A 72,089-nucleotide genomic window follows, 5' to 3' on the forward strand; every position below is an offset into this window, starting at 1 on the left:
TTGATGGCACTTACAGGCTCTAATTACTTTCAACTAAGGCCGGCCATACACGGTGTGAATTTCTTTCCTGCAACCACGGGTTGCAGGAAAGAAATGCACATGATTCCCCCATCAACACAGGCAATGTTGACAGGGAAATCAGCAATTGTCTTCTCCAGGCCAGGGAAGCCATCCCTGCCGGTAGAAGACAATGATTATTGCTAGCGGCTATAGGAGCCACTAGCGATAATTGCAAGAGAATCCGGCAATCTGGTTGTTACCAAGTTGATCAATTGATTAACTTGGTACATTCAGCCTGCTCATTATCGGTTCAAATCTCAGCCAGCCTGTATAAGTTAGAGGACCAACTCATCCTCTGTCCCTTACAATCTTCCTAACCCTCTCACTCTTTCTTTATGCACTCTATAGTAGATATGTGTTTGTTGTGTTCTGAATCAATATTCGGACACATTTTTCATTATTCAGAGATTCAGATATATCCGAATACTCGAATTACAGTATAAACAAACTTTACCAAATGCTCCGAACAACGAAAAAAAATTTGTCTAAATTTCCGAAATTCCAATTATAATCAAATTTTGGTCAAAGACTGTGTGTGTTATTAGAGTACCATTTCAAAATAATGCTGGTTTTGTTAAGCCAAAGGTGATTTTAAGAGTCATTGTAATCATTTCATGAAGATTTTTCTTTTGTGTGTTCCCTTTGCAGCATTCAAATTGAAAAACATATATAACATTTTTGTTCCGACCAATTCAAAATGTATCGATTTGAATGTTTTGAATAAAATAAAATAAAATGGTAAATGTGAAGAAAATTTGAAAAAAGATAAATCAAATTCTGAATATGAATTGAAAGAATCAACCCAAATTTAAATAAACTAAAAAACTGGATTAACAGATCTAAACAAATCTAAACACACTTTGTCATCATGAAAACGTCTACTCTATAGCAGTCTATGGACTGTTTTTCTTTTGAGGATAAGAAAAAAAATATCTATTTGTGTTTTTTTACAATATTTTGACAACTTGACAAAAAGTAACAGAAGCATTTTTGATTGTTTTATATGTAACAATTTTAGGCAAACCGTTATTGTCTTATTTTTGTACACTGCAACGCTTCCTAACACTGTATCTCTATCTCTGAGCATGGAATACAAAGAGAGGGGGAGAGGAAACTAGAGAAAGAAAGATACATTTGGAGAAAGAGAGAGAACTACCTGTAGGTTGGAGATGCTGTCTGTGTTGCATTGTCACAGGACTATAAGTGCACATAGATGTTTTCTCCTAGTTCACAGTTGCAGCAGTAAATCAACATTCCCACAGCATGGAGTGTTATGTCTGTGGAGAAAGAAACAGGGAATGCCAACCCTGTGAATGCAAATTCTAACCATTTGCATGTACAGAGTTGGATTTTCTCTGAGGATGGCTGCAACCTTTTTTTTTTTTTTCTCCATTTGGACTTATGGGCTTTTCTCCCCCTTGCCCCTTCATCAAAGTTGTGCCACCCCAATGAATTGTATAGAACTTTATTATTCTTAAGTATTTTAATTGATCTATGAGCCCACGGGTATCATTGTTACCATTCACATGGCTCTTTATTGTGTATTATTGTATATTGTGTATAGTTATTCCTCTGTTTATTTTGTAAGTTGTGCCAGGTTTTTATCTCCTTTTCTTGAGTGTTATGTCTGTGCACATTAATCTATACATTGCAGTGGTTTAAGATGATCTAAGAAGCTAGGGTAGGCAATTTTATGGTGATCTGCCTATCTGCATACTTAGGCAAAATCACAAAGCATTGCAGTCACCCTTGGACCAGAAACAGTTTAATAAGCAAGATAAACAACTAAGACCACCACAGTGAGAAAAGAACACATTTATGTGGTGCAGCAATCTCCCTTAGGTAAAATAAATAAAACTGAGCATCTGTGCAATAAAACCAACATATAGCCAACATTTGATGGGGCTGATCGCATGTACACAAATAATACAGAATTCAATTTACAAAAAAGAGGCCATAAAAGCTGTGTCGTTTTCCCTAAACACACTGCACATTAGGAACTTTAAATTCATGTAAACCCTAAAGAGATGGATCCTCTTTATTGAAGCAACCCAAGTAAAAGACACTCCATTATCTATACCATAAGTGCAAAACAGTTAATTGTGTGTGTATGTTTGTGAGCATTTTTTTTTTTTTGGGAGGGGGGGGGGTTGCTGATCTTTTACATTTTTTAATATGTTGCTTGAAAACAAAATCGTATATCAAATTCACAGTCTACAATCAATTGTTTTAAGCTGATATTTTTTTTTAACATGTCTTCCAAATCAGACTTTGGCTGACAGCTTTTCAGCAGTTTTGATCAATATGGCAGGAGGTAGAGTAGAAATGTGTGTTTTTCAAATCATACATCTCTTCAAGAGTAGTGAGAGAGAACCTTTAGCCTCAAAGCTATTGCTGAACTATAGCTGAACTACAACTTTCATCACCTTCAAAAAAAACATACCACGGTAATAGATATTTAAAATCGACAATATAACACACTTCTCCACAGCTATTTACTTTTTTAGGGTGTCAAAAAAGGCTAGAAATTATTTGGTACATACAAAACACGGTAGTAAAAATACTGTGTAAGTAGTAAGGATTCAGCTGTCATGCAATAGAAAGTTCAGTCTAATTGATGACAATTTCTGGTTTGATTGTGTTGAACCTTGTTCAATAAAGAGTGCTTATTCTTATGTACAGATTGTTGCATGCATTAATCCTAAGGAACCAAGCAGATACAGTATAAGAATGTTTATCACTGGCTGCTATAGTTTGCTGCTTTAAAAGAGTATGTTAAACTAAAATTCCCTTTTTTTTCATTTTGTATAGAGATGGGGAAACCCCTGTAATTTATTGTTTGATTTCTGTGTCTCTATAGGGAGATCTTCCTTCACCTCCTGTCTCAAAGGACTTCAAAGGAAGGCAAGTCATATCTTAGACAGCTGTCACTGTCTGGGAGAAATGTTCCAATTGGAAGATTTTCCCTCTACTACTGTTTTAGTGATAACTCAAATCTTTAGATTTCCTCTCTCTTCTATTCCCATTTCCCGAGGACAATGATCATCAGAATGAGCCGAACACCCCCCGGTTCGGTTCACACCAGAACCTGTGAACGGACCGAAAGTTTGCGCGAACTTTAGAACCCCATTAAAGTCTATGGGACTCGAACGTTCGAAATCAAAAGTGCTAATTTTAAAGGCTAATATGCAAGTTATTGTCCTAAAAAGGGTCTGGGGACCCGGGGCCTGCCTCAGGGGACACGTATCAATGCAATTTTTTTTTTTAAAAACTTTTTTTTAGGTAGCAGTGATTTTAATAATGCTTAAAGTGAAAAAAAGTGAAATATTCCTTTAAATATCGTGCCTAATGGGTGTCTATAGTATGCCTGTGGCACGTGTTTCCCATGTTTAGAACTGTCCCTGCACAAAATGACATTTCTATAGAGAAAAAAGTCATTTAAAACTGCTTGCGGCTTTAATGTAATGTCTTAGTTAGTGCTTATTCATGGCCTTGAATAAGCACTAACTAAGTGTGAAATGCGTCGGCTGTTTTTGATTTCTGCTGTGTATTTGCGGTGTTTGCTCATGTTCCTTCAATAAAGACAACTCAAGAGTTCTTTGGTGTGCGGCCGTCCATCCGTCCTTTGCTACTTTACATTGCCTAGTGCATTGCCAGCACCCACATCCACCTGGACTTATCCACAATTGCACTTGGGATTTCCCTGGAGCGGTGAACCCCACCTCGCTCAGTTCTTTGGATAACTGACTTGCCTGCCTGCCTGCCTGCTCTATCTATCTCAAGATAAATGACACTGTCTCTCTCTGTCTGTCTTTAACCACCGCCGCAACACACTACACAAAGCCGTCATGCAGGCGGCCTTATATAGTTTGGGGCGTGTACTAAACCCCCTGAGACATAATTGGCCAAAGCCACCCTGGCTTTGGCCAAATATGGCTCTCCATTTTTTCCATGCTGTGATTGGCCAAAGCAATGCACTGCGATGCCACAGTGACTTATGGGCCATGACGCGCCACTCGAATTTGGCGCGAACGGTCCATAATGTTCTAAATTCGTTGAAACAGCCGATGTTCGAGTCGAACATGGGTTCGACTTGAACTCGAAGCTCAGCCCTAATCAGAACAAATAGAGACCTCACCCCGTCGCATAAGGAGGGTCACGATTTGCCGAAAGAAGCCGAACGTCGGTGCACAGGTGCCGTATAGCGCGGAATCGCCATTCGGCTTCTTTCGGCAACTTGTGACGTTCCTTATGCGACGGGGTGAGGTCGTTTTTGTCATCACGTCAATCACCTGCTGGATACTAACGCCTACTTCCGTGGAAGTCCCGGGGAAGAAAATAGCTGTACGTGGTATGTACAGCAAAAACAAAAAAAAACTGCATACTGTGAATGTAGAGAGTGAGCTGGATGTAATGTTAGAAAATCGTTTTTAGGGTGAACCCCTGCTTTAATGCTATAGCTGCTGTTAAATATTGACAGTTTCCATGTTCTGCATGTGGAGGGAATGGGGGAATAGCAGGATTTGAAGGACAAAGTTGTAGTCAAGCCACACCATCTAGAGGCAGGGCATTTCTACCTTTTCTAGTTCAGAGCAGCCATGGTATACAGCCACAGCACCACAAAAAGATAGTTGAGTGACTGACAAAGCATTCCTCTTCTTCCTTCTCCCAGGTGCAGAAGAGACAGTTGTCTGCAACTGCTGCTAGTGCACCCTCTTCTTCTTCCTACTCCCCTACTGCTAATCATACCATAGCCTTGAAAACTGTCAATAAGGAGTCAGTGGAATTATTTGAGCACAAGATCACTGCTCCACAACTTCAGGTCACTGCAGTGTGGGCCTTTTTTAACATATGTGTTGCCAACAGCATTGTTGTGGTCTGCAGCAACTGCTTGCAGTGTATCAGCCATGGTAAAAGTATTAGGCATTTAGGTACCACATGCTGGAAGAAACACATGACTCTGCATCACAAAGCTTGATGGAAGCAGCACCTCAACAAGACAAGTTGGAAGCAAGGGGCCCAAAATGCTCCTCCACATGCCTCGCTTTCTGCATATTAGATAAAATACACTGTAATTTTTATTGAAGATGTATTTGCCTTGTTTGCTTTTTCACAGTTTGGACTATTGTACCTGTATATGTTAAACTACTAACTTGCTGCTGGTCATTTTTCCTAAAGTGTCCCTGGAAAAGTACAGTATTTTTGACAGTAACAAACCACCTGCCTGTGTGTTTCCACATTTTAGCCTATTCTACTTGGTCACATTCACGTATTGTCCCGGTGCTTGCCAAGTTTGACCAAACTATGCTAAAGAGCTAAAGCTCTGATATTTCGAAAAATGCATGTATGTGGATACAGCAGGGGGCTGTGGTGCACCTGGGGTAAGGGTGAGCAGTGTTTTGGGAGCACAGTGTTTTTATATTTTTTTAAAGCAGCCAGCTATAATTAGGAAATATGTCCTGTAAAAAAAACAAAAGCAGCCTGTTATCACTATGTGCACGTGAATAGAGACAGGTTGTAAAGATGCTGCAGGACACCAGCAGCATTAAGATATAACAAAGGAGGAAAATCCCCACAATTTTCTAAGATGCACAGCATTTTGCAACCTTCTGTACATGGCATTCAGTAATTCAGTTGTGCTGTTTGTCAGCAGCACTCCCTATTCGTTCCTTATCATGGATAAAGCACATTATCAATATTGCTGCTGTGCCCTCACCCTTTTATTGTGAAAGAGATGGCATATCCAAATCCCCCTGCATTATCCCTTCTAAGCCAGCTGACCTATGTAGACCAGGAAGTGCATTATGGTTACATAGAATTTGGACTGACCAATTCATGCATTAATTCACTGGTATAACGAACCTTGAACATACAGGTTTTGCCTCAAACCCATGGTTGAGGAGATCATGAACCTCATTGCTACCTAGGTTGAACAATGTTTAATTCAGTAAAGCCCTGTACACACGATCAGTTTGTCTGATGAAAACAGACCGATGGACCATTTTTAATCGGACAAACCGATTGTGTGTGGGCCCCAATCGGTTTGTTTTCCATCAGTGAAAAAAAATAGAACATGTTTTAAAATTTTCCTATGGATAAAAAAACGATAGAAAAAAATGATCGTCTGTGTGGAAGTCCATTGGTCAAAAATCCATGCATGCTCAGAATCAAGTCGACGCATGCTGGGAAGCATTGAACTTCATTTTCTCAGCACATCGTAGTGTTTTATGTTACCACGTTGGACACGGTCAGATTTTGGACAGATGGTGTGTAGGCAAGACAGATGAAAGTCAGCTTCATCGGATATCGGATGAAAAAATCCATCGGATTAGATTCCATCAGATATCTGATCGTGTGTACAGGGCTTTAGAGTATTAACTGACTGTTATTGAAGGGGAGGAGCCACACAGCAGCTATCAACCCAGTCGTTGTGTCGTCATGTATGAGAAATCACCTTCAGCGTTCCTCCTCCCAAGCTAAACCCCTCCCACGGGCCTAGTCATAAAGGCCTATCTTGTATGAATGCACTTGGAGTGGGTGCTCTTTACTTCTTCAGGGTCACAGTAGAGTCTTGACTGATTGAAAAAAAGAACACAAATGCGTTCACTTTTTGAATTTAACCATGTTACTCTCTAGAGATGGGCAATTCATATTTAGGAAGTTTGCGCCCTATTTTCAAAGTTATCTGGATAAACTCCACAAACTACCATTAACCAATCACTATTTTTTTTCTTCTATTTGTTATTTATGCAAGTACATTTTGCATCATTGTATATTGAAGGCATGTTTTGAAAAGGGCAAAGATTGTTAACTAAAGCAGGTGGTATTTTAGCCATAGGGAATTGTATTCATACATTTTGCTAATAGGTCATTACAGTGCTAATGGCCATTTTTCCAGCTATAAAGTGGCCTTATCTTAGGGTATTTGACATTAAATAGGATATAGCATCAGGGAGGCAGAGGCTGAGTACAGGTCATACTTGAAAACAAGCAAATAATAATAGTATTTTAAACCCTTGAACACAGTAGATTTTGGAGCAAGGAAAGTTTAATGCAACATTATCCTTTGTGGGATTTTTTATTTTTTTGTCTATTTGGTGCTATGGTTGCAAGTTTGGTTACTTTTACGCTTCATTTTATAACTACCTTTAAAGAGACACATTCATTTCTACAAACATTCCCATAAAATGATATGTACATTTAACATATTTTATGCATGTTGTTTAACTGTAACCCCCCCCCCCCCCATGTATATGCATCCAAAAGGCCTGAGACTGCTGCTGGAGGCCACCATTGTGGATGTTAGCAAACAGATTTAGAGCTGTCAATCAAGTTGCACCCTATAGACTGTTACAGTATCTCACAAAAGTGAGTACATCCCTCACATTTTTTATATCTTTATTATATCTTTTCATGTGACAACACTGAATAAATTACACTTTGCTACATTGTAAAGTAGTGAGTGTACAGCTTGTATAACAGTGTAAATTTGCTGTCCCCTCAAAATAACTCTGGCTGGCAACAAAAGTGAGTGCACCCCTAAGTGAAAATGTCCAAATTGGGCCCAAAGTGTCAATATTTTGTGTGGCTCCTGCTTGGATGGACAGCTGTGTCCATCCCAATGTTCGTTTAGCCCAGCCAGCCTGCAGGTAACTCTTTTTCCAGGATTGCCGTGAGCCTCCCTCTACACGTTTCATCACTTTGACGTCTCCAGGGGCACAAGCTTGCAGCTTGAGGTTTTAAACTGGTGCATAGAGTTATTTTTACACATATTTAAAAATGTATATATTTAATATTTAATTATTTGTATATATAATAATAAATACAAAGCATCATTAATTTGTATTGTTCATATCTGCTTGTGGTTCAGCTTTAAAAGTGACCTATAATGTTCAAATGGAAATATACAGTCTCATTCTTAAAAGTTAGTACTTAAAAGGCAGTACAGTAAACTAAAATGTTATTGGTTGCCCCAAGTTAATACTTTTAGCACATCATTGCTGCATTTAGTGCCACATCTTAATTCTAAGTTAACACTTATTTCTTTATCTTTGTACTATAATGATTTTTTTTTGCTACTGACTGTGAAAGTTACTTTGCTAAAGTTTTACAGGTACAAGCGTGTATTATGTGTCAGTCAATGTACTTGTGTGCGGCAAATTATCTGTCAATCAAATACTTTACCTAATGTTTACATGACTCATTTTGTTTTTGCAGTAAAGTAGCTATTGTTCTCATTTACTCTTCTCATCACTGACACTGAGGAGGAATTTGAAAGCAGAATAATGTTTTTGTTTTTTAGAAGTCTGTAATCTGTTATGTTGTAATGTTGCTAATACTGTACATGTAATTGTAACCTACTAAGATATGCAGAACAGTTTGTCTGAGTGTAATGAATAATGCACAACCCCAGCCACACATTTTATTTAGTATTACATAACATAAGGAAGGGATAGAACATTTCTCAAGTATACTGTATATAGCAGTATGTCTTCACTTTTTATCACTTTGTCATCTGGACAGACAGTGAAGAAAAATCACTGCAATGTAGACATACACTACAAGAAAATCACATATTCTTAGTACCTATTACCTCTGCCATGTTTTTCATTGTCTCTTATCCCTTTGGAGAGTAGTTCCCCAGTTTCTTTCCTAAAAACACCTTGGGGTAGATTCAGGTAGGGGCGCGCAATGATACGTTCTAAACTTTCTCCACTTCATCCCAAAAAAAAAACATAGAGTTAGGTTTTATGTTCATTTTTAATTAAACAGTTAAATGTGTTATGCCCTGCACACACGATCGGTTCTTCTGATGAAAACGGTCCGATGGACCGTTTTCATCGGACGAACCGATCGTGTGTGGGCCCCATCGTTTTTTTTCCCATCAGTGAAAAAAAATAGAACCTGTTTTAAAATGTTCTGATGGTTAAAAAAACAAATAGAAAAATATGATCGTCTGTGGGGAAATCCATCGGTCAAAAATCCATGCATGCTCAGAATCAAGTCGACGCAGGCTCGGAAGCATTGAACGTCATTGTGTTTTACGTCACCGCGTTGGACACGATCGGATTTTTAACTGATGGTGTGTTGGCAAGACTGATGAAAGTCACCTTAATTGGATATCTGATGAAAAAATCCATTGGTCCGTTTTCATCGGATGAACCGGCATAAGGATGGTATCCATGAGATTAATTTGTGACATAAATTTTGTGAAGAAAGTGTTTCTAGGGCTAGAAATTGTCAATTATTAATTTCCTACCAGGTCTTTAGAGTATCTTATTGTGAGAGCAATAAGACTATTTATGGTACCACAGATTTTGATATGTGTGTAAGATAAAATAAGGCTTTTTGGTGTTTATTATTTCTATGGCCAGGGTCAAATTATTTAGCTCTGCTTTATGCTTAACCACTTCAATTCAGGGCACTTAGACCCCCCTGCGCACACCAATTTTCAGCTTTCAGCGCTTTCACACTTTAAATGACAATTACTCAGTCATGCAACACTGTACCCAAATTAAATTAGCGTCTTTTTTTCACACAAATAGAGCTTTATTTTGGTGGTATTTAATCACTAGTGGCTTTTTTATTTGTTGTGCTATAAATAAAAAAAGCCAAAATGTTGTCAAAAATTGCCTTTTTCTTTGTTTCTGTCATAAAATTTAGCAAATTTGTAATTTTTCTTCATAAATTTTGGCCAAAATTTATACTGCTACATATATTTCCAACACATAGCAAATACATAGAAAAAATGATACCCCAAATGATACATTCTGCTCCTCCTCCTGAGTATGGGGATACCACATGTGTGAGACTTTTTCACAGCCTGGCCACATACAGAGGCCCAACATTGAAGTAGCAGCTTCAGGCGTTATACGAGCATAAATTGCACATCTCATTTCTCAACCACCTATTACATTTTTGAAGGCCCTGGAGCACCAGGACAATGAAATTGCCCACAAAATTACCCCATTTTGGAAAGCAAACACCCCAACGTATAATCTATGAGGCATAATGAGTCTTTTGAACAGTTCATTTCTTCCCAGAAGTTCTGTGAAAATGTGGGAAAAAATAAAAACACATTTATAAGGTATTTTTAACACATATCTAAAAGTAGGGGGGGGGGTGGGGAGGTGAATAGCCTAAGGAAAGGCTAATTGAAAGAGGATACCTTTAGCAACAAGTAATGATCTAATCGGAAATTATAGAAAATTATTTTATTCCAATATCAAAGATAACATATTAAAAAGTACAGTTATGAAAAACCTTTTGAAAAATGGAATCATGTAGAAATTGATTGCCATGGACATAAATGACTAACAGGACTCACGAATAACAACATAAACACAGCACTAGCACAGCACAGCGCAAGTGTTTTGCTCTCCATCCAATTGGATACGTTAATTTAGTTCACAGGGGGAAATTCAATTGTGTAGGTACTGAATAGTACCTCCCCTGGCACTGCCAATGAGTGCTTTTTTTAAGACATAGCAAATACATAGCAAAAATTACACCCCAAAATACATTCTGCTACTCCTCCTGAGTATGGAGATACTGCATGTGTGAGACTTTTACACAGCTTGGCCACATACAGAGGCCCAACATCCAAGTAGCACCATCAGGGGTTCTAGGAGCATACATTACATATACTGTATATAACGCATAGCATGTACATACCAAGAATTACAATCCAAAATAAATTCTATTGCAGAAAGGGTAAAAAAAAGTATTACCTGTGCTTTTAGTAGTGTCCACAGAAGAGAGCACTGGTCCAGGCAGCAGTCAGGAATGTGCTTAGCGACAACAACAGCAATTATCCAGGCAGCAGGCAGGAATATTGTCTATAGTCAGCACAAGGATATTGTCAGCACAGTCAGAGCATTTGTCCATAAAAATTGCCAGCACAGCCATAATATTGGTCCTGGTACACTGTTACCTGCAGATACTCATTATTGTACCGCTCTCCAGCCCTTCATAAACATACTGCCTCTTGCTACAGCTAATTATTTGCATACTCCAGGTAGCAGGCAGAGGTGTGGTCCGTTCATGCGGCAGGCAGAGGCATGATGGCAGTAAGTCAGCAGCAGGCTGTGGGCCACAATCGGGTAAGACCTGTGCACAGGGGCACAGGGGCAGAGGCTTTGCCCACCCAAATCTCCATGAAGCCTCCGGTCCCCAGACCCTAATCCAGAAATTATGAAACCCAGAGAAAAAAAATAATAATTTTATCCATCCGGAAAAACTATTCTGGAGCCCCTCACATATTTAAGACCCCTGTGTACTACAGTAGCAGGGCAACAGATCAGTCCAAATAGTAGGCAAAAGCATAAACCATAAAACAGGCCAGGGTCAATTCACATGCAAGCATGTAGGCAGAGGCATTTATAAGATATTTCACATTGATCACGTGTAATGTTGGGAGTTACCATATGTGATCTGCTGTGACTTCATCATGGCCGATCATGTGGTATAGATATGGAGTGTGTTTACCAACATGCCTACTCTAACCATTTGATGTCAATACTTCTTTTTTACATAGATACTAAATGGGTTGATAATCCCCGGCCTCTTGTGACCACCTATCCCAGCCTCCTGTGGGATTTTAGCGCCAGGCCATCTTGGTCATGTGGGTCTCCCAGGACAAAGTGCTATTATTTTCTTTAATTTTTGTTTTGTGACTCTGGTATATTGATATGGAACTTCAATATACATACTTGTCTACTATGATGTTCTACTATTTGTTTTATTTTATTTATATCCCCTGAGAAAGTTTTTTTTTCTACAACTGAAATGCGTTGGGTGCTTGTGGCCTAACCGTTATTCGGTTATACTATAATGTTATATGTGCCCATATTGTGAGAACAATTTATCATACTGTATATATACAGAGACTAGTACTTTTAAATTTGGATTTTATTACTGTTTGTATAAAAAAAAATCAATTTTTTTTATAAATTATTGATTTTTTTTTTTGTTGTTGGGCTGCAACTGGAGATGCCTTTGGTTATGGCTTGTGAATCTTTAGCAACATATCAAAAGTTCACAGTTTTGCCATAATCTTCCTAAAAACTATAGTAATCATGAAAATGTTCCTTGTTGCACTGATAAGATAAACTTATGAGCAGCAGCCCCATTTTATTTCAATCTTCTTTTTAGTTTAAATAACTATTTCTTTCCCAGCTAACATATTTTCATCAACACTACATTTTTCCTCTTACTTCCTCTTACTGATTAGTTTCTTATTTGAGTTTATCTTTTATCTTTTATCTTTTTATTCCAATATTTTCCCCTTATAAAACTAATCAGTGTTTTTTTTTCAATATACTACCTTTCCTTGAAAAACTAATAAAGATTTATTAAATTTGTATCTAATTTATATTCACCACCATCATATTCACCACCAGGAATATTACAAAGAAACGACATTTACGTATTAATAATAATTATGAGGAAAATAATAGTAATCATCATCACTGTCATAATATACTTACTGTATATATAGTTGTCTTAGTCACATAATTTATGAAAATAAAGGAAACATGGGATTTTCAGGGTGTCATTTTATGTTTCATTGCTTATACATAAATATAGTCTCTTTATTTAAAATTCATAATTCATATTTTTTTACAAAAAAAAAACCCACAATATAAAATACATACAAAAATATGCTTATTACTGCTACAGTATTTTGGGGCTTGATATGGATACTTTCCTCTTTTGCCTTATGGCGTTTATTGCTCTCACAGGATGCACATTGGCAAAACTGACCCCTGTGACCATTGTAGATGACAGACTCTTATTGGTTATCCACTATATTGTATTGCCCATACCCTTGGTGGTAGATTTCTATCTTTTTAAATGGTTCTTTGCCATTTTTATAAGGAATATCTCACACAAAGGATGTATACACTATTGAAGTAGTGGATCCTTTTGGCCCCTATACTTACCTGCATGGTTGGGAAAGATGTTGGAAGGTGAAATAATCCTTTGTTTGAAGGCTGCTCTCCCCTAATATTTATATCTCCACTCCTGGGGAACTAGCTTGTGCTACCGTAGTACCAGTTTTGCATATCAAATTATGGAATGCAGCATGCTGGGTCTGTGATATGCATAGTAACAGCCATCTTACAACTAAAACCTTGACACCCCTATGGGAGAAAAACTGCTTAGCTCAGGAGAGAATACTGGCATTATATTGTATTAGTAAAAGACATGCATGTGGGAATAATGTATAAGTAATTTCAGAATACAGTTCCATGGACGAGGAAATTGTTGTATGTATTTAAAAAATAAAATAAAAATAATACCCCCAAGATAGGTGGGACATTAAAGTCACTACCCACTTATCTTGGGGGTATTATACCGTTCTATGCCAAACAGGATGTTGGCAGCAATTTTTTTTTTTTTTTATGGTGGATCCTTTACCTATGTATTTTATTCTGTGTTTTTAGTATGTATTTGTAAATATAGACTATGTTTAAGTATAATAAATGAAATTACACCTTAAGAAAACAATTTCCTTTATGTTCATATGCTGTTGAGAGTAGGAATGTGTTGTCCAGTTGAATTCTACTAGAGGCTGATCCAAACTAGTTGGCTCCATACTAAATAAGTGCTACAATTTTTGGCGGTTCTAACATAAATATACTGTATTGTAACTCTTGTATGAATTTCTGGTACAGAATTCTGAGATCTGTGGCCAATTTCAAAATTTAAGCCCTGTACACACGGCCCAGATTCTCGTCAGGAAAAAAACATTGTTTTTCCTGACAAGATTCCTGGCAAGAATCTCTTACAGGCCAAGTGTACAGACACACCATTCAAAAGAACCGGCGTTCTTTTGAATGGCACGAACGCAGTGACGTCATCAACTACGATGAGCATGCACTCGTCACATTCAATGCAATCGCCGCCATCTTGCTTCACCCTACCTATGCCTTGGGAGCTACCGCGCATGCGTCAAAGTCATTTCGGGCATGCACGGGTTTCCATGGAGATGTAAGTATACACACGCTCAGGTTTCTTGGCAGGAAAACACTGCCGAGAATCTCACAACGAGAAAACAGAGATCAGGTTCTCTATTTTTCTCGTCTAGATTCTGGGCAGTTTTCTTAACGAGAAACCTATGAAGCCTCATACACATGAAGAGAATCTCGTCGTAAAACCTCAACGAGGTTCTTGTCAAGCTTGACGAGATTCTTGTCAAGCTTTCCTTGCATACACACTGTCGAGACAAAATCTCATCGTTCTCAAACGTGGTGACGTACAACACGTACGACGGCACTATAAAGGGGAAGTTTGATTCCACTGGCTCCACCCTTGGGGCTGCTTTTGCTAATCTCATGTTACTGCGTGTTAAGTAATAGTTTGGTGAGAGACGATTTGCGCTTTTCAGTCTGTAACACCGCGACGAATGTGCTATCTCCATTACGAACGCTACTTTTACCAAAGGTGCGCTCCCGTCTCATACTTTATTCTGAGCATGCGCGGGTTTCTAAGCATACACACAAACGTGTTTCTCGTCGTAAACCAGCCTGACGAGAAACACGACGTGGAAATTGAGACTCCTGATGAGAAAAAAGAGAGCATGTTCTCTTTTTTTCTCGTCGAGATCCATGACAGTTTTCTCGACGAAAAACATACACACGACCATGAAAACGGTCGTGTGTACGAAGTCAAAGGCTCGTACACACGCTCGGTTTACTCGTCAAGAAAGCTCTGCCAGCAGTTTTCTTTCTGGTTCTTGTCGAGAAAACTGTGCGTGTGTACGAGGCTTCATGTTATGTGGCTAATTGGACTAACCTCTCAACTGGAACTTGATCTTGAAATCCATACACTAGGGGGTATTTTTTTAAGCAAGGAGCAAACATTTACTCCAGGTGAATCAATCACTTTCATTTAATCACATGCATTGAGAAGATTCATGCGTAGGAAATATTTCGTAAACGTTTCATTCGCTGCTTTATAAATATACCCCTAACAGTCTCTGGTGGAGTTAGCCAAACATATTACAATATAAATGTAAAATATCCTTTAGCTTTAGTAACTGCTCAAGTTTCTGCTCAACGTTAGTCAAGGGTCTACCTGATTCTGTATACATTGAATAGACTGTTTAGATTTAATTTTTTAGCACTAGGTTGTATTATTAAATAATGTTGGCAATTATAAAAGATTATACAAAGATTTTAAAATTAGATTGTAATGAACTTGGACAACTTTACTTTCTAAATTAAAAAGGGATAGTAAAAAAAAATAAGAACCAAGGGAATCTTCATGTCCTATTTTAACATTTTTATTTATTTATTTATTTATTTATTTATTGGGGGGGGGGGTATTATTACATTTTGTTATAGGCTTACGGTTATCTTAGGCAGCTTTAAATTTGCTTGCAATTGATTAACTCAATAACATCTGCTGAAAGTGTGCTCCAAGCACACCCCTTTGTTGAATATGTTTTATAGCAGAAAAAGAAAAAAATAGCGCAAAAAAAAAACACAACAGTGATCAAATATCACCGAAAGAAAAATCTATTGGTGGGGAAAAAAATTACATCAATTTTATTTGGGTACAGTGTCACACAACCGTGCAATTGTCAGTTAAAGTAACGCAGTTCTGTTTTGCAAAAAGTCTACTTAATCCATCTAGTGATTTATCTTGCCTTGAACCTAATTGACCTCATATCCAGGTAGACCCTTAAAACTTAAAACTCCTGGAACCAAGAACAAAAGTATTGTGCAAATACATATTTCCCATGAGGAGATTCATAGTTCCAGATGTAACACAATAGCCACAAGCTATTTCATTACGTTCTATAACATCCGTGTAACATGTAGAAAGAGATGTATTTAATCACCTAAAGGCATAGTGTTAAAGGTTTTACAATTACTAGCTTGCCCTATTCCCAAGGGTTTATAGCATGACTGAAAGCCAGTGAAATGGTCTCAAAAGCTTTGATCCTGCACTTACCAGTTATTAAGAAAATGTACTTTTGTACACATTTATTACACAGCTGTACCATATTTTATCTATAGCTGACACCACCATATACAATGAACAGAAAAAACATTACCATAAAATGTTTTATCTGCTTAGTGAATCTTACCTTTTTCATAAATATTGCAGGCTCATATGGAGCATTTTAGCATTCACAGCTATAACATATTACGCCAATCAGCCATAACTTTATGACCACTGACAGGTTAAGTGAATAACATTAAAAATATTGTTACAATGGCATCTAAAAGTCAGTGGGATATATTATGCAGCAAGTAAACAAGCTGTCCTTGAAGTTTTGAAAGCAGCAAAAATGGGCATTGCAGGTTTTTGTGTATGGGCTACCCAGTCCAGTCAGGGTGAATATGCATACTCATGTCCACAGCCAAATGTGCCTACAATGGTCTCCTGAGCATCAGAACCACAGAGCAATGGAAAATATTGGCCTAGTCTGATGAATCACGTTTTCTTTTACAACATGTGGATGGCAAGGTGTGTATGTGTTGCTTACCTGGGGAAGAGATGGTATCATAATTCAGGATGGAAAGGTGACAAGCTGAGTGCAGTGCTTTGTTTTGCTGTAAATCCTTGGGTCCTGCCATTCATGTGGATATTACTTTGACATGTACCACCTAGCTAAATATTATTGCAGACCAAGTACAACCCCTTCATGGAAATGGTATTGCTTGATGGCAGTGACAGCATACTGCAAAATCAGTTCGAGAAAGGTTTGAGAAACACAATGGGCCTGATTTACCAAGCCTTTACTCCATGACTCATGGAGTAAAAGCAGGAGTAGCAGCCGTTTGGCCATTTACTAAAGAAATACGCTGCTAGTGCAGTGTATTTCCCTAGTTACTAATGTGCTCCGTGCGCCCAGGAGAGGGTGCATTGTGCACCAGTACAGACCTGGCGCACGGCACATTAAACTGTAAATTGCGGGGGTTTGGGCCGGAGTTTATTAGGGGGGGAGGTGGGGGGATGCAGGGGAAGTGAAGTGACATGTGTTTGAAAGTGTTTGGCGGGCCGAATTGAAAGGGAAAGTGTTTTTTGAAAACAGATCCCCGTACGCTTGCACAGTGCGCCTGAACCTCGGGAGGTTCATTTGCATACTGGGCATGCGCAGAGAGAAAAGTCAGGGATTCCCGTGCGCCTTGTCAGTACGCCGTGAAAATCTTGGTAAATACCAAGCGGCGTACCCGTGATTGCGCTGCGTGACGCGGCGCACGGGAATCTCCGAGCTGTTTTCAGCCCTGAAGGGGAACTCGGCGCCAAATTTCAAACTTGAAATCGGCGCGGGTCCCCCTTCAGGGCTACATTAGGCTCTTAGGCTTGGTCCGGAACGTGATGGGTTAAACCCGCGCCGATTCGGCGCGGGGGTCCCCCCCAGATCCAAACCAAGCCCTCATCCCAAGCATGCAGTCTGGCCCGGACAGGAATGGGGGAGGGGACGAGCGAGCGACCCCCCCCCCCTCCTGAGCCATACCAGACCGCATGCCCTCAACATGGGGGAGTGTGTGCTGTGGGGGAGGGGGGCACTGCCCCCCCACCCCACAGCACTCTTGCCCCCATGTCGATAGGGACAAGAGCCTCTTCCCGACAACCCTTGCCATTGGTTGTCGGGGTATGCGGGCGGGGCTAATCGGAATCTGCGAGCTCCCTTTAATAAGGGGGCCCCCAGATGCCGGCCCCCCACCCTATGTGAATGAGTATGGGGTACATCGTACCTCTACCCATTCACATGGGGGAAATGTAAAGTAAAAAAAACACACCACACAGAATAAAATATTTTATTAATCTGCTCCGGAGCCCCCCCTTTCTTCTTTAGCTCTCTTAGAAGGGGGGGTTTCTTCTCTCCCGATCTTCCGCCGGGACCCTGGGCTTCGGTGATTTCTGCCGGGGGAGGGCGCCATCCCTCGGTCCTCTCCGGAGCCTTCCGCCGGATGCCCCCACCCCATTTAAGCTCTTTTTCATTAGGGAGGGGCATCCGGACTTCGGGGTCTTCTGCCGGGGGATGGCGCCTATCCCCCGGTCTTTCCGGTGCCTTCCGCCAGGGTTCCGGTCTTCCTGGTCTTCTGCCGGGGGTGCGCCAACTCCCCGGTCTTTTCTCTTCTGTCTTCTCTGCTCCCTCTTCTGCCTGGCTCCCCCGCGGAGCCAGGGCTTTCTTCCGTCTTCTTTCTTCTCTCTTCCTTCTTCTGCCTGTCTCCTCCGGGAGCCCAGGGCTTGTCTCCGCTGTCTTCTTGCTTCTCTTCCATTGGATGTTGACACGACGAGGTCCGGCGCTGGAATGCCGTCTGAGCAGTGGGCATGGACTTATATAGGGCAATGCCACCATGTGACCTCAACCCATGTGACATCACATTCCCATCATGCCCAGGGAATGTGATGTCACATGGGTTGAGGTCACATGGTGGCATTACCCTATATAAGTCCATGCCCGCCGCTGACACGGCATGTCAGCGCGGAACCTCGTCGTGTCAACATCGAATGGAAGAGAAGGAAGAAGACAGCGGAGACAAGCCCTGTGCTCCGCGGAGGAGACAGGCAGAAGAAGGAAGAGAGAAGAAAGAAGACGGAAGAAAGCCCTGGCTCCGCGGGGGAGCCAGGCAGAAGAGGGAGCAGAGAAGACAGAAGAGAAAAGACCGGGGAGTTGGCGCACCCCCGGCAGAAGACCAGGAAGACCGGAACCCTGGCGGAAGGCACCGGAAAGACCGGGGGATAGGCGCCATCCCCCGGCAGAAGACCCCGAAGTCCGGATGCCCCTCCCTAATGAAAAAGAGCTTAAATGGGGTGGGGGCATCCGGCGGAAGGCTCCGGAGAGGACCGAGGGATGGCGCCCTCCCCCGGCAGAAATCACCGAAGCCCAGGGTCCCGGCGGAAGATCGGGAGAGAAGAAACCCCCCCTTCTAAGAGAGCTAAAGAAGAAAGGGGGGGCTCCGGAGCAGATTAATAAAATATTTTATTCTGTGTGGTGTGTTTTTTTTACTTTACATTTCCCCCATGTGAATGGGTAGAGGTACGATGTACCCCATACTCATTCACATAGGGTGGGGGGCCGGAATCTGGGGACCCCTTTATTAAAGGGGTCTCTCAGATTCTGATAAGCTCTCCGCCCGCATACCCCGACAACCAACGGCCAGGGTTGTCGGGAAGAGGCTCTTGTCCCTATCGACATGGGGGCAAGAGTGCTTTGGGGTGGGGGGGCAGTGCCCCCCTCCCCCACAGCACACACTCCCCCATGTTGAGGGCATGTGGTCTGGTATGGCTCAGGAGGGAGGGGGGCGCTCGCTCGTCCCCACCCCCATTCCTGTCTGACCAGACTGCGTGCCTGGGATAAGGGCTTGGTTTGGATCTTGGGGGGGACCCCACGCTATTTTTTTTGCGCGGGTTTAACCCCTTATGTTCCAGACCAAGCCTAAGAGCCTGGTATGCACCTGGAGGGAACCCACCTTATTTTTTTTTGGGGGGGTCTGGAGATTTTTATTTTTTTAAACTACGACCATAAAAAAAGTTAATATACAAAATAAACTAAATAACACAAAACAAACAACACACACAAACCATCATACCACCCTCCAAGAAAATAACTGCAAAAAAAAAACACAACAACATTAGAACGGGTATTTACAACAGGCTCACTGGTACAAGAAAAAGTCTTTACAGTCCATCAGAAAAAGCTTGTCCAGATCATTGCCAACAAAAAAAAAGAACAAAACCAACTTAAAACGGCTCACTGGTACAGTAGGGAAATATTAAAGTCCATAAAAACCACTACTGTCCAGATCATCGCCAACCCACAACACACCCCACCACCACAACAACAAATACCTACAACCCACGTATGAGCGAGAACATGATAATCAGACATGTCTGTAGCCTTATTTCAAAAATAAACTATAAACAAAATCTAAGGGGGGTGAGAAAGGAAAGTTGCCCCTACCCATGGAGAGGGGCAGGGTCATGGCCTAAGGGGGCTGGAAGAGGAACCCCCTCCATAAATGGGCACACCTCTCAGGCCCGACCCTGCTCCTTTCCAGATCCCGCACCTTCACCAACTCCCGAAAGATATCGCCCACCACCTCATGCACAGACAGGATTTTGTCCCTAGTGGACACCAAACACCGAGCGTGCCAAGTGTAGTAAAGCACAACTACGCTGACTAAATAAAGTGACGATAACTCAAAACCCCTGCGGACCCCGAAGTCACCATACACCCGCTCAGCATAGGTCAGGGCCGGAAGGCGGGGGTAGCCAATGGCACCCCCTACCCCCGTAAGAACCTCCATGTTGAAGGGACATTGGACCAGAAAATGGTCCATGGTCTCCAATGTCCCTCCACATTCCCGTCGGGGACAGCCCCTGTCCCCTAGGTTCAGATATATGAGATTTGCACGGACGTACAGTCGTCCATGGAACGACCTCCATGCAAGATCCCAAAACTTGTTTGGAATTCTGGAAGAATTCAAGAGGGCTAACCCCTCCGTGAGGACCCTCTCAGGACAGTCCCTTAAAGACAGGGGCTTCAAAATGTCCGAGGCCATGACCCTCAGGTACAGCTCACGCCGACCCAGAGAGCCCACCTCAAGGGCAGTTATCCGCCACTGCCTCAGTGCCTTCAATGCCAGGGGGACGTAGGATGGGAGATACCCATGCGATCTCCTCAGATCGCCGGGCCTCCCCCCCTCCTCCCACCTCCTCAGGAACAGCAAGAGCCAGTCCTTGCATGAACATTCCCACCAGGAAGGCGCGTCCACAAAGATGGACTGCAAGTTGTACTTTACAAAAATGATGATGAAGAACACCACCGGGTTGACCATGTCCAACCCTCCTTGCCTTCGCTGGCGGTATGTGACCTCCCTCTTGATCAGGTTCAGTCTGTTTCCCCACAACAGCAGGAAGAACAGACCAGAGACCCGAGCATAGAGAGATGCTGGCAAAAGACACACGTAGCTCACAAAGAGAAACTCAGGCAGTAAGTACGTCTTGACCAAGCATACCCTTTCCCTCAGGGAAAGTTTCCAACCTTTCCAGGCCTTCACCTTCCGAGTGGCACTCACCAGCCTGCGCTCCCAATTTAGCTTGGGATAATCACCCGGGCCGAAATGAATGCCAAGTACTCGAATCTCTGGTACGGGCGTGGGGAACACGTCCGGAAGGGGGAACTGCTCCCCCTCCTTCCCCATCCAGAAAACTTCACTCTTGTCCCAATTGACCAGCGAACCTGACGCCTCAGAGTAGCACCCGATCTGGGATTCCACATAATGGGCCTCCTCACGACCAGACACCACCACCGAGACGTCATCCGCGTAGGCCACGACCCTCACTGCCGAAACCGGACCCCCGACAGGTCTCACCGGAACCCCCACCAGACGCTCGCAGTCTAGCCTCCTTACGAAGGGGTCAACCGCAAAGACGTACAGGAGGGGGCTCAACGGGCAGCCCTGCCGGACACCAGAGTCAACAGAAAAGGCCCCACCCACCCAACCGTTGACAAGAGGGAAGCTCTCAGCTCCCCTATACAATACCTGTAGCCAATCAACAAATTGATCAGGCAGACCGTATCTCCTCAGAAGCAGCCAAAGGTACTCATGGTTCACCCGATCAAACGCCTTAGCCTGATCCAGTGCAAGCAGATACCGCTCGCTGCCATCAGCCCTGCACCTTTCCACAGCCTCCCGGACGTTCAGGACGGCACCAAAAGTGCCCCGGCCAGGAATTGTGCAGTGCTGAGAGGGAGACAGCATCCTGCCCGCCAAAGCAGACAGACGTGTAAACAAGATCTTTGCCAGTATCTTCCTATCTGTGGTAAGAAGGGCGATCGGACGCCAATTCTCCACCACAGACGGGTCTTTCCCCTTTGACAGAAGGATCAAAGCTGACCTTCTCATTGAGGGAGGCAGCAGGCCATAGGCCAAACATTCACGGTACACGTCCCTCAAATGAGGAGCCAAGAGGCTCTTAAAGGTTTTGTAAAACTCTGCCGTGAGCCCATCGGGCCCAGGTGACTTTTTAGATGCTAAAGAGCTGATAGCCTGCTCGACTTCAGCCACCGAGATCTCTTCTGTCAGAGAGTCAGGAAGGTCAGACCTCACTTCCAGTGGGGTCTCATCAAGGAATTCCCTGACTTTCTCCATGTCTAGAGGCCGCTTCTTCAGGAGGTCCGAAAAGTGGTCTCTGACGACACCCAGGATCCCCGATCTGGACCGGACCAGAGATCCCGAGGCATCCTTCAGGCCGTGTACGACCTTCGAACTCGCCGCCTCACCACAGCTCCTGTAGGGATCAGGAGAGATAAACTTCCCATAATCCCTCTCAAAAACCAGGGAGGCGAGACGGTCGTACTGACACTCCTTCATCTGCGCCTTCAGACCGGATATCTGTTCCCGAGAGCCCCCAGAGGACACCAGGCGGTCAAGCTGCCTGCGTAGTCTCTGGTAGGCCTGGTACTTGGAAGCTGCCCTGTACCCAGAGATTTCCCGGAAAAAGTCACCAGACCTCTTTTTAACTACTTCCCACCATTCAAGGCGGGAGCAGTTGCCCTCAAGGAGCGAGGTCTGGTCCAGGAAGAAAACCTCATAGGCTTCCCTAACCTCAGGATCCTCCAGTAGCGACCCATTCAGGCGCCACATACCCCTCCCTTTCTGAGGAGTGTCGGCGACATTCAGGGCCACAGATACCATACAGTGATCGGAGAACTCCACCGACTGCAGCTCTGGAGCCGAGCAAGCAGAGTCCCCCTTTAAAAAAAACCTATCTAATCTACTCTTAGAACTACCTCGGGAAAATGTGAAACCAGTGAGGTTGGGGAGGTGACGAACGTGCACATCCACCAACCCGGCCTCCCTCACTACGCTATTCAAAAAAGTACTATCATATCCCAGAGGGTTGGCGGCACCTGCCCGGTCTTTGGGCCTAGTGATCATATTGAAGTCACCACCAAAGATCACCTGCTGGGATGTAAAAAGATAAGGCTTAACCGCCGTAAGGAGGCTCTTCCTCTCCCTCTTAGTTTGAGGCCCATAAAAATTAATGAGCCGGAGGAATTGCCCCCTCACGACAGCGTCCACCACCAGACATCTACCAATCTCCACTTCAATCACTCGCCGGCAAGCCACCGAACCAGTCTTAAAAAGGACCGCAACACCACTGCAGGGCTCGGCCGCAAGAGACCAGAGGGAGGGCCCACATCTCCACTCCCTCTTTGCTAGATGCATCTCTGCCACAGATGCCAGCCAGGTCTCCTGCAAAAACAAAATGTCAGCTTCAACACGGCTGAGAAAATCAAAGGCCATAAAACGAGCTCGTGCAGAACGAATACTTGCGACATTAATGGTCGCAAGCCGTATTGGAGAGGGTACCGCCATCAAAATGATTGAAAGGGTCACGTTCTCCTTCATACTACAAACACCAAAACATATTTACATATTTACACTCCCTCCTCCTCCTCTGAGTCCGAGGAGGAGGAGAGGACACCAAACGGGTTCCCCAGGGACACCCCACTTCGTGCCCCTGGGGGAACCCCACCCTTCACAGGGGACCTCCCGCCCCCAGATTTCACAGCCTTCCCCTTCTTCCTGCGTCTCACCTGCTCCCACTCCTGCCATCTCTCTGAGGTGACTACGCCACCCCCCTCCTCGGACCCGCTGCTCGAGATTTCCCTCTTAGATGAGGCTCGAGCAGCTTCCGTCTCCATGGCCACAAGGCCAGAGGAGACTTTGGGTCCAGAAGGGGGGGGGATGGGAGAGGCAGGAGGGGGGCCAGAGACAGGGGGGGGGACAGAAAGGGGATCGGCAGAAGAAGGGGGAGGGGGGGGACGGGACTTGGGAGGGGGGGGACGAGGGGGGGGGGGACGGGGATGGGAAGATGAGGGGGGGCTGCATGGGGAGGCAGATAGAACAGGTGGAGGGGGGGGGATCGGCCCTGCAACTAAAGGAGGGGAAAGCCGGGGCCCCGGACCCTCAGGCCCGGGACCCCCAGGCCTCCCCGACTCCTCCCCACCGGCTTCACCTTCCGGAGGATCGGGAGCCTCCTGGCCAACTGAGCCCGTATCTCCCGGGGGGGGAGCCCCTCGCCCACGCCTGCTCCGCCTTCTTTGAGGCTGTGGGCCTGTTGGTCCCTCCGGAGGGGCATTAGGGGCCCCAGGATCCCCACCCCCCCGGCCATCACTCGCCGGGGGGGCTTCGGCCGCTCCCGGCCCGGGAGGTCCCCCCCCTGAGAAAGAACCCCGATATGCTTTGGGGCACCGACTGAATGGGTGCCCCATCTCACCACACAAATTGCAGCATATCTTCCCACATGAGTCGGACTGGTGGCCAAACTCGTGGCACCGGCCACATCTGACCACCGTGCAGTCCGAGCTCATGTGGGTCGGGCTGCCGCACTTGAAGCAACGACGGGGCTGTCCCGGGTAGAAGGCCAGGATCCGGTCTCTGCCCAGGAAGGCGCTGCCAGGGAGGTGGGCAACACTGTTGCCCTCCCTCTTAAGCCGGATCCTGGCCAACCAAGCCCCGGTCCAGACCCCGCGCTCATCGAGGTTCTTTCTCAGGGGGGTTTGCAACTGCCCGTACCTCCCAAGCCAGGTGGCAATGTCCTCCGGAGGGAGCGACTCATTCCTCACCAGGATGGTGATGTTCTTTACCTCCTCCTGCCTGGAGATGGGAATGAGCCTGTACTTCTTCCAAGGGTCAACGCCCCTCACCAGCCCAAAGCTGGTGATGAAGCGTTCCATACACACGGGAGTGACAAAACTGATGTCAAACTCCCGTGTGTTGGTGGGGTGGATGACAGCAAAAAGGTCACCCACCCCAAAACCCAAGGAGAGTACCAGGTCCACCACCTCCCCTCGGGCGGGGCAGGGGTCCGGACCCTCGTACCGAAGCTGGACAACATTCCTACGCCTCCTCTCTGGACCACCTGTACCCCTCGTCCACGCCGACCCCTGCGTCCTCTCCTGGTCAGCAGGGGGGGCGCGGAAATTCTGGGCGCCAAACCGGCTGTACAGGTGGTCCAGAGGGGCACGAGAGCCCGCCACCTGGGCGAAAGAGCGACCCCCCTTTAGGGCAGATAATAAGTTGGCCTCCGGAGACCCCCGAAAGATGTTCTCCGGAAGCGGGGCACCCCCCTCAGCACCCCCAGAAGTGGGGGGGAACGGGGGGGCCCCCATCCCTGCCGGTGGTGTTGCACCCACCCCCACTGAACTACCCTGACCCCCCTGACCCACCACCCTTGGCCTGACTACAGGCCCCTCCCCCCCTGGGGCCACAGCAGAGGGGGGTACCTCCCCCACCAAACTCCCCCAACCAGACCCCTCTGCGACCTCACCAGCCCCTTGGGACTCAACCCGTATTGGGGGGATGCCCCCCTGGGACCCCTCCAACTGCCGGATAAAGTCATAAGCTGCACAGTCCACCGGGAGGGGTCCCACCTGACATTCCCCCCACCCCGCCTGTCCTGCAGGGAGCCCCTCGGGGCTTGTGGTAATGTCCATGGGGACCTGGGGGGGTGGCAGCTTACCGTCCATGTTACCGTCCATATTACCGTCCATGCTGTCCATTACTTGCCGGGGGTGCCTGGAGGTGCCTGCTGCAGCATCCGGGACTAGGCACCCCCGCACCCCCGGCCTCTCATCCCCCAGGTCCTCCAAGCCGGTGACACCAGCCGCAGATTCGCAGGGGGGCAGTTCTGATCGTGGGGGGTCACTTCCGGTCGCGGGGGGTGTACTTCCGGTCGCGGGGGGTGCACTTCCGGTCGCGGGGGGTGCACTTCCGGTCGCGGGGGGTGCACTTCCGGTCGCGGGGGGTGCACTTCCGGTTCGCGGGGGGTGCACTTCCGGTTCACGGGCGGTCACTTCCGGGTCCCGAGCACTGGATGGGAGCTGGCCACATCCCCCTTCCCTGAAAAGGGGTTGGTTCCCACTGGGGAATGTGGCCTCAGCTGCTCCTCCCCCAGCAGCCGGCGCCATCTTGGTCACACTACACACCAGCTGTTTGCCTGAAGCTGACTTTGTTCTTATACCTCCACCATGTACCTGCCTCTCTCCCGGTGACATAGCAGCTGCAGGAGCAGTCCCTGACACTTTCACTGCCAGATCATCCCGCTCTACTGCACGCTGAGGGGTCATGGAGGCCGGCACATGGTGGGCCCCAGCTGTGGCAGCGTGACCATCCTGAGGGAGCCTGGGCATGCTGACCCGAAGACACCGGGGGGGTACCTCCGGCGGCGCCTGGGCCCTGCGGCCTCCTGGATCACTGGGCTCCCCTGTCATAGCCAACCCCCCAGCCCCTTTTTTCACGGACCGAGGGATCGGCTCTCGGGAGCCCTCCCCAGGTTTTATGGCCTTACTGGGCCCTGCACCACCAGAGCTTCCACCCCCCCCACTACACCCAGGCTCTCCTGACTTCCCCGGCTGCTTGGAGGGTTGGGACCCCGACCGCCCGCTGCTCCTCCTTGCCGTCTGACTTCCTTCCTGGCTGGCCTGCTGGAGGGTCTTCCTGAGCTCCTCAAGGAAAGCAACTTCTCCAGCCCCACGTTCACAAAATCCCCCAAGATAATCCCAAATCTCCTTCACCTGCAGCCGGTGGGTGTTAATGGCCTCCCTGTACTCCGACCTCTTACTACTAGAGCACCTGTCCCTCTTGTCCCTCAGGCCTGCGAGAGCTGTCATTTTTTCCACGCAGGCCTGGGCTATCCTAACCAGCAGGGACTTGATCTTATCACACCTCTTCCTGGCTTTGGCCTCAGTCTCACCTGGTAGTGTGGTAGTCCAGTCTAAGAGACCCTGCTGGGTGCCCAGGAAGAGGCGGTCATCCCTGCTGATCTTCGTCTGGCTGGAGGAGGGCAGGTGCTGCTGGTTACTCCGGAGGCCGGATGCAGGTCCTTCTCCTGGGCTGAGGGAGGCCATCCCTCCCCTCTTCCGGGGCCAGGGGCTGGGGGCTGGGGCTGGGGCTGGAGGCTGGTCCTAGGTGGCTGGATCCTCTGGAACACAGGAGCTCTGGAAGACAGGTCTTCTCTCTACTCCAGCAGGAAGTGGAATGACCAAACTGGGAGGAGCTGGAAGCTTTTGGGTCTGGAGTTCCCCTTCATGAACAGCGATCTGTCATTTACCCATGTCAGTCCCCCCCCCCTACAGTTAGAACACACCCAGGGAACATATTTAACCCCTCCCTCGCACCTAGTGTTAACCCCTTCCCTGCCAGTGGCATTTTTTGAGTAAGCAATGCATTTTTTACAGCACTGATCGCTAGAAAAATGCCAATGGTTCCAAAAAAGTGTTCGATGTGTCCGCCATAATGTCGCAGTACCGATAAAAATCGCTCATCGCCCCAATAACTAGTTAAAACAACAACAAAAAAAAATTTGTAGACGCTATAACTTTTGCAAAAACCAAACACTAAACGCTATTTGCGATTTTTTGGAACCAAAAAGATGTAGAATACGTATCGGCCTAAACTGAGGGGTTTTTTAGTTTTTTGAATATATATTTTTGGGGATATTTATTATAGCAAAAAGTAAAAATAATTTTTACATATGTGGGCGGGACTTACGCAAGTCCCGCCCACATATATAAACATCGTTCAAACCACACATGTGAGGTATTGACGCGTGCGTTAGAGCGAGAGCAATACTTTTACCACTAGACCTTCTTTGTAACTATAAACTGGTAACCTGGAAAAAAAAAGAAAAAGGTCGCCTATGGGGATATTCACGGAATTCATTTTGGCCCCATTGCAGGAGTGTTTCCAATAGTAAAGCGTGACATGTAAGGTATCTATTTACTCAGTGTAACATCATCTTTCACATTATCCCCAAAAATTGGGCTCACTTTTGTGTTTTGTTAATTTTTAACCACTTGAGCCCGGACCATATTTCTGGTCAATGACCGGGCAAGTTTTTGTGATTCGGCACGGCGTCGCTTTAACTGACAATTGCGCAGTCGTGCGACGTGGCTCCCAAACAAAATTGGCAACCTTTTTTTTCACACAAATAGATTATTAAATGTGCGTGTTTACTTCTGTCTTTAACACCTCCCCTTCAGGCTGGAAAGCATCAGATCAGGGGAAACAAAAAAAAAAAGCTCTCATTCCATTGCAGCTTGGTTCCTACATGTGTGATGAACTGAGCATGCTCAAACACTTAGAAAAAAAATATCCTTTCTTTTTAAAAGGTGAAAAACACTCATTGGATGCTCATAGAGCGTGGTTTGGATTAATTGCAGGTGTGCCCAATTACAAGCTCACCCAAACTAGAGACTGCAATTTGTTCATGTGATTTCAATTGCTTCATTACTAGCACTGTTATAAAAAGCTTGGATCGATCAGTCCTCAGCTGCCCTCAGAAGGGGCAGGCTGGCAGAAATGCTGTTGCTAAACACAAATGTGGTTTGTTGCATGGGTTTTGTTTTATTTTGCCAATGGTTTTGGTTTATTTTTAAATGATGTTCACTTTGATGTATTTGTCTATGTGGCCTTATTTTATGAAAAATGTGTAAAGCTATGGTTATTTAGAATTTTGAAATGTATTTTTGTTTGTTTGTCTTTTTTTGCTTTCCTTGTTTTGTTGACCAATAAAAATTACTTTAAAATTGTTAAGTTTGTCTTTTGTTACTTTTTCATGCTACATATGTTGACAGCTGCAGCTGAACTAGGTTTGGGCCTAACAAATTATGTGTGATTTTTGTCTAAGCTTCTTTCCTGGTGTGTAATCATGAAATGTTTGCCATGTTTATTCTCCATGACTTTAAAGACAAAAACTGGTAAGTATTTTATTTATTCTGCAGTGGTCCTCAGCCCTCAAGTACCCCCGACAGGACATGTTTTGGGGATTTCTCTTATCAAGAATTGCTGTCCAGACTGTATTTTAAAGCACATGTGCAAGATGAAGGAAAACCTGCAAACATGGCCTGTGGGGGGGGTTTGCTATTGGTGGACAGGCTTGACGTGCTGATTTACAGCACTGTGCTTAAATCTAGCGCAAGGCAATCCTATTCAAATTGTGGGTGTTTGAGGGAAGCCAAGTGAGTGTTAGAACCCCTGCTTTGTGTTTTTTTATTTTTGTGTTGAGCTTTGTGTCCCTTTTCTTAAAATTGGCTTCACTTCCTGTCACACAGCTGAACAGGAAGTGAGGTTAAAACCCTACCAGTGTCATTAAGCAAATTGCACTCCAGCACTGCTGTGTACACCCCAAATCATGGGTCTTCAAACTACGGCCCTCCAGTTGTTCAGGAACTACAATTCCCATCATGCCTAGTCATGTCTGTGAATGTCAGTGCATTACAAGGCCTCATGGGATGTGTAGTTCTAAAACAGCTGGAGGGCCGTAGTTTGAGGATCCCTGCCCCAAATGATTATTTAGTTTGGGGTTTAGTAAAGGCAAAGCCACTCTGCAGTACAAGCATAGTTGCTGAAAATCAGAGAGGAAGCACTGATGGTTTTAACATCCAATCCTGTAGAAGCAAAGTTGTTTTGTTTTCTTTCTTCCTTGCTTTGCACTTGTAGTGCAAAGTGGATTTGCCTTTAGTAAATGGACCCCAAAGTCCAAGATCCCTAATAATTTGGGGTGTACACAGCAAAATGCTAGAGTGCAATTTACATAATGGGAAACTATTTAGATTGATCTCTGTGTCCCCAAGAAAAGATATTAGTAAGGTTTTATCCTCACTTCCTGTTTGGCTATGTGACAGGAAGTGAATGAATTAGAAAGGGTGAAGACACCTCACAAATGTTGTCACTATCAGGGGTGCAGACATCCCCAAAAAAATGAGCAGATAATACTTATTTGCAAATTAATAATTTTTTAGTTAACATTGGGTGGGGTGCTCTAACACACACATTCCTACATATTAGCAACGCTGTATCCTGGCCTATTGGCATGGTTATATTTTCTTAGGGCTCTCAATAAAACTCTATGAAATTTGTGCTTAAACTAGAACCAGGGGCGGACTGACAACTCATGGGGCCCCTGGGCAATAGAAGATTATGGGGCCCCTCTGGCTTACAGATGACCACCACGCCAGGAGGTAGTGCAGAGGCGGGCAGCTAAAATCTTGGGATATTCACATTAAAAGCATGTCATTTTCGGACATATCAGGGACAGATCTAAAAAAAACACAGATTTTTACATACTGTCCCTGGTTTTACTGAGCCTGGCAACCCGGATGGGGCCCCCTAGTGGCATGGGGCCCTCGGGCAGTGCACGAGTGACTCAATGGTCAGTCCGCCCCTGACAAGAACTATAATCAACAAGTTTTATTTTCTTTAATTTTGGATAGAGTGAGGGAGGGTTATAGGCCCTGTCAGTTTATTTTGTATTATCTGTGTCCAATTGGGGAGATTTGCCTTCACTTCCTGCCCCATAGCCAAACAGGAAGTGAGAGAAAAACTATGCAAATTAACCACTTCCCGCCCAGCCTATGGCCGATTTACGTCCGGGAAGTGGTTACACAATCCTGACAGGACGTCCTGCAGGATTTCATGCCGCACGCGCCTGTGGGGGCACGCAGCGCGGCGATCGGTGATGCGGGGTGTCAGTCTGACACCCTGCATCTCCGATCTCGGTAAAGAGTCTCTCACGGAGACGGAGACTCTTTACCACGTGATCAGCCGTGTCCAATCACGGCTGATCACGATGTAAACAGGAAGAGCCATCAATGGCTCTTCCTCACTCGCGTCTGACAGACGCGAGTATAGGAGAGCCGATCGGCGGCTCTCCTGACAGGGGGCGTTCGCGCTGATTGTTTATCAGCGCAGCCCCCCCTCGGATCACCACACTGGACCACCAGGGATGCCCACCCTGGACCACCAGGGTGTGCAAAAACAAAAAAAAAATAGAACAAAAAAACAAAAAGCAATAAAAAATAAGAAAAAAGATGCCAATCAGTGCCCACAAATGGGCACTGACTGGGAAAATCAGTGCCACCCCACAGTGTCCATCAGTGCCACCCCACAGTGCCCATCCATGCACAGTGCCCACCTATCAGTGCCCACCTGTGCCACCCATAAGTATCCATCAGTGCCACCCATAAGTGCCGCCCATCTGTGCCGCCCATGAGTGCCCATCAGTGCCGCCTATGAGTGCCCATCAGTGCCGCATAGCAGCGCCGCCAATCAATGCCACCTCATCTGTGCCCGTCAGTACTACCTCATCGATGTCCATCAGTGCCATCTCATCGGTGCCCATCAGTGCCGCCATATCAGTGCCCGTAATTGAAAGAGAAAAACTTATTTACAAAAAAATTAACCTAAAAAAATAAAAACGTTTTTTTGTTTCAAAATTTGCAGTCTTTTTTTAGTTGTTGCGCAAAAAAAAAAACCGCAGAGGTGATCAAATAACAACAAAAGAAAGCTCTATTTGTGGGGAAAAAAGGACGCCAATTTTGTTTGGGTACAGTGTTGTATGACCGCGCAATTGCCATTCAAAGTGCGACAGTGTTGAAAGCTGAAAATTGGCTTGGGCGGGAAGGTGCGTAAGTGCCTGGTATGGAAGTGGTTAAGGGAATCCAGTGCCCCCCCAGAACTAGTGTGTGGGTCCCCTGAAAATTACTGGGCGGGGTTATACAAAAACAGGGTGTGACCTTGACAGGAAGGGGTGGGTCATTTTTCTATTAGGAGGTGCAGATATGTAGTCAGGCCTAGGGCAGAACCAAACCTAAATATACTACTGCATATTAGGGCTTATTTAGACCGGAACCGATTTACAGCGTGTTTTTATATTGTGGGAGGAAACCCACGCAGGCACAGGGAGAACATGCAAACTCCATGCAGATGCTGTCACGGGCGGGATTCGAACCAACGACTCTTTTGCTGCTAGGTCAAAGTGCTATACACTACACCACTGTGGTGAACGAACATGATTGCAGCTGAAAGCATGAGATCTTTTATTTTTTTTTTCAATACCATGCTTTCCAGCCTTATTGACCCCGCCTCTCTCCATAAAGAGGACCTGTCACACACTAGTCCTATTACAAGGGATGTTTACATTCCTTGTAATAGGAAGAAAACTGATCATTTTTTTTTTTTTTTATTTCAGTGTAAAAAATTATAAAACTAAATAAAAATAAATAAGAAAACCCAAAAATAAATTTTTAAAGCGCCCCGTCCCGACGAGCTCGCGCACAGAAGCAAACGCATACGCGAGTAGCGCCCGCATATGAAAACGGTATTCAAACCACACAAGTGAGGTATCGCCGCGATCGTTAGAGTGAGAGCAATAATTCTAGCCCTAGACCTACTCTGCAACTCAAAAAATGCAACCTGTAGAATTTTTTAAACGTCGCCTATCGAGATTTTTAAAGGGTAAAAGTTTGACGCCATGCCACGAGCGGGCGCAATTTTTAAGCGTGACATGTTGGGTGTCATTTTACTCGGCGTAACATTATCTTTCACAATATATAAAAAAATTGGGCAAAATGTATTGTTGTCTTATTTTTTAATTCAAAAAAGTGATTTTTATCCAAAAAAAGTGCGCTTGTAAGACCGCTGCGCAAATACGGTGTGACAAAAAGTATTGCAATGACTGCCATTTTATTCCCTAGGATGTCTGCTAAAAAAAAATATATAATGTTTGGGGGTTCTGATTAATTTTCTAGCAAAAAAATTTGGATTTTCACATGAAGGAGAGAAGTGCCAGAATTGACCCGGTGGGCAAGTGGTTAAAGTACTCATGGCTATAAAGAATAGAGTCATTGCTCATTAAAAAAAAAAAAAAAAAGGGGTCCCTCCAAATTAAATTACCAGGCCCTTCAGGTCTGGAATGGATATTAAGGGGAACCCCGCCGTAAAAAAACACCCAAAAAATGGCGTGGGGTCCCCCCAAATATCCATACCAGACCCTTCAGGTCTGGTGTGGATTTTAAGGGGAACTCCACCCCAAATTGAAAAAAAAAATGGCGTGGAGTCCCCCTAAAAATCCACACCAGACCCTTATCCGAGCACGTTGACCTGGCCGGCCGCAGAAAAGAGGGGGGGACAGAGTGCGGCCCCCCCCCTCTCCTGAACCGCACCAGGCCACATGCCCTCAACATGGGGAGGATGTCCCCATGTTGATGGGGACAAGGGTCTCATCCCCACAACCCTTGCCCGGTGGTTGTGGGGGTATGCGGGCGGGAGGTTTATCAGAATCTGGAAGACCCCTTTAACAAAGGGGACCCCCAGATCCTGACCCCCCCCTGTGTGAAATGGTAATGGGGTACATTGTACCTCTACCATTTCACCCCAAAAAAAATGTCAAAGTGTTAAAAATGACAGTAGCCGGTTTTTGACAAATCTTTTAATAAAATCTTCTTTTCTTCTTTCCTTCGGGTTTCTTCCGCTGCTTCTTTCTTCTCGTCCACATCTTGCCCGACGTCTTCTTCTATCTTCTCCGTCCGTCCTTCAGCCTTCTGGTCCCGCATCTTGTGTCTTCTGCGGTCTTCTTCTCGGTCCGCCAGCCTTCTCGTCCGCATCTTGTGTCTTCTCCGGACCCAGCGTTTGAATTTAAATTGGCCATCGTCTTCCCGCTCCTGGGACCCGCCCCCCTCTGACGCCACAAGTAAACTCCTTAGAAGGTCATGTGCGTCAGAGGGGGGCGGGGTCACATGAGTGTGACACAGCGGGGGAATTCAATTTCAATCGTGCCGCCCGGAGAAGAAGTTCCCGCCGTGTCACACTCATGTGACCCCGCCCCCCTCTGACGCACATGACCTTCTAAGGAGTTTACTTGTGGCGTCAGAGGGGGGCGGGTCCCAGGAGCGGGAAGACGACGGCCAATTCAAATTCAAACGCTGGGTCCGGAGAAGACACAAGATGCGGACGAGAAGGCTGGCGGACCGAGAAGAAGACCGCAGAAGACACAAGATGCGGGACCAGAAGGCTGAAGGACGGACGGAGAAGATAGAAGAAGACGTCGGGCAAGATGTGGACAAGAAGAAAGAAGCAGCGGAAGAAACCCGAAGGAAAGAAGAAAAGAAGATTTTATTAAAAGATTTGTCAAAAACCGGCTACTGTCATTTTTAACACTTTGACATTTTTTTTGGGGTGAAATGGTAGAGGTACAATGTACCCCATTACCATTTCACACAGGGGGGGGTCAGGATCTGGGGGTCCCCTTTGTTAAAGGGGTCTTCCAGATTCTGATAAACCTCCCGCCCGCATACCCCCACAACCACCGGGCAAGGGTTGTGGGGATGAGACCCTTGTCCCCATCAACATGGGGACATCCTCCCCATGTTGAGGGCATGTGGCCTGGTGCGGTTCAGGAGAGAGGGGGGGCCGCACTCTGTCCCCCCCTCTTTTCTGCGGCCGGCCAGGTCAACGTGCTCGGATAAGGGTCTGGTGTGGATTTTTAGGGGGACTCCACGCCATTTTTTTTTTCAATTTGGGGTGGAGTTCCCCTTAAAATCCACACCAGACCTGAAGGGCCTGGAATGGATATTTGCCGGGAACCGCACATCTTTTTTTTTTTTGTTTTTTACGGCGGGGTTCCCCTTAATATCCATTCCAGACCTGAAGGGCCTGGTAATTTAATTTGGGGGAACCCCTACACATTTTTTTGTTTGTTTTATGAATGAATCCCTTTAGAATTGTCAGAGCCGACAATTCATTATAGCCGCGTGTGAATTTTTAAATGACTTTTTTCCTTCTGAATGTCATTTTGTGCAGGGGGAGTTCTAAGTGCGGGAAAAATGCGCTATTTCACATGCTGACATTACACCCCCCCTAGGTACGAAATTTAAAGGAATATTTCACTTTTATTGTTTCACTTTAAGAATTATTAATTTCACTGCTCCCGAAAAAACGGCCGTTTTAAAAAATAAAAAAAGCATTGATACATGTTCCCTGGGACAGGCCTGAGGTCCCCAAACACTTTTTAGGACAAAACTAGCAGATTAGCCTTTAAAATGAACACTTTTGATTTCTCCCATAGACTTCTATAGGGAGTTCGGCGCGGCTTAACATATTACTTTCAATGCGCCGGCTGCTGCGCTGGTTCATGCGCCCAATTAAGCCTCCACCCGGAGTACTAATTAACGCATGAACCAGCGCAGCGCACAGAGCATAGTAAATCAGGCCCCATGAGTTTGAGGTGTTTCATAATAATCAGTTATGCCCATGGTTATGCTTTAGGGATAGTAAATATGCTTTAGGCTACATTATTGAGGCTAATTTACTAAAGGAGTTGGGAATCTTCCCAGAATACAATGTGTAAATATTGAGCTCAATTATCCAATTATGTGCAGAGATCATCCCCCCACAGTTAAAACTCCCTAGAACACACTTAACCCCTTGATTGCCCCCTAGTGTTTAACCCCTTTCCTGCCAGTGTCATTTACACAGTAATCAGTGCATTTTTATAGCACTGATCGCTGTATAAATGGTCCCAAAATATTGTCCGATGTGTCAGTCATAATGTTGCAGTCATGATAAAAATGACAGATTGCCACCATTACTAACAAATACAAAAATATCCAAAAAATTCTATGAATCTATCCCCTATTTTGTAAACTTTTGCACAAACCAATAAATATACGCTTATTGCGATTTTTTTTACCAAAAATATGTAGAAGAATACATATCGGCCTAAACTGAGGGAAAAAAATCGTTTTTTTATATATTTTTGGGGGATATTTAGTATAGCAAAAAGTTAATAGTATTGCTTTTTTTCAAAATTGTCGCTCTTTTTTTGTTTATAGCGCAAAAAATAAAAACCACAGGGGTGATCAAACACAACCAAAATAAAGTTCTATGTTTAGGAAAAAAAGGACATCAATTTTATTTTGGTGCAACGTCGCACGACCGCGCAATTGTCATTTAAACTGATGCAGTGCAGTATTGCAAAAAGTGCTCTGGTCGGGAAGGGGGTAAATTCTTTCGGGGCTGAAGTGGTTAATTATGTTTGCTCTTTGAACAACCCCTTTGCTGAAAACCTTTTTTACGGCATACAGCTGCATCATTTAAAAAAAACAAACAAACAAACATGTATGTACAAAAATATGTGGCCCCCTAAACCACCATCATTCGCATCCCTAGAGCAGTGTTTCCCAACTCCAGTCCTCAAGGCACACCAACAGGTCATGTTTTCGGGCTTTCCATTATTTTGCACAGGTGATTTGATCAGTTTCACTGCCTTAGTAATTACCACAGCCGTTTCATCTGAGGGAAATCCTGAAAACATGACCTGTTGGTGTGCCTTGAGGACTGGAGTTGGGAAACACTGCCCTAGAGTAAAAATAAAAGTTAGGCATGCACTGGTTAGGCCTATTCTACCTGATAAAAACTGTCCTGACAATTTTGCTGTATTCTCTGCAGTGTCTTAATTCTTGTAGTAAATCTAGTAAATTTGGGCCTAGTCTTGCTGGCAACGTTACACTTTGGTGTTATTTGCAGCCTCTTATTTTAGTAAAACACCTGCCTGCACTCTGCCTCAATTACATTTCATCCAATTCTCCATCATAATATAATTCTGCTGGCCAATCTTACAGAGCTATATCACCTACAGTTATTAATTCCTAATGAGAGTTTGATAGAAATTGGCCAGCCATAAAACAGTTTTGCATTAGCAGGAACAGGGACAGCTACAGGGAACTATTGGCTAGTTTCCTTCTGTTGGTCAATTTGGGCCTATTATTTTGTTTTGATGAAAAAGTGTTGATCTTAAAAATATCTGAGAGAAGTCCTTTTTTTAAGCTGAATTTAATCAAAGTGATGTGCAGCTACTATGTGTTAGCCAAGCCAATTGTAATTTCCAGAGCTAAATATGCGCTGCTAACTTATGCTGTTGCAGTGTCTGTCCATGAAAATTGCTATTGTGTAACACCATGGGTAACTCTATGGTATCCCCTAAGCATATTATTTAATGGATTAGTGTATTTTTTAAGTTTTTCTCTAAGACACATTGAAAAGACCCTTTACCCACTGTATAATATAAAAATATAAAATTGCATTGATATATGTCCCCATAGCAGTGTCCAACTTCATATGCCTTTTTTACAGTACTGTAGTTTGCCTATTGGCTTAAAAATGGTGAAGACCTACTAAGAAGATTCTCCCCCCAATAATTTTATCAAGATTTACTGTTGAGTTTGAAATTCAAGGATGTCATAGCTGATGGAAGGGTGCCAGCAGGGTGCGATACAATCATCACAGCGCCCTGCCTCAGAACTCTCAAGAACCCCCAGCCCTGATGCAAGCATTGGACTTTCTCTTGGGAGCAGTTATGCAAATATTACAATGTCTGATGGGTGGATGTCAGTCTGAAAGAGTGTGCTTTTCTAGGCAGGTGGTATTTGCATACAGACTGGGTAATTGCTACATGTGATGCTGTGCCTCTATAAATAAGCCAATGAGTTCTTCAACAATGAGTGGACAAGTAACAGCCAGGCTGGGGAGTAGGAGGCTACATATGCTGGATGTCCTCCAGCAAGGAAATGCAATAGGCTCTATCTGATTTGCTGCAACTTCTAATGCCTACTGTGAGAAGCTGACAATGTGTAGTGAAATTAAATCAGATTAAACTGTTTCATGTACAACTGTGCAAGACTAAAGGTTAAGCCTGGTATACATTATTAGGCTGGCCATACATTATACAATTTTCTTCTATAGATTTGCTTTAGATTTAACAAAACCATATAGGTCGAATCTAAACACTTTTAATTTGTGTGTAATCAGGCAGGCCCTTGTACTACTCGGTTGAAGGTAAATCTAAAGGAAATTGAATAAGAAAATTGTATGGTGTATGGCCAGCTTTAGTTTTTCTCCATTTAACCCAGCGAGTTGAACGAAAAAAACTGTCAGCTCCAGTCGGAGCAGTTGTACTCACTATGTGTAGTAAGTACAGCGATCTCCCCCACTAAGCTGTTGTGTTCTGACAGAGGAATGCCCCTGCCATTGGCTGAGAGCTCTGATCAAAAGTTGGTTGGCTGATGGTTTTCCAACATGCACGTCCAACAGAAGCCAGCCAAACAGCCGGTTTCTGTTGGAAAGACTGACATAAACATGGGCCGAATGTTGGCTTTTTTCTTTTTGAACGGGCAAATGTTTTCTGACATTCGGTCCAAGTATACCCGGCTTAAGGCTGGGGTTCAGTTTTAAGCAATCTTTGTCCAGAGACTATTTATAAATTGTATTCAGAATTCCAGGAAAAAGCTAAACACACAATTTAAATGTCAATATAAGAATTGTGTTCCCCAGGGTTGGGCTGCGGGTTAGACAGAAGGTGCTGAAGTAGTTAATAGCAATGGGGGAATGCGGGACTCACTTTGGCCTTTCCCCCTTGGGTGCTAAAGGACTTTGTCTCAGCACTGGTTATTCCTACCAACGAGTTTGCATTTCTGTCCAGCCAGTCCTAACATTTACATAGCTCTACCAGACAGTAGAGCTAGTCTGATGACCTGACTTTTCTCTACTGTGGGTAAGCAGTACAGCTAGGTCACCAACCTTTTCCCAGTCTGTGACAGAGCAGTGAAAGATAGGCAAGAGACTAAAGGTCTTCTTTCTGCTTTTTCCTCCTGTCAGTCTCTTCTTTGCAAGCACATTGTACATGCAGAAAATCTGATTGGCCCCATGTGCTTTCCCTGTTCAATTACTATAATACTGTATTGAAATATGTGATACATACACAACTGCATTTATTCATGATGTTTAATAACTACCCGTAGTTAGGTTTAAAGTTGCTCTGTAAAAAGGGACATTGTCCAACCAAGTTCCATTGGTTTGTATATATGTACAGACAAGTCCAAGACAGTATTCCTTAAGGGAAAATGGGGTCTCTTTCATTTCTATTTGACTTGCTTCTGTCTTGTTTCCTGACATTCTGGTTTTTAATAAATGTAAATGCTACTTAATAAGATACTGGTCAGAAGCAGAAAAATGTGAGTACACAAATACTGAGCCTATTGTAGATGTTAGCCTTTTACACAATAGTGCCATAATTATTTGTATTGAGAGTTTTTACTTTTTGAACTTTACAACTTAAATATATCTCATCTATAATTCTTATTAAAGAAATTTTAAGATTAAAATCAATAACAAAATGTGTCCTATTGCCACTATTGTTTCTTCTAGTAATTTCACCGCTTTTGCTACAGGTCTTTGAGCACTGACCTCTTCTCATATATTTCTGTCACATTTTGTTTTTCTTTCCTCAGGAAATTGGAAAAAATTAAATACAGTATCTTGGAAATTAAAACTGCTCTGACATTTAGTACAGTGCAAAGTCTCTAAGTATGTGAAAACTTTTGAGTTAGAACAGCAGACCGAGACTTGAAATGATACCTATCTATTGCTCATACATTGACCTTGCCTCTATATCTCCTTGGCTTCTCTTGACAACTAAAAACCCTGCAAAAGCCTGCTGATTGTGCCTGAACGTACCATAGATAATTGGATTTTCTGATCTTTGCCAAATAATCTTTATGCTAACATTAGCTCAGTATAGTTTTCTTGCTGGAAAGGAAATTAAATCCCTGTGACACGTTATCTGTTAACTTTCTGCCTGACAGCCGAGTGGATCCCTTTATCTTTTCTCTTTCATTTATTCGTGTAGCAATAATGTGTTTTGGGCAAATTTTACCCTTCTCTTTGGATACAGTAACACTGTTAGATCCATTAAGTGCTACTATGTAAATTGCCTTTGGCACTTTGGATAAAATAAGGAAATGTATACCGGTAATTCTTCTTTTTGAAAAGACAAAGATATTTTTAGTACCCTATAAGAAATCTATCTTCTATAGCGATAAGCGAATCTGCCCAGGTTAAATTTGTTAAGGATATGGTAAATCTTGTATGAAATTTGCTGAATCTGAATTTGGAGGGAAGTCTTGCTGTAAATATTCTGGTCATTTTTAGGGCTAATAGGCAAATCACTGAAAAAAAAGCTGACCACTGCCATGAGGACATTTACCAATTTAAAAAAAAGTTTAAAAAAAATACTGTACAGCAGGCAGAGTTTTTGTTCCATGGAACGTTAACTGCAACATTGAAAATATGGAACAGTACAGATTTCACAGATAGTCTCAGCAACAGTATATACTGGTAGTGCATATTTGGCTGTTGAATTTTTTTTTTTTTTAATAATAATAAGCTTGGCTTACATACATCAGCAAAATCTCTTTTTTTTTTCGTGCAGTTTTAGTCTTTTTTTTTAAATGATAATGGGTCTACTTTGACCAGCAGATAGAAGTTAGCCAGTAGTTCGCTTTTCTCATTAATGCAAAACTGTCCTGCAAAAACTATTAAGCGCTCATTAGCAATTAAGAGACTGCAGACAACACAACAGTGTAAACCTAACAAGAAGGACATTTTTAATAAGGGAAACATGGCTAAAATGTACTAAAGAAAAACAACACAGGCAGGTGTTTTAAGAATCAAGAGACAGCAGATGAAACTGCAGTGTAAAATTGTTACAGAGTAGGGCAATTGTAAATAAATTTACTAGAAACACAGAGTGCAGACAGGGGTTTGATTACAACAAGAATTAGGATACCGCAAAGGATACAGCAGGATCGTAGGAAGACTGGAAAACAAGGCCAAAATATACTGGAGACAAATAAGTTGATTTACTATTAGAGATACACTGTTCACTTTGCAAGAGTTGTACTTTGCTAAGAAATTATCACAAGAGCTTAGTGAAGCGGGTGAAACTATGCTGACTACCATAATCCAATCATGTGTAAGCAAATAAAGCTGTTTTTTTTTTCAATTATATTTAATCACGATTGGGGTATTCCTTGAAATGTGAAACTTCACCATATTCAGTAACCACTTAGGTAAATCTCTTGCAATGTGCAACTTCTCTTGCAAAGTAAACAGCATATATTCCTTTAGTAAATTAACCCCAAAAAGTACAAGCAAGTCTTTTACTACAGCAATCAGAGAATGCACATGATATAGTAGTATAAAATTGGCCATGGCCAACAGCAGGACAATTTTAATGAGCAAGGCTAAGCCCAAATTTACTAGATACAATAATCATAGGCTTTACTACAATAATTAGTATACTGCATAGAATACAGCAAGGAACACTGGCTAGCAGCAAGACAGTTTTATTCTTAACCTCCTGGGCGGTGTTCCCGAGTCTGACTTGGGGTGAGATTTTTGGGCTAGGATCGGTAACCCCGAGTCAGACTCGGGCTCGCCTCGCTGGATGTACAGGGAGTTTTACTTACCTTGTCCCTGGATCCAGCGATGCCACCGCGCTGTGTGAGCGAGCGGGACCTCGCTCGATTCACACAGTGCCTCCATGTGACGCCGATCTCCGTTCCCTGCAACGTTACGACGCACGGGGACGGAGAACGGCGCCAAATTCAAAAAAGTAAACAAACACTATACATACAGTATACTGTAATCTTATAGATTACAGTACTGTATGTAAAAAAACACACCCCCCTTGTCCCTAGTGGTCTGTCCTGTGTCATGCATGTCATTTTATATAATAAAAACGTTTCTTTCTCCCTGCAAACTGTAGATTGTCCATAGCAACCAAAAGTGTCCCTTTATGTCAAAAATAGTTTTAGATCAGCTAAAAAACAGCGATAATAAATTATAATCACTTGCAGAATTGTGCGATAGCGATTTGTGGGGAAATTCGTCATAAAAAAAAAAATATTGACAGCAACAATTCTGCAACTGAGCAAATTTCAGTGATTTTGATTTGATTACATTATTGAATAATTTTTATTATAATTATATTATTATTTGTTATAATTATTTATAATTATTTATTATATTATAATTTATAATTTTGTTTTTAAAAAAATGTCATACCCGGGATGCCTATTAGAAGCTTGTTTGGTCAGATTTAAGTGAGTTATTCCTAAAAATGACAGACCTACAATATAAAACGCCAAATTTCCTTGCAAATAATGGTACCGCTTTCAGCATGTTTTTTCTGAAAGAATCATACCGCCAGGGAGGTTAAACCAGTATATGTCAAACGTTTATTTTACCTATGAGTATAGGGTGTGTTAAATGGAAGTGATATAATGACACTTTTGGGGTTGATTTACTAAAGGAAAATTGACTGTGCACTTTGCAAAGTGCAGTGGCCCTCTGCAAGTGTAATTGCTCCAGAGCTTAGTAAATAGGGTAATTTATAATTCTTCGCTTTACAAAGAGTACCCAATCACAGGCAAGGACAATTAAAAAAAAAAGAGTTTTAGCTTACACATGATTGGATGATGGAAGTCAGCAGAGCTTATTTACTAAGCTCTGTAGCAACTGTGCTTGCAAAATTCACAGCCTATTTGCCTATATTAAATCAAACACTATGGTTGCTCTGTCCCACCCCCTTCTATAGTGAGAGGGCTGTCTTATCCAAAAACTCCTTTAGACTTGCCTCCTCCAGGACCTGCTACCTCAACATACAGCAGCCTATTGAGATGGATGGGAAAAGGCAACTGTATGCAGTTGTGCACTAGAGTTTGAGTAAAGCACCTGCATGCGAACTAATGTTTGTGCCAAACACATACTATCTGAGTTTGGAGCATACATCAATGCACATGCAGGTGCAAACCCTGGCACAAAACCACCTACATCCACCTCTTCTCATTTATCTCAAAGGTCTGCTGTACATGGCAACTGTGGGTCACAGTGAAGGCATTAGGCAGGCTTTGCACACTGTATGGCCCCTAAACAGCCATATGCATGAACCCTTATTGTCCCTTTTTAGCTTGATGGCCATAGTTCCTTTGAACCAGGCTGTGCAGCATGGTTTCAAAAAAAGATCTGGGTAATTCAGCACAAGAGTCATTTGAGGCACCGAATCTGAAACTTACAGGATTTGCCTTAAGCCCATGGTAATGGCAAACCTGAACCTTAGCCATAATCACCAATCAATACTGTTCTCAGAGGCCTCTATCTTTATACTGTATATTTATAAATATCATTTAAAATCATCTTGGCTTTGAAGGTCCTAAAACTTAGAAACATGCAATCTAGTAATTTATTGTTAAAGTTTTTTTTTTTTTTTTATTGGTTTGAAGCTTATACAACCAGTTTATATAGTCTATTCACCCCTAGTATGCTTTTAATTCAGGCATTTGTGAATTAAAAAAGTTCTACATAGTCCCACAGCTTGCAGCTATGGCAATTTTACATTACATAGTTACAATCTTATCTCACACAAACTCCAAAAGAAGACAAAAGTGAAACCTGGGCTATTGCTGTCAATTTTATCACTTCTGGGGGATTCCATTCTGACCCACGAATCAATGATTGAATCAGCATATTCCCATAATATATTTTGGTAACTGGAGCTGTGGACAGCATTAGCTCTAAGAAAAGTATCTAGTCAATAATTAAAGATGAACATTAAATATAAAAGGCACACATTACTAAAGTTCTGTATATATTAATAAATCTTATTAGTTTTTTTATTTTAATAGTGTAATACCTGAATTTGACTTGATATCAGCCCTTGCAGCCTATTATTCAGCACAGCTTAGACAGAGAAAGGAGCAGCATAAGGAGCTATTTTTTATGTTCTGCCGTACACGAAGCGTGCTAATCAGATAATACAGTATATATTATATACTGCATATATTGTGTATTTAAAGTAGCTAGCTGGCTACAGTTCAACTTTAAATTATGTTATTGATTTTACTCATACGGCTTCAGTTAGTAGTGCATTCCACTGGTTAACAACTCTTTTCTTTAAATATATATCCTGTACTAATGGTAAACATGTCGTTCCATCATATTTAAAATATATTTGCTTTTAAATGGCTCTGTACATTCTTCATTTAGGAACGTATCAGTAGCATTCATCAATAACAATACAAACATAACTTGGTAAGTGTTTTTTCTAAGCCTGCCTACCCAGAAGAGAGCAGGAGCACCCATACAAGACCTCCTTCAAATGTATGACCTTTCACTTTCCATATTAAGCCTTATATTCTGTGTTGTCAGCCAAGGACATTTTAATTAGATTTTTTCGAATATCCCCCCCCCAAAAAAAAATCCTTTATGATGAGATCATTTAAAAACCTGAACTTGAGAAAAGTTCACTTCTGTAAGCTGAAGATGCTTGCCCAAATCATCCCAAGTCTTCGCAGTATGTTTGCGATTTATAATAGTTATCTATGTTTGCCCCAAAAAAGGCCTATTTTTCATTAATGTCTTAATCTTTTGAATAAGCTTCATAAAGGGAAGTTTCCATGACAGCACATGCATTTCTCTACATAATAATTCAGCAAGCTATAACTTCCAGAGATAGAATTTACGGGTCAGAGCGAAACATATTGCCATATGGCTGAAAAGCCTGGAATAGATTTTTGTTCCTACTGTATTAAAGTATATTCCTTTACAATAGGACTATGCATCAATACAGATATCCATATTGCATTATACAATATGTTGCGTGTAACAATGGTTGTAATACATAAGCTTTTTAATCCTGAAAGCAGAATTTTGCAACGGTTAGCTTTTTTTCTTTTTTCTTTTTGGACAGAACGTGCACACTACATTGTATTGAATGCCTTGCCATATCTAGATAAGGAAACGAAAAGCACAATTCTTCAGCAGTCATCTTATCGACTTCTTCTCCCTTTGTTAAGCGTTGTGGAGGTGTTATAACCAAGAATTGCACTGAAGTTTAAATCGCACAGAAATTATTTGAAGTTCAGAAAATAATATTACTCTACACAAGTATATGAGTAGGGTATTGGTTGAACTGAAGAGGATGATTGGACTGAGTAAATTACACTAAGATCTATGTTTCTGATGTGATATTTTGCTTTTCAATTGTCCTTCTCACAGCAGCTTTCAGAATTTGCACTTACCTAATTAGTTACTTGTAAGGCAAATTGCCAACAGCATTTTTGGGGCTGTATAGGAACCCCTTTATTAACCACTTCCATACAGGGCATTTTCACCCCCTTCCTGCCCAGACCAATTTTTAGTTTTCAGCGCTGTCGCACTTTGAATGACAATTGCATGGTCGTGCGACGTTGCTCCCAAACAAAATTGACGTCCTTTTTTTCCGACAAATAGAGTTTTCTTTTGGTGGTATTTGATCACCTCTGCAGTTTTTATTTTTTGCGCTATAAACAAAAGAAGAGCGACAATTTTGAAAAAAACACAATATCTTTTACTTTTTGATTTAATAAATATCATATTTTTTTATAATTTTTTTTTTTTTCCCTCAGTTTAAACCGATATGTATTCTTCTACATATTTTTGGTAAAAAAATCTTATAAGCGTATTTGATCGGTTTGCGCAAAAGTTCTAGTGTCTACAAAATAGGGAAGGGGTTAACACTAGGGGGCGCTGAAGGGGTTAAATATGTTCCCCAAAGTGTGTTCTAACTGTAGGGGGAGGGGGGCTCACAAGGGGAGGAGATCGATGTGTGTTCCTCTGTACTGGGAACACACATCTGTCTCCTCACCGCTGACAGAACATGGATCTGTGTGTTTACACAGATCCATGGTCCTGCCGTGATTGCGGGCAATCGGGGGTGCCGAGCGGACATCGCGGCCGCCGGGCACGCGCACCGGGTCCCGAGCAATGTGGCGGGGGCATGCGCATGCCCCTAGCGGCCGGGAATGCAAGGACGTCATATGACGTCCACTCTGAAAGAGGAAAGGTTCCCACCGACATCATTTTACAATGACTTGGTAGGGAAGTGGTTAAGGTGACAAGCCTGGCCTGGCTCATCACCTTGATGAAAAGGTCCCTGTGGGACCTAAAATGTTGCTAAGCCTATCAAATAAATCAAAGTTTTTTGTTCGAACTTCTAGTGTGTTTACTTTTTAATTATATGGTTCTGCAGTGCTTATACTGCCGTACCCCCAATGTTTAAGTATGGGCATTTTGTGTGTGCTATTGGCACTATTATCAACTTCTATCAATCTCTCACCACTGGTCATTAGGCCCCTAGACAGAATGTAAGGACACATTTTAAAGGGCAATTGTAGTAAATCCCAATATTGGTGTAGTACCAAAATTTGCAAGCAATCAATTTAATGCTCAGGGACAAAAGGTAAGTAAATTCTGCATACCCGCTTTCCTTTCATTCTATTCTTCTTTTTCAAATGGGTTTGTTAAGAGGAGCCCAAACATACGATTTCACTTTCACCATAGCAGAAAAAGTATATTCTGAATATAAAAAGAGAGAGTAAAGGGGAAAGCGTGAAGAAAAGATTTATGGGGGCTTTCAGTTTTATAGAATGATAAGGACAGACCTTTGTTTGGATTTATGATGAGAAATAAGTATCTGCAGTTTCTGAATCTCTTCAAATGCTAGTGAATTCTAAATTTCTGATATGTTGTTGTTTACTAAGTTAGTGACTCCAGTGACTTAGAAAGTATTGATTGTATTGGATGATGGTTGATTGTCTTGGCAACTAGCATTCTCTGCATCAGAGGTCAGCAATGATAGTGTGATAGCATACATATTTCTAGCAGTATAGATTTCCCCTCATAGTTCTATTACTATACTGTATATTTAGACCTGCAGTGTACACTTCCTAGCGTACACTGCAGTCTGAAATTTTAGCATTTTCTAGAAGAGCTGCTCTATGTGAGAGCTCACAGTGGTACTGACATAATATGAAAATATGTCAGACGGTGGTTTCTCATAATTAACTTAATCAAAGTACAAAAATATAACACAAAGATACAAAAACAACGTGGAATTTGTATATGAATTTAGGTTATTAACTTGATTACACCAAAAGGAATCCATAAATAAATATTAAAGTGATAAAGTAAGCTCTTCAACTGTGTTTTAGTTAGTAACGGCTGCGGCCCGTCCATTAGGGGGTCAGGGAATGCCGCCCCCCCTAATCCATGTGCCCAGCCTCTAATCTACATGCAAGGCTCTGGATGCATGGATTTCAATGTTTGTTTGTTTTTTGAAGCACATGTTTAGAGCCTGAGCCTTGGGGTACAGAGCACTGTGCTCTGAGCCCACCCAGTTGTGTGGCAATATCAAATTAATATTCAATATTGTCTTCCTGATTCTCCTCCTGGCCAATTTAGGAAGTGGGTCTTAAGACCCGATTGACCAATAGGAGAAGCGACTGTATTGGCCACCAAGGAGGAAGCTGCTGAGGAGGAGGAGACACTGGGTAAAGCTGCCGTGAAGCTGCCCAGGAGGAGGAGATGCAGGAAGTGGCCGAAGATGGGATAAGTGCGGGGCTAGTGGGTAGACAAGTGAACGATGGGGGGGTGGGAGTTTGACTGATCGACCAACCAAGGGGGGGGGGTGGGGGGTGGCGGGTCTATTGTTTGCTGCCCCCCAAAAAATGAAGGACCAGCCACCACTGGTTAGAAGGTCCAATCAATTACCCATACTGTGCTCTGTAATCCACGTCAAAGTTTACTGAGCTCCTCAACGGAGAGTGCAAAATCTGGGGCACCTTCCAGGTTTTTTTCAACAAGTTGATGTTAGAAGCTGAACGTTACCATGCACAGTTTCACCAGAGTTCTAATCCCCTTCCTTAATGTATACAGACAATTGAAATTAATATAGTGATAGTGATAGGTAATTTCTGCACTACAATGCTTATTCTGTAAATATACTGTATAATTGTCATAAGTTAATGCAGTTCTTACAGAAGATCACTAGAAATGAAATGTTAATAAAATATTTACCTCTTTGGATGCAACCCCAACCATTGCCACAGGCTCAGCAGTCATTTTCCTCAAATCCCCTTTGGCAAGAAGTGACAAGGACACACATCTTTTTGTCACATGGATGTTTTCCTGTTATAGACTCTATAAACCACAATAATATTTTGTTGTAACATGGTTTATTTATCTTACTAGTGGCTTTTTCTTTCTATTTCACTGTATTGATTATTTATCTTTAATTTCATCAAACTTAAAGTGCAAGGCAAGTCAACAAGTTCACTCAACTCAAGAACAAAATAACAAAATATTTCCATCTTACCAGCCTTTAGATATGATGGCTGCATTCATTTTCTTTTTTCCCCAGGCGTTTTTTGTTTATTTTCCACTGGTGATCTTACAAGTAAAACACAACCTGTCCTATGGTGATAATTCTCAGTGTACTATAAAGCAGAGCAGCATTGTCAGGAATTGTATTAGGACTACTGAATACTTTCCTCTTTCCTCAACTCCATAGCTTGGGGAAAGTTCTTTGGTTCACAGAGGCAGATAGGCAATGTTTCAGTTTATCGTTGTCAGTTAACTACAGGTATTTGGAAGCTCCCTAGATATCTGGAAGGATCAACACGTTTTTTGTTTTGTATATTTTGAACAAAACACTTGACAACATTATGATTAACAGACCAAGATGAAGAAAATAAGGCAAGTTTATAGTTAGGTTTACATTTTTTAACTGTCACCCTCCCCAGCTGCAAATGTTAATTGTCCTTTCACTCACCCGCTGCTCTGTTCAGTCACTGGAATAAAAGTAAGTGAGCCCTGTGGGCTGAAAAAAGGTACACGTATATCTAGGAAACTACAGAAAATGTTTCATCTTAATAGTGAAGTTCTGTTGGAAAACTGGGAAAACTTTGTAATGATATATACTCCTAGTCGCTGAAACTCTTCTCAAACAAAATCTGACCATTAACTATAACAATATATAGAATCAACCAAAAAGTTAGCAGTGGGTGGCCTTGCTGGATGGATAAAAGTTGTAAATATGACCTGTGAAAAACTGGGAAAGGAGAAAGGCTCTGTATTTTCCTGTCAGCTCTTTTCTTACAGATCATAATGAGTAGTTTCATGATTAACTACTTATCCTGTCCAGAACACTTATCACATTAACCCCTGCAGAGTTTCCAGTTATTAATGGTAATTGTACCTCTAAACTATATAGCTGTTTAAAACTCTGATTAAATTAGTACGTGGGATTTTCAAATTCACAATAATATCCCTGGTGGAACTCGGGTTGCTGCATATCATCCACTTTTTTACTAAGCTCCCCCAATTCCAAGATAATGAAGTTAAATAGAAAAGCCTGTGAGGAGAAAAAGGATAGTTGATATTCTTGCTGTCCCTCTTTACCAGTTTCCACTCACAGTGCCCAAGTGAGGGTGACATCACCACCAGCATCTCTGTCAGGGATTTTTGAGAAGCCCACAAGAAGACAGTCCTGTGCTGTGCTGGAATGCAATATCATTCAATTTAAGCAACTCAGAATTCACCAGGATCTTATCAGATGAAGGGAGAAGTTACTGCATTGCCATGTGCAATGTAAGTATACTTGCTAACTTGTTATTCCAACTTTTTTATTTATTTAACTACAGCATGTTGGCATTGGGTGGAGTGCTTAGTAAACAAGCAGACCTTGCTTTTTGTGCAAGGTCCACTTTAAACATGGTAACCTAGTTACCAAGTTTTCTGGATCCTGCAGGACAGTATTGCAATTTTGAACACTGCCCACAGGATCCAAGACACTTGGCATTTGACAGAGTGGCAGCATGGTGTCAGATGCTGGAACTGTTTTGATCCTGTTGAGCGTAGAAATCTACTGTACATTCACAATATAGTTCCAGCAAAGTGTTGCAATGTGTTGAGTAAGGTAAACACTTATTACAAAGAGAACATTTCCAGCACACTTACCAGCTAGCCTGAAAAAAACAAAAAACACATTGATCCTGTCTAACAATTTACGTTAAAAATTTAGGTTTTAGTCACACATATTTGCAAATATACAGTATGTGGAAGTCACACTGTCTCGCCAAGGCTCGTCTGTAAAGTTGGATCATAACTCTTAGGCCCTGTACACACGATCGGTTCATCCGATGAAAACGGTCTGATGGATTTTTTCATCAGATATCCGATGAAGCTGACTTTCATCAGTAGTGGCTACACACCATCGGTTAAAAAAACGATCGTTTCAGAACGTGGTGACGTAAAACACAACGACGTGCTGAGAAAAATGTAATTCAATGCTTCCGAGCATGCGTCGGCTTGATTCTGAGCATGCGTGGATTTTTAACCGATGGACGTACCCACAGACGATCATTTTTTTCTATCGGTTAGTTAACCATCAGATAATTTTAAAACAAGTTCCTAGTTTTTTAACCGATGGATAAATAATCGATGGGGCCCACACACGATCGGTTAGTCTGATGAAAACGGTCCATCAGACCGTTTTCATCAGACAAATCGATCGTGTGTACGCGGCATTAAATGTGAGAGTCTCCAAGTTGGAGCATATAGTGGATACATTCAATTCAGGTATATCTTGAGGCACAGGGACGCATTAGAAGTCCAGTAAGAGCACAAGGGCAGCTGAAGGCGTCCAATGTGTTCCCACGCTAACTCCATCAAGCAAGCTATACAAGAATGGCAACCACCCTAATTTATAACTAACCATAACTAGTAAGGTCATAAAATTTCCCAGCACACGTACTAGCTAGCCTGCAAAAAACCCAAACAGACACTGTCTAACAAATTACATTAAAAACAGAGGTTTTAGTTGCACACATTTGCAAATATATGTGGAAGCCGCACTGTGGTTGGTGGTCCTAACACTTAACTTTAAGGCTCCTTTCACACTAGGCGGACTCTGTCGCTACGAAGTCTGCCTGCTCCCGCCAGCTCATCGGGAGATCAGTCCGCAGATCTCCACTGAGCCAACGGATGACAAGCTCCTCTCTGCTCACTGAGCGGGGAGGGGCTTGTCAGGCGCCGATGTCTCCTATGGAGCGATCTGATGAAAACGGGCAGCATGTCCGTTTTCATCAGATCTTACCCGATCCGATCCGCCATGGACGGATGGGGACGTATCCCCATACGTCTGTTTTTAGCGGATCGGATTGGGTCGGATGTCAGCAGACATGTCTCCGCTGACATCCGACGCTCCATAGAGATGCATTTATTTTACTGACACCAGTGATGGTAAGGAATAAATTGGCTTGAAGAGCCTGCAAATGGACTTCTTTTTTCTCTCCAGAATTTTAAAATGGGACATGTCCAATAAAATTCAATTGTAATGATTTCCTATAACCTAAAGTGTGTGAATCTCTACATAGAAAACAGAGATACACTTGTAGGGACCCTGCGACACTGTTCTGAGAGTGCCAAAGCGCAAAGTGCTAAATGCAGTCACTGTTGAGTATGTTCTAGTACAGTGGTTCTCAACTCCTTTCCTCAGAGCCCACTAACAGGCCAGGTTTGCAAGATAACTGAAATATATCACAGGTGATATCATTTGCTGCTCAGTGATTGCAGTATTCTGGCCTGCACTCCCCAAGGTAATCTGGCCTGTCAATTGGTCCTCAGGACAGAAGTTGAGAAGCACTTGTCTAGTAGTTGGTGTCAAGGGTTAACATTCTGCTTTATGAATATTTATCAGCCCAGCCAACCACTAAGGAGTATGGCCTATTGGTATGAGCTGGGGGGGTTGAAATTATTTGCAACTAATTCTTAAAAAGCGTTTTCTTTCCCCTGGGCTTCTACCCAGGGGTGTTGTGTGCTATGCTAAATTAGTTTAAAACAACACATTTATCTTTTAGCTGTGAATTTCTGTTGTTCGGTTGTTCATATTTTGATATTAAAATGTTTTATTTTTAAGCATTGTTAGAAATTACTTCTATTTTTACTTTACCTCAGAGTAAAATTCAGTTTCTGTTGATGGCCCTTGTAGTATATAAGTTGTCTTAGTGTAGATAAACAGTTATATAGCAGGACTTATTAATAATGCAAGACCCTGTTATCAACCCAAGCACACTTGGCTGTTTAGAATGTGAGATTACTTGATATAAAAACACAAGACAGTGAATTGCAATCTTTGATTTTAAGGATTAGATGGATATTTACATTTTTATTGATACTGAAAGCTATCACAGGTTTGCTAGTATATTGCTTTCGTTTTTACTAGGTTGGTGTTACGGGATGGTAATGGTTACCTGGCATAAACTAAAGCACTCCCATCATTTATTAATGCAGTGCTAAATCAAAGCAGGACATCTATATGTACACCAATGTGTGAATATATTCACAATGTGTTTTTTTTTTAATCTGTCTTCTCAATGCTTGAGCTGAAGTGCCTCTGTTACTAAAACATAGATTTTTAAACAGTCTTCACAGCAAAGAAGATATTTATTATCCATCTCTCCCACTCCTTCATCTCTTTGAAACGTAGACTTTGCGAAAATAATTTTCAGGATTAGAGACAAATATTTTTTATTGTACATGAAAAATAAGGCAACAAAAAAGGTAAATCTTCATATCCATCTTTTAGGTGATATAGTACAAATTATGCATCAAGAATAAGTATAACATAGGCCCAGATTCACAGAGAGCAGGGCGCACATTACGCCGCCGTAGGGCAAACACTGTACGCTACGCCAACGCAGCGCAGAGAGGCAAGCATTGCATTCAGCAAGCCAGTGCTCCCAACGCTGCGCCAGCGTGGCGTGGGTTTCGAAGGCGCACGTCGGCTTAGGTGGAAGTGGGCGTGAACCCATGCAAATGATGGGCCGAGCGCCAGACAGGTACGTATCATGAACTGCACATGCGCCGTGATGTGGACGCACCCCCATGCGCCTGCTCACAACCACGCCGGCAAAACTGCCTAAGCTACGCCGGATCACTGCGTACGCCGTGAACATAATGTACGCCCAGCCAGACACACGTCCAATGCACAATACGCCGGCTTGTGTTCACTGGTGCAGACCTGAGCATGTCTGTTGCCGGGTTGCACCTCCTTTATGGGGAATAGCGCCGGACTTACAACTTACGTGCATCTCGCGTAGCATGCACCGGGCAAACGCACGTTCGTGAATCGCCGTATTTCCCTCATTTGCATGTTTGAATGGATAATCAATAGGAGCGGCACCATGCTCCCAGCCTAAATGTGCGCCCACTCTACGCAGACGTAAGCAAGATACATCGGCGTGGTGTAGCCTGTTTTTAGGCGCATATTAGTTTGTGGGTCTGGCGCACATATACGACGGCGCACATTTGCACTTACGTCGACGTAACTTGTTATACGTCGGCGTAAGTGCTTTGTGAATCTGGGCCATAATCGTCAGTAGTGTATCGGTAAAGGTATGTACCCTAGGTAAAATAAGAACATGCAAATAAAACCTACAGTAACGAGAACCAAAACCTAGGGTGACACATTTGAGTGTGTCGAGGAGGAAGTGGAAAAAATGGGAAGTAGGAAAAAGGAATAAAGGATAAGGGAGAGCAGAAAGATGCCGATGAGTTTCAGACAAGAAAAGTTCGATGTGAGCTTTTGGTCGAAAATTTCGACCGTGTGTAGGCTCCATCGGACTTTTTCTGTCGGAATTTCTGACAGCAAAAATTTGAGAGCTGGTTCTCAATTTTTCCAACAGGAAAAGTTCTTGTCGGAAGTTCAGATCGCCTGTATGCAATTCCGACGTGCAAAAAAAGCACTCATGCTTGGAATCAATTCGATGCATGCTCGGAATCATTGAACTTCATTTTTCTTGGCTCCTTGTAGTGTTGTACGTCACTGCGTTCTTGACGGTCGGAATTTTGTGTGACTGTGTGTATGCAACACAAGTTTGAGCCAACATTCCGTCGGAAAAAAATCCACAGTTTTCCCTTTTGGAATTTCCGATCATGTGTACGTGGCATAACCCATAGGTAATGATCAAAGTGTGGTGTCATATTAGTTTGTGGTTAATAACACATTTTTCAAGGAATCTAAAGTGAAAAATCCATCCAGATAAGCCAGAGAACCTTTTCAAACGTGTCGTTATCTAGTGCCAGCATCTCCTCCATATGCATTATTTCATTAACAGTAGAAACCCACAAGGATAATGGAGAGGTAGTGGTAATTTTCCAGAATACATGAATCAGTTGTCTGGCAGCTGACAGAAAAAAACACAGTAAACTGCGTTTCTGAGATACTATGAGCCTGGAAGCATAGATAGTAGTGCCATTGCTGGTGTGGGTGTCAATGACCAACCATAAAGGTTACCGTGTATGGAGAAAACTTGAGACCAAAAGGGCAAATACACCATATGTGGAGATATGTCCCCTCCGCTGATCTGCACCTCCAACAGATAGCAGGAACTGACGGGAAAATTCTGTTTAAAGAGTGGGGGTTCCCTGTACCATCTGGAGAGGAGTTGAAAAATAAATTATTACGTATAACAAGATATGGAGGATTTATGTGTAAAGTGAAAGGACTTTTGCCAGTCAAGCATAGTAAGCTCCTTTCCCAGGTCCATGGATCACCTCCCGGTATACGGTGGGATCAATGCATGAAATAATTTATATAGTAAGGAGCGTATAATGTGCAGGATTAGTACTGCTCCATAACAGTGATGCAGGCAGTTACTCGACTTTCTCCACTATATACGTTTCACAATCTTAGTCTTATCACTCCTGCTCTCTCTCCAGCCGATCCTCAAACACCCCCCCCCCCCACACACGCAGAAGTATCTGCAGCCTCCAAATAACAGTAGTGTGCCAGACTGTGTTAACACAAGCAGCTGGAAAAGTAAGTATATAGGATGTTCTTTTACAGGCTGCACTTTCATTTTGACCCTGCGAGGGACACTTTGCCTGCGAGTTGAAAGAAACAATAATGTCTTCTATACAAAGAATACTGATGCATTTATAAGTCTGAGAGAATCTTTATCAACTCTATTCAGTCTAGGCTCACATCTATGCAGGTTGCTTTTGATGCGTTTTTTCAGGCTCATTTTGCGGTGCGGTTTCGAGCATGCTTTTTTTGATGCATTATTGGTGTGTTTTTGATGCGTTTTGCATTTTTTCCCACTTTAACCACTTCCCGCCCGGCCTATGGCCGATTTACGTCCGGGAAGTGGTTTTGAAATCCTGACAGGACGTCCATGGACGTCCTGCAGGATTTCATGCCGCTCGCCCCCGTGTGGGCACGCAGCGCGGCGATCGGTGATGCGGGGTGTCAGTCTGACACCCTGCATCTCCGATCTCGGTAAAGATCCTCCGGCGGAGACTCTTTACCACGTGATCAGCCGTGTCCAATCACGGCTGATCACAATGTAAACAGGAGGAGCCGTTGATGGCTCTTCCTCACTCGCGTCTGACAAACGCGAATATAGGAGAGCCGATCGGCGGCTCTCCTGACAGGGGGGGTTTGCGCTGATTGTTTATAAGCGCAGCCCCCCCTTGGATCGCCCCACTGGACCACCAGGGAAGCCCACCCTGGTACAACCAGGGTGGGCCAAGCAACAAAAAAAAGCAGTGAAAAAAAAAAAGTCTTAAAAAAAAAAGATGCCAATCAGTGCCCACAAATGGGCACTGACTGGCAACATGGGTAGATCAGTGCTGCCCCACAATGTCCATCAGTGCCACCCCAAGTGTCCATCAGTGCCACCCCACAGTGTCCATCAGTGCCACCCCACAGTGCCCATCCATGCCCAGTGCCCACCTATCAGTGCCCATCTGTGCCACCCATAAGTATCCATCAGTGCCACCCATAAGTGCCGCCCATGAGTGCCCATCTGTGCCGCCTATGAGTGCCCAGTGCCGCCCATGAGTGCCCATCAGTGCCGCCTATGTGTGCCCATCAGTGCCGCCTATGTGTGCCCATCAGTGCCGCCTATGTGTGCCCATCAGTGCCGCATACCAGTGCGGCCAATCAGTGCCACCTCATCTGTGCCCGTCAGTACTACCTCATCGATGTCCATCAGTGCCATCTCATCGGTGCCCATCAGTGCCGCCATATCAGTGCCCGTAATTGAAAGATAAAACGTACTTATTTACAAAAAAAATTAACAGAAAAAAATAAAAACGTAATTTTTTTTCAAAATTTTCAGTCTTTTTTTAGTTGTTGCGCAAAAAAAAAAATTGCAGAGGTGATCAAATACCACCAAAAGAAAGCTCTATTTGTGGGGAAAAAGGACGCCAATTTTGTTTGGGAGCCACGTCGCACGACCGCGCAATTGCCATTCAAAGTGCGACAGTGCTGAAAGCTGAAAATTGGCTTGGGCGGGAAGGTGCGTAAGTGCCTGGTATGGAAGTGGTTAACCATTTAACCCCCGGACCATATTGCTGGTCAAAGACCAGAGCACTTTTTTGCGATTCGGCACTGCGTCGCTTTAACTGACAATTGCGTGGCCGTGCGACGTGGCTCCCAAACAAAATTGGCGTCCTTTTTTTCCCACAAATAAAGCTTTCTTTTGGTTGTATTTAATCACCTCTGCAGTTTTTAGTTTTTGCGCTATAAACAAAAATAGAGCAACAATTTTGAAAATAATGAATATTTTTTACTTTTTGCTATAATAAATATCCCCCAAAAATATATATAAAAACATTTTTTTTCCTCAGTTTAGGCCGATACGTATTCTTCTACATATTTTTTTATAAAAAAAATCGCAATAAACGTTTATTGATTGGTTTGCGCAAAAGTTATAGCGTTTAGAAAATAGGGGGTAGTTTTATGGCATTTTTATTAATATATTTTTTTTACTAGTAATGGCGGCGATCAGCGATTTTTTTTCGATACTACGACATTATGGCGGACACTTCGGACACTTTTGACACATTTTTGGGACCATTGGCATTTTTATAGCAATCAGTGCTATAAAAATGCATTGGATTACTATAAAAATGCCCCTGGCAGGGAAGGGGTTAACACTAGGAGCGGGGAAGGGGTTAAGGCGGGGGTTCACCAAAAAAAATATTTTTTAACATAACATTCAGCCGAGTTGTCAAAATGACATTAGGCTGTTTTTTTTTTTATTTCATTGTCGTACATACCGTATTTTCACCGCCGCTTCCGGGTATGTAATCTGCGGGACTGGGCATTCCTAATTGATTGACATCCTTCTGACCGGCGCATACAGCGCATCACGAGTTGCCGAACGAAGCCGGACTGCGAGTCGGCTCTATACGGCGCCTGCGCACCGATGTTCGGCTTCTTTCGGCAACTTGTGACGTGCTGTATGCGCTGGTCGGAAGGATGTCAATCAATTAGAAACGCCAGTCCCGCAGATTACATACCCTGAAGCGGCGGTGAAAATACTGTATGTACGGCAATGAAATAAAAAAAAAACAGCCTAATGTCATTCTGACAACTCGGCTGAATGTAATGTTAATTTTTTTTTTTTGGGTGAACCCCCGCTTTAAGAATGTTTCCTGGGTGTGTTCTAACTGTAACCCTTCGGGTTTGGTATGGATTTTGAGGGAAATTACAGTACACAAGTAAATGCGCAAAAAAACTAGAGCAACGGGTATCTCACAGTATTACAACAGTGTAAATCATAATGCACATGGATAGTCCTAGCTCTAGGGGTATGTAAATACTGTATTTGTCAGCGTATAAGGCGGCTGGGCACATAAGACGACCCTAATATTCAGTTTAAAATGGTGGTTTTGTGCTCTACTTACTGTATAAGACGACCCCCTTGTGTGGTAATATCGTTCAAAAACAAAGAGGCCACAGCCCGCTGGGTGCTCTGTAAAGCTGTATGTAATTCAGTATATGCGCCACTCAGCCAATCCCGATGGGCGATTGGAGTAACAACCTCTGCCAATCCGAGCAGGCTACATAATGTATTCTGCTCAGATTGGCAGAGGTTGTTACTCCAATTAGAGCAGGCTCTAGTCATCAACAGAGTGCATCGCCCACCGAAATTAGCTGAGTGGCGCATATACTGAATTACATACAGCTTTAGAGCACCCGGCGGGCTGATATCTATTCAGCAGCTGCTTCACCCGGCGTATATGATGACCCCCGGTTTTTGACTGTGTAATTCCGGTATAAAAGGTTGTCTTATATGCCGGAAAATACAGTAGGAAGTCCAGGGGCCAGGGAAAGATGATAATACAGGGGTTTCACACACACACACACACACACTCTCAGGGCTGCCATCAAGGGGGAACAGAAACCATGTTCCAATTCTGCAGAAAAAAAACAAAGTAATAAATACAGGCAACTCACATTTAAGACGTGACAGGTAGGCATTAAATGATCATCAGGTCAGTCAGTCCGTTCCTTTCCTGCTGGGGCACTGTGCTGCTGGAATTGACACACACCGCTGATAGATGGAGAAAGCCAGCTACGGTGGAGGAAAACTTCAGAGCGAGGCCTGGAGCGCAGTGGTGTAGGCAGACGAGGATGGATGATGTCACTGGCAAGCGACGCATTTCACGAGCATGCAGGCTGCGTGTGACGTGGCTTCATCAAGGGAAACCCCACGCCAAAATTTAAAATAAATGGCACGGGGTCCCCCCAAAATCCATACCAGACCCTGGTGGCACCGCCTCCCAGGTGACATCGCCAGATAGCCCTGTCCTATAGCTATTTATGGAATGTCAAACAACTGGCTAGACAGAGCGCAGGTGCGTCTGTCGGGAGTAGAGCTTTTTTGTTTTTCTTTTTTTGTATCAGGCGAAGTCGATGGGTGGTGGATCTACATTGGGGGACATTGTTTTTCATTTTTAATAAAGGAATTGTCAAAAACTTGAGTACTGTCTTTATTGACTTTTTTTGTACACTTTTTTGGTGAATGGGTAGGGGTACGTACCTCAAACTCATTTACATGGGGGGGGCAGGATCTCCAGGGCCCCTTTTTAAAGAGGGATTTCAGATTCAGATAAGCCCGCCACCCGCAGACCCCCTCAACCACAGCCCAGAGTTGTGGATTGGGGGGGGGGGGGTACAGCAACCAGCTATACACAGTCAAAATAATTCTCAGAAGTATAGACATTAATGACAGCTATACACAGTGTATTAAAGTAAAAAAATGCAACACGCATAAAAAATGCAACACTTGCGTTTATGATGAGGTTCCATTGAAGTCTATTACACGCAAAACGCAATCTGCTGCTGGAAAAAAGTCCCAACCCTTTCCTATAGCACATCTCCTGAAAAACACATTGATGTGAAAGTGTACAATAGGAAACCATGTTAAGTAGACTTTAATGCATTTCTGCAAAACAGAAAACGTACAAAAAAGCACATATGTATGATAATAGGGTCACTCCTTTTAACCCATAGCATTTATATTCATATTTAAAAAAATATATATGTATATTCATCTACAATATACTAGTCAGTTACTTATAATGTTCTCAACTTAAAAAAAAATGGAAGCTGTAGAAAACACTGTTATTTCTCATTCCTTACATTATGGAAGATATAATTTCAGAATCACCATTCTGTCAAGAGGAGGCTATGCAAGGCTCAAGTCACCTTGTAATTACAGTTTCATGTTGCTTAGATTTGCACGAAATCTTCAATTAAGAGCAGTGCAACTGTAAATGTAAACAAGAGACCTTCAATAAACAAGAATTCATATGAGTAACCACTAAACTTCTGTGTCAGCTGGATGCATGGTGTGAAGTAAAAATAGTACTGGCTGTTTATTAACTAGTTCCTGCCTAGGGTGTGATAAATAAAATAAAAAAATCACCCAACTGTAACTAGAAAATAAGAAACTATTGAAAGTAGGCAAGAGATCCCAAATGCCGTGCTCCTACACTTCCGAATTAATGGGTGCAGGCTCTCTAGTTGTCCACTTCCTGCATTACAAACACATCACATACTTAATAGAGTAGCTCTTAAAGCTTATGATGGCAATATAAAAAAATTATAATAATAATAATAAAAGTATTCATTAAATCTCTGTAGTACATAAACTTTTTTTCGTGTTTATTCCCTTTATGCCGGAAGTACTGAAAAATTCCAGAATATTAATCTGCAAAAAATGCATTGCATTTTCAGCCCTGCCCATTAGACTACTGAGTTCCATCTATCCCTGCCTCTCTCTGTCTTTCTCCATATGCATATGTAGTGCTACCGTTGTAAGAACCACTGTAATGTAATTGGTTCTTTCCCAAGATTAGTCCAGAGGCAGCAAGCAACAGTTCAATGACTCATTATTCAATCTAGGGGATGTCTTGTTATTTCCATTGCTGAATAACTTGGAGAGGGTATATGGCGATATGGAATACTCCAGAGTTACTAAATAATAGTAGGTGGACACTCCACTTTGCTAAGCCTCACTAAACAGTCCCCATGCAACAGCAAGTACAAATGGTCCGAACTGAGTCCTTTTAAATGCTTAGAGCTACTACTGGCACTTCAACCCAAAGGAAACATTACACAGTCACTAGCACCCTGAGCTAAGGTCACAATGTCACAACTCACAATGTCACAGGATCACTGGATGCCTCCTTCCAGTATCCACCGGACACATTTCAGTGAGAGATTAATACTCACAATGACACTGTATAGCCAGACCCCTTCCAACGTCCACTGGGCACTCTTCAGTGAGCTCTCCAGACCAGTTTCTTAGGTAAAACACCCTTGATTACCTACAGAAAATGTTTTTTTGAAGTATGCACCCCAGCTATGCCACAGCTGGGACCCAAATAAACATCAGCTTGAGTCAATAGAATTGCTGCGGGGTGGGGGTGGTAGCCACCCTGGCCTCCAGCACCACGACCCTGCTGTTCTAAAGCTCAATCACCTACCAAGGGATTGGCTAAAACGCAATAAATATTCAGGTTGACCATTAGCCTTGCTCAACTTTCTATTTTCCATAAGCCTCTACAAGGGAACGGCCCAAAGCAATCAATAACTTCTCCACTGAGAGAAGCCAAAGAACAACATTTGCCTAACTTCATAGCAACTTAACAAGGAGGATGCTACATGTACATACATTTAGTGCTAACCTATCCAGGCTAAGTTCAGTTTTTTGGATGTCACAAGCATTTGCCCAATTGTAATGAGGTCATTCATAGAGAGGGAGCCAGACCCCCACATCCACTGGGCAAGGAATGTGGGGATAACACCCATGGCAAAGTACCCTCCAAATGTTAAGAGTATGTGGCCTGGTATGATTAAGCATACAGCCTGCTTGGCCATGAAAGGGGGGTACATGCATGATCACTGCCCCTCCCTTTAATGGGAAAGCTGGCTGAATGCTTGGATAAGTGTCTGGATTTGTATGCAGGATACGTGTTCACTTGGAATTTTGAGGAACAACTTCACACATTTTTTTTGGTATGAGGTCCCTTCAGAATGTATGCCAAACCTTTGACTTTTTTTCTTTGGGGCATTTAGCCTGGTATGGTTTTGGGGGGATGCAAACTCAAGGCTTTTTCTATTCCTTGCCACCCAAGCTGCATGTCCCCCTCCAAATTGCATTCCAGACCCTTACCTAGACCTACATAATGGCTGGCCAAGAAAAGCAGGGACAGCAAGCATGCCTCCCTTCCACTGAACCATACCAGGCCACATGCCTTCTAAAAATGGGATGGTACTTTGCTGGGGGACACACTCTTTGCAAGATACCTTGTCCCCATGGTGAGATGCAAAAGGGCCTTATCCATACATCTCTGGATCAGTAAATGTTGAATTTTGAATCTGGAAACCCCTTTAAAATAGAGGTGTCCATCCCCTAAGTCAGGGGTAGGCAACCTCGGCACTCCAGATGTGGTGAAACTACAAATCCTGTTATGCCTCTGCCTCTAGCCTATGCCTCATGCCTGTGATTGTCAGGGTCTTGCAATGACTCATGGAACTTGTAGTTTCAAAACAGCTGGAGGGCCAAGGTTGCCTACCCTAGCCCTAAGTGAATGAGTAAGAAATAATAGAAAATAAAAAAGCACACAACATAGTGAAAGTCCTATATTAGAATAAATAAATAAACAAACAATGTCCGATGATGTAAATCTAAAGTCACTCATGTCAGCAGCAGTTTAGATCCAACATCAATCAAAATAAACAATGTCCAATGATGCAATGACATGATGCTCCATTATACGACAATCTTCTACCATCACCTCCCATCACAAATGATAGTTCCATGGACGGCTGCTGAATGTTGACCTTATATGGTTAATGACAAACACCTAGGATCCCCACCAGCTTATAATGTGAAACAACTCATTGGGTGGAAAGCTGTCATTTAGTAGTGGTAGTGTTACCACTGCCAAATTAAATACTTCTGGCTGAGTGGGTGTTTTTGGCATGCAGGTGGAGCTCCGGTTGCAAGGATCATGGAGCCTAACTATAGGGAAATACTATGGCTTTTAGGCTGCAATGGTATTTTCTGGTTCTTTCACCCCTTCCATATTTTTTTTTGTTTTTGTATTACCCCATACTGTCTTTTTAGTCTTTTTGTGCTCAGAAGTGATTGAAGTCTAGCTGCCAAGGCCAAATTTAGCAGCCTCAGTATGTGTAGGTTAACTTGTCTATAACTTTCTGTCTAGATTGCTCACCTTATTTTTATTGTTTAGTGAAATATAAATATTTAATTGAATCTAATAATATTCTGATACTATAATTGTCTCAGATAGCTACAGTCTTAAACAGAGGAACATTGTTACTGTGTTTCCCCGAAAATAGCCCAGGTCTTATATTAATTTTGGCAAAAAAGACACAGTAGGGCTTATTTTTGGGGTAGGTCTTACCATGTAATGTGCTGTCTTCTCTCCCCCTCTCCCTCCCTGCCTGTCAGGAATCCCCAGTGTGAACGGAGTTAAAATGCTTGTAAAATCCTATAATACACTCTATTACAGTACTATATAATGTACAATGTGTGTGTTTCTGTAATATAATTGTGCCAAATACCTTCTTTATAGTGCCGCTCTGTGCTTCTGTGACCCGCCGGAGCTCTCTTCCCCACAATTATATTACAGAAACACACACATTGTACATTATACAGTATACTACTGTAATGCCGCGTACACACCATCACTTTATGTGATGAAAAAAAATGAAGTTTTTAAAAACGTCACTTTAATTGACTGTGTGTGGGGGAAAACGTTGTTTAATGTCTTGTAAAAAACGACCAAAAAAAATTGAAGCATGCTTCAATTTTATGTGTCGTTTTTCAAAAGTGCACTTTTTACTTCACAGAAATTGACCGTGTGTAGCAAAAAACGTCGTTTTCTAAGAAGTTTTTTCATCCACGCATGCCCAGAAGCTACTTATGAAGCAAGCTTCAATGGTAAAATGTGGTGAGAACGTAACCTCACTTTGCAAGAACATTGTGAGAAAAACGATGGTGTGTAGGCAACTTCGTCTTTGAAAATTGAACTTTCAAAAACGTCATTTTTTACTTCACAGAAAGTGTCGTTTTTTTTTCATCACATAAAGTGATGGTGTGTATGCGGCATAATAGAGTGGATTATAGGATTTTACAAACATTTTAAACAAGGGCTTATTTTCGGGGTAGGGCTTATATTGCAGCCCTCCTGGAAAATAACGCTAGGTCTTATTTTCGGGGTAAGTCTTATTTTTGGGGAAACAGGGTATCTGTAGACAGAGAGAAAGAGAGGCTATGTTTGGACTTTGATGGTACCGTATATCAACTGGTATTAAACAGTCAAGAGTAAAATTATTAAGGGGATTTTATTACAAAAATATATATAATGACATATTCACAGGATAAAACAAATCATGACAGTCGAGGAAGTTGCAGCCTATCATAACAAATAGAACATAGATACCATCTGTATATTGGTTGCTCTACATGTTTCGTGGGTTTACATTGGTATAAAGAATCATTGTCATATACAGTAGCTGTGGAGATAAAGAAACTATACATATTACTCTTAAGGCCCCATGCACACGAGAAGCAAATGCAAACACATGTAAACTCAAGTTTTCAAAGGCAAAAACCGGTGTTTAAAACGCCCATTTTTGCCGCGAATTTCGCGGCGTTTTGCCGCGTTTATCTGCGTTTTACCGCGTTTGCAGCTATCAGCGTTCATAACAAAGACATTGTAGACCCTCCCAAAGCTTTGAAACGCAAAAACGTTTGCGTCTGAACCCAAAATTTTGCGCCTGAAAAACGAGCCTAAACCCAACTGCTTTAAAACGCAAAAAAAATTGAATGTGTGCATGGACACATAGGATAACATTAAATGTGTTCAGGGGCAGTTGAAAAAAATGCCCAAATGCCTCTGAACTCGAGTTTACCAGCGTCTCGTGTGCATGGGGCCTTAGATACATTTTGTGAGTACAGGCAAAAACATTTCATGTAGATATAAAATATCTGTTGCAGATCACCCACCCTCCACATGTCTTACCGAGGGGTGTCAGGTAGCCAGACTCAGAGAGGAGGTGACTCACTCCTGAGGGCATGGGAGCCCTTTAAAAGGCACAAGATACAGATAGTATTAGTCTAGTTCAGAGGGAAAGAGATGTTGTCAGATATACTTGAAAGCCATCACACAGGAATGACACATATACAGTACATTCAGATAAAATTATATTTCCTTATATATTCCTTATATATATATAAACGTTCTCTAGAATTTACATACCTAAAGGGGGGGGGGGGTGTTTATGCGATTATGCAGGCTCAAATGGGAAATTCTCTCTAGGCTGCTTAGTAACACTAATTTCATTAAAAAAATATATAAAACAAAATCCAACTCTCTCCTATATGAGACACATTATTTTTCAAAAGAAGCTTTTCACAAGTACCGGTATCTATGTTGTAGTTCCAAGAAGGACCTATGTTGCTGAGTTTTTGTCTTGTGTCAATGGCCTCATTTTGGAATTAGTTTGAGATTCCCATAGACTCGTATGCAAATGCAAAACCAATCTGAAGCAAACAAAAGCTCCTAGAAGCTACATTTTTTTTTTACTATTGTCAGTCACATGCAGTATAGTATGCAATCTGCACTAAATTAGTTGCTATCTGGTATTACCAACCTTTTTACAGATAAATGCGCAACAAAAATATCCTTGTTGCAGAGGAAAATACTTTTCCCCAACACACGCTTTTAGATTTCATGAATGGCTTTTATTAGTCTGAGTTGGCTTTTTGCTCAAGTAGAGCAACATTTTATTTCCAAAAATTGAATAGTTTGTTTTTTCAGGGCTTCCTCCTATTTAAAAGAAAGCTTCCTTTATAGAGCAAAGTGCCAGGAGCAGTGTGAGCATATACTGCAACCTCTATGTATTCAGCGTTTCTTTATATTACTTCATTGGTAGTTATTGCCCTTTATGTGTTATTTTTAGAACAGCACTTGCTTTTATTCTGTCTCTGTTGGAAATTGCCCAGAGAGGGAATAAAACGGCCTGCAGAAGTCTAGAAGCTGGATTCTGCTCTATTATTTATAATTGTGACATCATACTTTTGAATAATTAAAATGTGTTATTCATGGATGACATCACAGACAATAGGCATGTAAACTCTTGGTTATTGTAAATTGCCAGATGTGTAATCTTGAACATAAACACAAGGCTTGCAGAAAACACACTTTACTTTAAGAAATGTGACAGTGGGATATGAATGGAGTGGAACTTTGTATACCAAATAACAAAAAAAATACATAAAAAAAAATATTAGGAAATCTAATTATCTATCTATCTGTAAAAGTGTGCTAAATGTTCTTAAACTTTAAAATGCAAATATAGTGTTCATCATGCGTGAAAATCAGTTCAAATTTCTAATAAGACTGACCTGGCATGTAGAGAGGAAAGGCATGGGTGAGTGACAAGTCAGATCTGTAATCTATATCTATTTAATTTACTGGAAAATAAGAAGCTGTTAAGAAAGAGCCGTGCGTTACTGCTGAGCTAGCCTTGCTATCTTAAAATGTATCTAAAGCTAGAACCTTTTTTTTCTTTATGCCTTGTACACACGACTGGTTTTCACAATGCGAAAACTGCCATTTTTTATATTGGTCGAGAAACCCGGTCGTGTGTATGCTCCGTAGCAGTTTTCTCAAAGAAAAAACTGCCTGCAAAAAAATTGAAACCAGCTCTTTTTTTTCTCGTCGTGTTTCCCGTCAGTCTTTTTCTCGTCGCGAAAAACGGTTGTGTGTATGCTTTTCCGAGGGAAAAAAAATGTGCATGCTCAGAATCAAGTATGCTGCCAAAAAGCAGCCCAAAGGGTGGCGCCATTTGAAAGGAACTTCCCCTGTATAGTCCCGTTGTACGTGTTGTACGCCACCGCGCTTTGGTCAGATGTTTTTTTTTGCATGAACATGTGTATGCAAGTCAGACTGGAGAGGAATCATGTCATTGAAAACAACGGCTTTTTGAATGTCAGGAAAAACGATGGTGTGTACGCAGCATAAGTTTTGGAATAGCTAGATCTCCTGTCAGGTTATTTTATTTCTGTCTGTGCCTCTTGTGTGAGGATTCATCTATTTTACCAATAATATCCTTTATCACCGTGACAAGAAGTGATGGGAAACTGAAAATGTTACGATTGCCATTGAAAGAGGAAATTTGGGGAAATCTGCCAATAAGGAAACCTGTCCCAGTGACAACTACCTAATAGAAATTTCCACCCACTTCCTGTTGTGACTCTAGGAAAGGAAAATTAAGAAAATGATTGCCAAAACACATAGGGGTTTGTTTACTAAAACTGGAGAGTACAAAATAAGACTCACTTCTGCAAAGAAACCAATCAGCTTCTAACCTCAGCTTGTTCAATTAAGCTTTAGTAATAAAACCTGGAAGCTGATTGGTTTCTATAAATAAGTGAGCCGAATTTTGCACTCTCCAGCTTTAGTAAATAAACCCCATAGACTACATGTGCTACTCTAACTATTTCACACTCTATCAAAATGAAAAAAAAAAGTCAGGTTTACCAGGTTACTTCAGGTTGCAACAGATTCACAAAAGGTATTGGTGGGGCGTGGCCTGACAAGGCATGTGAGCGGACCTGCTGCACGGAGCTCCCGCTGATGATCCTGCTTGTTACCCTGTCCTTGCACCAGATTCTGCCTGTTTTCGCCCTGTAGTGTTACCTACTACCTCCATGTGTTGTCCGGTACTGCTACATACCCGAACAGAGCCGAGGATGACCCGCGGAAACCGCGGGGGAGCCGTGGCTGTGGAGCCCCAAGCTGGCCAAGATGGTGCCAGGCGGTCTCAACCTCCAAAAGCACAGAGTGGCCTGGTGAAGACATATGAGCAGGGGGATAAGTTAAACAATCCCCTGAAGTCTAAAGAGCAGCCCAGGGACATGCTGTACTATGCCCAGAAGCTAGCTGGGAGTTCTGACTCCCCCCTGCCTGCCCCACACCAGCCTGCATGCTCCCCTGAGCCAGATAGCATGGAGGACAGAAGCATGCTGGATGACACAGTGCCGTTGGACATTCAGAGTAATCCCCTGTCTGATATGCTTGACTCCCCCTCAGAGGACTGTGCTCAGCCTTCCCTTAGTGAGATTCTGTGTGCAGTGCACAAGTGCACTGCCTCAGTGGAGGACCTGAACAAGAAGTTTGGAGGGCTGGAGGAATCAGTGTCTCTCATGCGGCAGGACCTCCTAAAGATCAGGGAGAGAACCACAGCAGTGGAGGGGCGGGTGAGCGACATGGAGGACCAGATGCCTCCCCTTCACAGGGATATTAGAATGGCCTATCAAAATGCATACCAAGCCCTTACCAAAACAGACGATATCGAGAACCGCCTGAGACGCAATAACGTGCGCATAGTAGGACTTCCCGAAAAAGTGGAGGGCCGGGACCCCACAGCATTTGTTGAAGGATGGCTGCAGGAGGTATTCGGCAAAGAGGCCTTCTCCCCTACCTACACTGTGAAAAGGGCCCACAGGGTACCCCCACGGCCCCTCCCACCTGGCAACCCGCCACGATCGATCCTAGCCAGACTTTTGAATTATATGGATAGGGAAGTGGTGCTGCGCCTGGCCAGAGAGAAGGGTACCGTCCAATACCATGGCACCAAAATCTCATTCTATACGGATTTCTCAGCGGAAGTGCAACGCAGACGATCAGAAACGGCTGCAAAGGCTGCAATTGTCATATGCTATGTTGTTCCCGGCAAAGCTGAGGTTGACGGCGGGAGGTCAGAATCAGTTTTTTGAAAACGCACAAGATGCAGCGGGCTGGTTTTATCACAATGAGCAGGATCTCCGAGATAATAGAGCAGGATAAATCCTATTTGGCATTAGGAAAACCAGGGATTGAAGGGCGCTAACTTTCTTCTACAGTTTGTCATTTTGAAGAGGAACTTTCTATGCAATCTACACAGCGAGCGACTACCCCAATTTTTTCAACTTTCTGTTGTTTCCACTACTTGCGCGGGCCCACACGGGTGATGCTACTGTGTCGGGTGCTTGCTAGTTACATGAGGCCATGGGCTACATGGCTACAGTTTCAGTTCCCGGTTGGTACGAATAGACTGACTGGAACCAATACCCTACAGCCCCTGGGAGGTCTTAGCTATGTACGTTTAATCATGGCTATGTCCGGGGGCTTTCTTTATCTCAGTTTGTGTTTTGTTGCCTACTTCGTTGCGCGAGACTGACTGCCTCCTACAAACACTGTCTTTCCAATGTGCAGCCCCCCTGCAGGGTAAGTGCTATTTGCTGCAATGTTTGCTGATACATTCGGGCCATCGTACTGTCCAGACCAGTTTGTTCTCTGGGGGAGGGAGGGTCGGTGAAGGGCTTCCTTTCCAATATGTTTCTAATTGTATACAATGCTGTCCACACCCATAGTATCGTGGAATGTCAGAGGAGTGAATGAACCCCTGAAACGGACCATGATCTCCTCTTGTTTGCGCAAGTTCCACCCGGCCAACATTGGCCTGCAGGAGACTCATCTTCTGAGGGACAATGTGGGGTGTTTGCAATATGCCTGGGTTGGCAAGTCATATCACTCCACCCACTCCACTTATTCTCGTGGGGTGAGTGTACTGATACACAAAGCGCTGGTATACCAAGAGTTTGACTCTATGGTGGATGCTTCTGGTAGATATGTATTTCTTTACTGTAAACTGTATACCTTAACATTGCTGTTGGCTTTCATATATATCTCGCGTTATCTCGCGTTGACTTTCATATATATCTCCCGTTTTCGCGGGATTTGTTACAGTTGCTGCTGTTGTACCTGGGGAGTAAGCCTGATGTTCCGGTGTTGATTATGGGAGATTTCAATTGCTATCTAGACCCCAGATTGGATAGGCACCCTCCGGTCTCCAACCCCAGGGGTAGCAGGGGCACTGCTTTAAGTCGCCCACTGGCAGAGGTGGGATGGACAGACATATGGTGCATACAGAACCCGGGCACAAAGCAGTTTTCCTGCTTCTCCAAAACTCATGGCTCCCTGTCGCTTATAGATCTCAGTATAGGCACACCTAATATAGTTGATTATACCTCAGGGGATGTCTATTCGGATGTCAGGCAGGATGTCTAACGCTTTTGCTCTGGGCAGGGGTACGAGGCAGGGCTGTCCCCTGTCTCCCCTGCTCTTTGCTATCGCTATTAAACCACTGGCGGAGGTATTAAGGGCTAGCCAGGGGATCACGGGATTGAGATATGGTGATCTTCATGAAAAGATTATGCTGTATGGGAGACACCACCACTTCTTTGGCTGAGGTGACCACCCTTATTTCTAGATTCGGGCATTTCTCCGGCCTGACAATAAATTGGTCCAAGTCGGCACTGATGGTGCTGGACGGGGAGCAGGCGGTGGATCTGCCTGATTCCTGTCCTATCCCGGTGGTGATGTCGTTCAAATACTTGAGAGTACAAAAAACACCTAAACTTGCAGACTATTGCCCTTTAAACATACACCCCCTATTGTCTAGATTTTGGACAGAATCAACACCTGGAACAAACTTAAACTTTCCCTGGCAGGTAAGGCAAATTTAATAAAAATTATACTGATGCCACAGCTATTGTATTTTTTACACAACTCTCCAGTTGTGATCCACCTGAAAATCTTTTGAGTGGTTAACACCCTCTTCCAATGTTTGCTATGGCATACGGGCCCTCCCAGAGTTAAATTGGAACAGCTGCAGAATCCTAAGAACAGTGGAGGATTGGCAGTGCCCAACCCTTGGCTGTACTACATTGCGGCCCAAATGCAGCATTTGATTGGTTCCATGGCCCAAAATCCGTCCGGATCCTCAGCACGATTGCTGTTGGCTGAGTCTGGAGCGGAGACTGTTCCGATGGGCCTGGATGCTCAGATGTTCCACAAATCAAATAAACAGACACCTACCTTAACTTTGATCCAGAACATCTGGAATAAGGGTAGGCAGATACAAGAGGTGACAGGCTTTACTGAGTATAGTCCGATATGGGGGAATTTATCCTATGTTGAACTGGCAAAATTGCAACAGGGCCCCAGGTGGCGCTCCTTCGTCGTGACCTTGTTGTCACACATATTCCAGGGCGGCAGGCTGTTGTCCTTCCCTGAGTTGCGGGTCAGGTTTAATTTACCCTCTACCATGTACAACTCTCATCTCCAGCTCCATCATGCGCTGGGAGCGCAGGGAGGCACTACCCACTGGGCTATGTCAAGCACTCCCATTTTTCACTTGCTACAGACCAGCACGGAAACTAAGGGGATTATCTCTCATTGTTACCAAATGCTATTGACACACCACCTAAAAGCCCACTCCACTAAGGCACAGTCCCTATGGGAGAAAGATGTAGGTCCACTCACGGGAGACCAATGGGAGGAAGTCATACAGTCAATTACTACCTGCTCGTTAAACATGGCCCAAAAGGTTTCCCAACTGTATATAGTACTTGGGGTGCATTACACCCCACTTAGATTGTATAAGATGGGCGGGCGGCCGGACTCCCTGTTTAGCAGATGTGGGAGACATCAGGGTGACCTCATCCACCTACTCTGGAGGTGCCCAAAACTCCACAGGTACTGGAGCGAGGTGCTCGAGATGCTTAATCGGGTGTTTCAGACGACCGTCCCCTTAGATCCGATTCATTGCATATTGGGCGTGTTGGAGGACACTGTCCCAGAGGGGATGACTAGAATAGCATTCTCTAGGGCATTGTTCCAGGCGCGCAAGCTCATCCTGATGGGCTGGAAGTAGGTCTCCCCGCACTCGGTGGCCTCCTGGATTACGCATATGGGAAATACCTTGGTTATGGAAAAATATATATACCACCATAGGGGCAGTCCGGGCAGATTCGAAAGGATATGGGCACCATGGCTAGATACCCTTGGACTGAGTCCCAGGGAATTGGTGATGTCCAGGTTGTTGCAATGCCCTACGGGAGGTCGATGATGGGCTAATGTTGGATAGCACCAGATGAACACTATTAATCTGTACATATCAGTTTGTTGTGAACTTATCAAGTTTAAGGATAGGATGGTTTTGGTGAATGCTGGGAGGATTGTACACTGTGCATGTTGTTTTATTCAAATACAATGTCTGTGCATTGGAAAATAGTTAGAATATGTTCAATAAACACCTTTTTGATTTAAAAAAACAAAAAAGGTATTGGCTTATAACAGTATACAGAGAGACATGATGCCACACATACATCAAAATAGATTTTGAGTTTACACACACTTAAAATAGATATGGCTTGCCACCATTTTACCAGTAAAAATACAAATGTATGCAAAGAATAAAAAGCCTGTACATGGGAAAACAACATTTTAGAAAAGATGCATTATCCATTCATTTCTATTATGCTGGGAATATGTTGCTAATTATTATGTTTACATTTGACAGTCATTCAATATTCTGTATTCAGTCATTTATCATGCCCTCACAGTAGCTTTCATCACACATTATTGCAATACGAATCAATATGGGCGCTAAGCCCTGTCAGAAAGATATTAATATGTATGTTCTGTAACGTTTGTCATGGACATCTCTTTTATTTCAACATTGTTGATACTCCCAAGTTTCCCGTAACTGCTGCTGCTCTCAGCAAAGGCTAGTGCCAGCACTAAACAACTGTACCTGAATCAATTATTTATCAAGATGACTGCTTGGCCTCATTGTCATTCCGTGTGGATTATTCATAAACAGTCACGTTTTAGAGCTTGATGAAAAAGCTCCATTGAGTATAAAAGAAGTTGTATTCCTTATGTGAAAGGGAGAAAAATAAGACACCCATTGTGTTTAGCAGGTCATTATAAAATTCTGAATGTACTGCTGACTTTTGTTAAAGCTCATTACAGGATAGTTTAGATAACGTGCGCTGAATGGTAATATGCATAAATGTGTTACTTTGCAACTTTTAATCATGGGAATAACTGTCAGACAGAATGTACACACTGGTCAACCACAGCTGATATCACAGTTATACTTAGACTAGACATGTGCGGTTCGTTTCATTCCAAATACATTATTGGACACATTTTTTATTTTTCAGAGATATGCATATATCCAAATACCCAAATTACAGTATAAACAAACTTTACCGAATGCTCTGAATAACAAAACGAAATTCGTCCTAATTTCCGAAATTCGTC

This window comes from Rana temporaria, chromosome 2, assembly GCF_905171775.1.
Source record: "Rana temporaria chromosome 2, aRanTem1.1, whole genome shotgun sequence".
NCBI lineage: Eukaryota > Metazoa > Chordata > Amphibia > Anura > Ranidae > Rana > Rana temporaria.